This window comes from Symsagittifera roscoffensis, chromosome 10 (genome assembly GCF_963678635.1).
Source record: "Symsagittifera roscoffensis chromosome 10, txSymRosc1.1, whole genome shotgun sequence".
NCBI lineage: Eukaryota > Metazoa > Xenacoelomorpha > Acoela > Convolutidae > Symsagittifera > Symsagittifera roscoffensis.
The window spans coordinates 33,223,197-33,281,953 of NC_087071.1; the positions used below are offsets into that span (position 1 = coordinate 33,223,197).

The window sequence follows — 58,757 nt, forward strand, 5'->3', positions numbered from 1 at the left end:
AGCCCCCACTGCCTCAACTAGCTCTTTTCCTGCCAAACGAGCCATAGCTTCGCCCCCAATTTTGAACCCATACTTCGACATCTGAGCTCCTCGGCACAGAAGCGCGCCCAATCCCACAGTGAAGACTGAAAAAGTTAAACTGATAGCTTTGTGTTTAGCGTACGCTTTCCAGCTGAAATGACCAGAGTAAAAACACTCTGCCGCGTGAAGCAGGTCTGAAATCCCTTCACCGACGAGGTTGCTGCCCACAAGAGACATGAAACCAGTAGAAAAAAAAGTGATGAGAACCCCCAATGCAATTTGCACAATGCCTATCGCAATAATCGGAAGCACCATTACAACTTTGTCCCAAGTTGTTTGTCGACGAGAGATAACTATAATGCCAGACATACCATTGTTGACAAAATTATTGATTTCAGAGGACATTCCGGGGGTGTTGAGTTTATCTTCGAAAGCTACATTGAGTGGTTTGAGATGACTGGTTGGAGTGGGGAATTTCCGCAAATGGCTTATACACTGCTCCATACGGATGCATAAATCATCTACAAATGTTTTCATATCATCGGTCGGAACTTCGTTTTTGAAAAAAACTTCTGCTACTTTTTTGTCTCTTCATCGCACAATTTGTTTGCTTTGGGATATGTTGGTTTAATGCAACCAATATCTACTAAATCTTCCCACAATTCGAGCCAGGGCATAACATTAAGCTCTATTTCGAGCTGCTTTGGAGGTTGTGATTTGAGTTTCTGCAGACAAGACAAGTAGCGGAGATCTTTTTCAATGCAGCTTTCGAACTCACTTTGAAATTGGGGGTAACAGACCAGTTTGTGATTCTTGAGTTTTCCGAAGTTCACAGTATGCGGACTGGATTCTTTGTCTTCCAGAATGCCTTCGCGCTTCAACTCGTCCATGATGTCTTGAGCACTTTTCTCGACCACGCCCTCAATTGCATGAAAAGTGTGTTTTGTTACACTACAGAACCTGCTCAGCACTACGTTCGTATTAACTAAAACTGCCGTGCAATTTTCGCGAAGAACATCCTGTTCGAATAATGATGTATAATTTTCGAAGGATTCCAACCTTTCCTCGAACTCTTGTCTGGTAATTGGGACGAGAGTTCCATCCTTGACACCTTCGAGTTGCTCATGATATAGCCAAATTTTTCTGTCACTTTTGTTCAATAGAATTGCCTTTGCCTGGCTTGTCTCAGAAAAAGCCTGTTTAATTTTTTCGTAAAGTTTCGGATGATTTTCTGCCAGTAAATTTTTCGCAGCTTCTTCTTGCAAAGATACAAATCGCTTTTCATTTTTATAAATCTGCTTTTTCGCATTTCATCCCAAAAGTCTTCGCGACTTGGCAACAAGCCTTTCATATCATCCTTCTTGATTTCCTTGCCTTCGTTTCTGTCCAGAAACGCGTCAATATCTTGTTCGTGCAATGCGTATTTTTGCCTCAATTCTAACCATTGCTTCGAAACAACGCAGGGGTTTTTAACTAGCTTATTACAGATTAATTCCTGCAGAAATTGCTGAGCTTGATCCGGATCAATGCCCTCAGACTGTATTAGACTGCTTGAGAGTTCAAATCCCAGTACGTTCCGAATAGAGTCAACAAATACTTCCAAAATTCCAGTTATTTCTTGTTTTTGAGTTTCGTAGTCATTGACTAGTACAAAACTGGGACCCGTGTTTGAGTAACTTTTCGCTATCTCGCCAACCGTCACAATCCACTCCGCCAGTTTCTCTTGACGATTTTTCAGATTCATCAGGGAGCTTCTGAGGAGTTTGAAGACCATCTCGCATTCTCTTGGGTTATCTTTCCTGTTGTGATTATATTTCTTGATTAGTGAATGTGCAGAATAGTATTGGGCTATCGCGCGATAATGGCAGTCGTCAGAAATGACTTCGTTCAGTTTCTTCAGTCCTGTATCATCCTCGATAAGGTTTGCATACTGAATCTTTTGCGCTGACCGATCAATGAGTTGCTCTTGAGCATTGTCGAGCTCAATCGCGTCGCTTATTTTGTTCAAAAACTCTTTAATCGACGCATTTTTCAAATCATGTTTTTGTGTGGCACCTAATTGGTCTAGCAAAAAGGCCCAACTGTCGAGACAATTATTCAGAATAATATTCATAACTTGTTCTTTCTTTTTGACATCTGTAAACAGTCGGTTCAAAATTCCTTTGTTTTTGGATATCAGATGTTGACTCAACAGTTTGTATGAATCCTTGAACTGTTCAAGTAGGTTTTCTTCAGGCTTGGTGTAATTTTTGTAGGTAGCTTCGAGGTCGTTCACAATTTTCTCCTCGTTTTTGTTTCGCTCTGTCTTCTGTTGAAAGAAGTCGGCAAACGAGCTCACTCTATCTTGGGAGGTTTTCGTCTCATCGCAGCAGATTATTTGGCCGCTTCCCTTTTGACCTTTCCGTGCAGTCCTTCCGAAGGCTTGTTCCTCAATTCTTACATTTGGAGGCATGTACGCTACACACACATGTAAGCCTCCTTTTTCGCTGAGCTCTTCGTTTATCTTAATATCCGTACCTCTGCCGGCTAAGTTGGTGGAAACTATGACGCACGGCTCCGTAATTTCTTCTTCGCTCCCAACGATTGGCACATAGCTGCGCGTGCAAACGTGCAGCGGGCATTCTAGAAACTTCTTGGATTCACCAACTGCCATTTTTGAAGTGTTTGCTGGGCTATTTGCAGGCATCAATTTTTTAAAAGCAGTTTCGACTATGTTGACTTGCTCTATGTTTTCACAAATAACCAAAACAACCTGTTTTTCGTGCGTTATCCTTACACATTCTTGCGTGAGCGCTTTGAGCCAAGTGTCTCGATGTCTGAAAAGGGCTGGTGTAATTTCTTCAAAACGAGACTCCTTAAAGGTAGGTATTTTACAAAAATCAACTCGGTAGATATTTTTTAGAAAGTTCCGTTCGCTTTGAGAACCCAACGTACCTGAAAGCCCAAACAAATTGGACCCATACCTCTCAAAAAACTTAGTGTTTGATATGAATACGGCTTTCAAGGATTCCATTGAGAGACGGCAGGAGTGTTTGAGCTGGAGGAATTGATGGAGGCCACTGCTCCATTGCGAGGAGTACTGCTCTTCTCCCGTGTAGTTGTCCATAATAACGATGTTCGGTTCCGTTCGTCGTGCGGTCTCCGATCGATCAATGTCAATAATGTAGTCCTCATTGACGTTCATCCTTCGCGCCAGAAGTGCGTTTTCTGCCCATTCCTTCAAATGAAGACCAACAAATTGTCTAAGGTTATTTGGAATTTCAACAGTCGTTCTTCGCCTGCTGCTATCTTTGATCAACGAAACAATTTTTCCTTTTTCCAAATATGTCAACTCAATTTTGTTTTTGTGCAATTTATTGAGTGTTTTGCTATCTGTCAACAGTTGATTTCCATCTAAAATTTCTCCGTGTTTGTCTATGATTTCAAGTCGGATCAGTTCCTCCCAAACTCGTTCTAGTTTCATCTCTTCAACGTCAGTTCTATCACGAAGCTCATCTTTTACGAGAAGAGGATGCATTGCCTGTCTGGTGGTGAGTTCTATGGCTGCAACGTCCTTTTCGCTTCCTGTTACTCCGTGAGCATGAGCAACAGTCCACATATGAACGTACAGAGGTTCCAGAGCGTCCATACCTGGAATATTGTGCGACAAATAGAGAGTGTTGTTCCCTTTGTCTATCAACATGCTGTCTACTTCGTCTACGATCACGCAGCCTACTTTGCGACTCTCGATTCCATTACCGACGTTGTAGAATCGGTCTAGGAGCAGGTCTCTCTGGAAACAACTGATGTCTCCGTAGATCACGTGGGACTTAGAATACATCTCCTGTCTCTTGTTCATCCCATCGACATTGTTATGTTCTGCATTTAAACCAAACAATCTGTACAGTTCTTTGTGCTCTTTCGCATCTCGCTCTGCCAAAACCACTGAGCTAGTAATGATGTCGACGTTTTCATTTTCGACAAGAGCTTTGTAAATAGCAAGCGTTGCTATTATAAGAGACTTTCCTTCGCCCGTAGAAATTTGTTCGAGAATTCCTGCATTGCCTGTTTCAATGAAAATGACAACAGCCAGAAGTTGAGTGGCTCGTAAGTGAAAACCAACTTTGAGGTAAATTGCCTGATCTATTACACATAGAGTTTCAATCCAATAATTGCTTTTAATGTCCTTAAAATAGTCCCAGGTAAAGCTTTTCACCCAATTTTCTACATCTTTTTCCGTCCATTGAGAAATGTTTTTCAAGACGCTTTCTTTATTGTCGCTAACTTTCCGGTTGAGCCTAGCTATTTCACTTTTTATTTTATGTATGAAATCTTTTGATCTAAGATTTAATTCTTGACATCTAAGGCTAAAAATTTCGCCCCTTGCCTTTGTTTTGAATAAGACTAGAATATTGCTTCTGAGACTTCCGGTTTTTTCGATTTTATTGACTTTGTTTTTACAGGAAAGTAGTATTTTTTGGACCCTTTCACTGTTTGTAGAATCATCCTCCATGAGGTTTGTCAGTTGTTCAATGCTACGCGGTTGGCTAGACCTCAAATTTAGAGAAACATTGTAACTCCATTCAGAACTCGAGTGGTTTCGGAGAATGCTTTTAGTGTTTTTATCCAAAACCCACTTGTTTCGATACAAGTTGCGTAATGCTGTTTTCAGTTCAGTTTTGCCTAGATTGGTGAACTCCGAAAGTATTGCTAACAACTCAGAGGTATCTGCGTCTCCGCATTTTTGCCGAATTTCGCCCATGTAATAAGAAAGCTCTTCTAAATCTTCCGACTCCATTTCGGGGTTTACTTTCAATAACGAGATTTGAAGCACGGTTTCGAGCCACAAAAGACGCAACGGCCATGCACCCAGTCCAATGGCTAGTAGCTGGGCTGCTATTTCTTCGTCCAATTCAATTAGCGTTGAGTTTTCAAACAGAGCTTTGATATCATCCAAACTGCAGTCACAGGTTTTATCTTGATGTAACTTCAAGCTTAATAGTCGCATCAAAGGCCTGTTGTCAATGCCTGCCAAAAACTTTTGAATCTCGATACGATCGGCAACAGTCAGTTCGATCGCTTGTCGAAGTTGAAGCGTTAGAAGAGCCGGTAACCACTCAATTTGCGGGAAAGCGCCAAACAATATCAAATAATCACGTTCGTCATAAATAATTCTGTCCCCCAAAATATGCGACATAATCAATTCCATATCGATTTTGTCTACTTTTACTTCTTCAAATGAAAGTTTCCATATCATGACTCGTACTAAGTTGTCCAGACCAAAGTCTTCGCAATGCTTGAACATGTGAAGCATAGATGTCAAATTTCGATCCTTGACTGCTTTCAAATGAGTTTCGTACAGCCATTCTCGGTCACCTTAGTTTTCCGATTAGCTTATATCCAAATGCTTGTTTTTGTGAAAATAACAAGAAAAATTTGATACAATTGAACTATCACACCGTATTGTATAATCTGTTATTGGATCCGAACGGATTGGCTAATGAGGACTAAATAAGTATGCTTAAGAAAAGTAACTGAACATAAATATGAAATTAACACCAACTGAACGTTATCGCTCAGCGATATGAGCTTTTTTAATCTTTAAGGCCATCCAACTGATCTCTGGCTAACTATACACAAATTATATTTAAATTTTAAAACTTGAAAATGGTTCGTGCAAATCCGACCGGATGACATTCCCCCTCATAAAAATAAACGGAGTTTTTCCCGTCCCAGTGGGACCAAAAATGAGTTTTATAGTCCCTTTGGGACTGGAGTTTTATTGTCCCTGTGAGACTTATTTGATTGCCCCTCCTCAGTTTTAGTCTCTGGTGTTGCTCTGTGGATGTATTCTTGCCTCCGCGGGTGTTGTTTTTGTGAACGTAATGTCCTTGGTCGACGGCGCTGTTTGGGGTTCTCCCTACCCATGGATTTTCACCTGTTCCTCTGTGGTACTTGCGTCGTTTTTCGGTATTATGTTTTCAGTGTGTGTTGTTTTCTTTGGTTTTTCCGAAGTGGTAACTAACTCTATCATTCTTATTGCCTCGCTGTATTTTTGTCTTGATTTGATTGTTTCCAGGGATTTTACGCATGCGACAAATTCCGGGAATCATTCTCAAACCCCACTTCACGTATGAAACTTTTGCCTGGGGTTCCCTTGGTTTGTTGTGTGCCCTTGTTCTGTCGCTCTGCAGACGCAATTAAAAAGATCGAGGCGAATCAATGGTATGTTTTGGGATTGTGTTTCCCAATGCTGTTGTGATTGTGGCCCGTCGGTTCCGTGAAGATTTTCGTGTCAGTGCAGGTTGCAGCGCCGGTGTTTTTTTGTGTCTATCGTTTTGGGGAGGGTGCCGTGTTCTCCGAGACAGTGGATGACCATCCATCGCTTGATGAGGGTTACGTTTCGGTTTCCTTTTTCTCCGCGTTTTTTAGTGTCATGCCTCTGGCTTGCCTGGGGCTGGGTTATCCGCCCGTCCTTTTTCCTGTCTTTGGTTTTGCTTTTTGCTTCTTCTCAGCGTCGGCGTCCTTCTTGATCTGTAGCTCCTTCAGGGACATCTTCTTTGGAAGTTCTTTGGAAGTCTTGTCATGGCATCCTCTTTCAACCTTTCATGTTGGGTACATTTGGTAGTTCGATGTCTAAAAAAGGTAAGCATGTCCCTGTTTTCCTAGCATATATATTTGCTACATAGTTGCTCAGCTGTGACGGTCTGCATGGTGCGTATCCTTTTGAATTTGGTACAAATGCGAAACCACTGTTTCTTAGTAAGCGAGGTTGTTTTACCTTAGTCTGTACCCAGGCCGTGTGTGGTGTATAGATAAAAATCCTACCATCTATTGTTTTGTATGCTTGTTCAAATGTTTTTGGGTCTTTAACTTTTGTCGCGATACCGACAGTTTTTTGAGCTACCTGCTGTATTGGTTTTTTGATGTTTGTGTCCGCTTGTTTTTGTGTTCCATTATATCTTAGATTTAAGGCTTCTTTTTTGTTAGCTATTGAATATCTTGTTCTCACACCTGTTTTACTCTTCATAGGGATTTGTTCGATGGTTTGGGGAGATTCTTAAATGGTCATCGTGTTTTTTTCCGATTCAGATCAACATTGAAAGACGTGCATGATATCTGGTTGAAGTAGAGGACAGATCAGGTTTTTCCGTTCTAAGCCAGCGCTTTTCCATCTTTCCAGCTTAGATTATTCGGTAAGCTAGTTGTGGCTAAGTTGGATAGTGATGTATTGGGTTTTTGGTCCATTTGGACTTCGATGGGAGATTTTTTTATTGTTTTTTTTGTGACGTTATTCATAATGTTTTATGATTTCAGCTACGTCCGAGAAAACTTATTGGGGGTGTTATAAGTGTCTATTCGAATAAACCCCAACTCTTTTTTCAGTGTTTGCATTAAGTTTTTGACAATCCCTATGGATCTGTGATGATCAACCGGTGCAAAAAGATTTCAATTTTGTTGGATTTGAAAAAAAAGCAGAAATTTTTGGCTCTAAGCGTTTGTGGTTGAGCACACCCAAGTTTTTGAGATACCACATTGTTTCAGATATAACTTTGCATGAATTTTCTTGCTTTATCGGCCGTAGTAATTGAGATCACTTTTGCTCTAAGAAATTTTGTCGATTTGTCTACAGCGACTAATATGTATGCGTCTTTATGCAATTCGTCTGGGAGGGGCTCGGCAAAATATATTTGAACTTTCTCATTTGGTTCTTCTACTGGTCCCACTTGGAATGAATGTGGTTTTTCTATTGCCGGTTTTAAGTTTGTACACTGCTCTTTGCACTGTCGGCAGTTTTGAGCCATTTGTACAATTGTGCGGTGGATACGTGGAAACCAGATTTTTTCGCTCAAATCGAGCATCGCCGCCGCTCCCGGATGGTTCAAATGTAGGCTGGACGGTTTGCCGCAATGCTGCGGGATGATTATCTGGTCGTTTAATAGGAGGCAATTGTCCTTGACGTGCAGTCGGTTAAGTAGATTGCTTTCCAGTCCCGTTTCTGGACGAAACTGACTATCGGTTTAATTTTTCTTTTCCTGCGGGTGGCCGCGACTTGTATTTTTTTTCGGTAGAGTGGCGTGTCATCTTCCGCCTCCATTGTTGTGACCCCGTCTGCTGTCTCTACGACAATTGCTACAATCATTTCGATGCTAGCTTCTAATTGAGTGCCGGACATGGTCGGTGGGAACGCGTTGGGTAAAGTTTCCTCAAGGCCACCATGTTGCAAGTCAGCTCTACTGACGCAGTACTCGAACTGTTCGTTTACCTCTACTGAGAGTTTTGTCTGTGGTTGCATGTCGGTTAAGGCTTTCGTCGATTTTGTATTTGTTTTTTCGATTCTTTTTTTCTTTGACTCAGTTTGAGTCTCTCTGGCTTTTGGTAGACTGCAGATCCTTTCGGATGTATCTGCTAGGGAAGTTGTGGTGTTCCGCAAGTTTTTCAGTTGCGTGTTGCGAGAATTTTTGAGTTCCTACTAGTTTCCATCTGGTCTTTATCTCGTTGTTGAATATTCCGAAAACACGATTTTCGAAAATTTGAGCGTTTTTCTGATGGGCATAAGTTCACTGGCGTCTCGCTCGAACCGTTTGCGGCGAGCTTGATGTTGATGGTGGCTAGCTTGTTGTCGTGGAGTGAGTCGTCCAGAGTTCGTACGTGGTCGTTTGCTTTCTTCTATTTCAAAGTGGGTCCGACAGGCTCTCTTCCCGATCGAACTCTCCTCTTCACACGCGCTCAGAGTTTCGTTCTCTGGGGGATGTTTTCGAAAAACAGCCTCCCCGTGGGTCTGTGCACTATCGGGGATTAATGTCCCTTTGGGGCTTTTTGTTTCATTTTGTAGTCTCATTATGCGATTGTTGAATCTCGGCGATGAAAAAAATTGTCTTTTGATTATTTGACAATTTGGTTGCTAAGTTTTGAGAGTGAGATCGGTGAGGTGAGCGTTTTTTTTTTGAATTGATTGACCGTTTGTGTAATGTTTAGAATGGTTAAAATGCCCTTGACATGTTAATTGAGCTGTTCCATTCCTTTTATATTCTGCGCGATTTTTGATTAACAGAAAATGGGCACGGTTCTGGTTGGCTAGCCTGTTCAGTATGACGTTTTCAATCAATCCAAGGTTGGAAATGAACTAGTTAATTGATGCCACAACAATTTCCTTGTTATACTCACGGGGGGAAGGTAAAGCTACTCATACCGGACATATCTTCAATTAATTCATTTCTTGTTATTGCTAAATGTCTGATGTCAAATGTCAATGGGAGTAACCTATCGATCCACCCAATGAGCATGCTTTGGCTTGAATTTGATGGTTCGCTGGCGTTTAAAGGGCTCATCAAAGCTTGATGATCTCTAATGACTGTGAAATTTTTCCAGTATAGATTACATCCGAAGTGTACGATTGCGCTAACGACTCCTAATATTTCTAATTCGTTTACCTAGTATTTCTCTTCTAATGAAATAAGGAATCTTTAAGCGCGAGCTATTGCTACTCAAACTTCTTCAAAATTCCTTCAGTTTAAATGTAGATGCGTCGCAGACTAGCCGAGTTTCTAGACTTTGGTCAAAATGTTTGATTTCGGTTATTTATGATACAAATTTAGATTATCATGGAAAGCTGATGTTTGTTCCGGCTTCTAGTCTAATGTTTCATGCTTTTTTGAGTTTTTCAGCAGTTGTTTTAATGTAGAAGCTAATTTTTTATTCTTTGGAATGTATCTAGTGAGGTGATGAATTGACCCAATAAATTTTTTTAGTTGTTTTTGGGGTGGATGTTTTCGGGTTGGAGAGTTTTTACATTGCTTCTGTTTTTCGTGATAGTGGTGTTATGCCTTGTCTAATTATTTTGTAGCCAAGTTCCTCGACTTGTTCGCACGCGATTTTCCATTTATCCAGGGAAATTGCTAGATTTTATTCATTTAGTTTCTTTAACGCCTGATGTATTAGTTTTTGTGAGAATCTTTAGACCCTTTTTGACTGTTGTGCTGATGAATGGTTTGTCTGAATGCTTGTCTAGCTTTTTGATATGCTTTTGGTCTATTAGTTTGTTCAGTTCAGTTTCCATTAATTCCTGTAAATGGATGGGTATTATTTGGCCTTTCTGTTGGATAGGTTTGGTATCCTGAATGAATTGAATTCACATTGAGTGGTTTTTGATTTCACGATTCCCTGGCAAAGTTGCCGAGAAATTTTTCGAACCAGTTTTTTATTTTCTCGTCTGATTTTTTTGCTTTTTCATTTATGTTTACTTACTAGTTGTGTTTTGGTTTGCCTTGTACGAGTTTGATGATATTTTTCGGGAGATTTTTTTGCCCAATGATAGTTGCTTTTTGGTCATCTACAATGTTGAATGGTGCTGATTGGATTGCTCACCCTCTGAATTCCACCGCAATAATCAGGCGCCCCTTTGGCACAATAAATTTTAAAGCAGGCAAGATTCCGCACGGCGTCCGCCGTTGTGATGAGTTTGAATATTGCGGATCGAACGTTTTGGCGTAGTCTTTAAGGAGTTTGGAGAGTCCGTTTTTGCAAATATATTTTTCAATTTTGTCTTTAATTTCGCTATATGTTCATTTAAGTCTTCTTCTTGTATGTTTATTGAGTTAGGGATTTCAAATGCTTCTGATATCACCAAGACAGTAAAATTGTCCTGGGGAATTTCGTCCCAGCTATTTGATGACATAAAGTTTTCCTCAGTGGCTACGGAATCGTCTTCCTCGTCTTCCTGCCGATTACTGCCGGTTTATTGCATAATTACTGCTAGTTCACAATTGTGGAACTGCATAGTTTTTCAGAACGAACTCGTTGTGCAGATTTTGTATTTTGTTGGACACGACTGTAAGTGGTTTGGTCTAAATTGTCTGCCGCATTTTTAGCAGAGTTTGTTTTTATCCGATCTGCTGATTTTTTTTTGCCCAGGGGGTTGTAGTTTCCCCAGCACTCCGTTTGTTTTGGTTGTTTGCGTGGTAACTGCTTCTTCCGCTTGGTTGGATAAAACCTGACGGTTCTTGATTAAGTGTTGTGTTTGTGATTGCTGGTGCTCCGAACGTGTTTGTATTTATCACCTTGCTATGTTCTATACCTTTCTCTCTCATGATTGCATCTTATTTTGCGACTTGTTGTGCTCTGGTTTCTGTTAACAATTAATCTGCAGTTTTTTCATTGGAAACGTTGACCGTGAACATCTCACGGATTCATTCAATCTTCCCGATCTCCACAATCGGCCCTTGATGCCAACTCGACCAATTCAGCGTGAAATTGCTACAATGTCTCCCTTTTTAGTTGCTTCAGGCATATAAAAATTATATCGATGAAGGCTATAATTCGTGTTAATACAAATATATCTTCCAGAATGTATATGCTATTATCTTCCAGAATTTATCTTCTAGTTCTGGAGGTTTGGGTCTTAACAAAATTCTTGCCTCTTTCGCATCTTTGGCAACGACGACTATTTCCATCCTTGCCGCCCACTTTGACCATTCCAGTGGCGAAACATCACGGACCCATTTATCTTCCCGCTTTCTTGTTACTAATTCGTTTTACTAAGAATATTTCTTCAGGAATTCGCAATAACTCCTTTGTATTTGAATTTTGTATGCCAAGGCTTGGTCTTTTTTGTTGCAAAGGGCCTGACCCTTCTGTTTTCAGGCACAGGAATATACAATTTCTGAATTTTGAGTCTGCGTCGTCCCAGGGTACATTGTTGCACAGTGCGCCCTTGTATCTGCTTTTTATCACGTTATGTTCCCAAGTTGTCAAATGTGATGTTTTATGCTAACGTTATAACCTATGAGTTATATTAAGTTATGACCTATGACCATACTAATTTAAAAACACCTGCCAAAAGCGCAACGGTTTTTGGTAGATCTAGAGATTGTTCATTGTTAATCTTGATACGCAACTAATCCTACGAAACTAACTCTTAATTCAACCTTTTTCTTTATCTGTTAACTTAAATTAGTTACCTTAGTCTTTTATTTAGTCTTAGATAAAAGCCTACATCTAAACTGTAGGAATCTTAACTCAAATTGTCTTAAACTATTCTTAGTTTAAGTTTAACCAGTTTTAACCTACCGACAGTTCTTCTTAATTTTTTAACATGGCGCAGTCAATTGAGTCGAACCTGCGAGAACTAGAATTTTTTTTGGAACAACACATCGGGTGAAAATCAGCATGACTGGGAAAGGTGGTCGGAAAAGTTCCAACTAACAATCATCGCGAAAGATTCCGTTGACATTGAAGATGTAATTAACCCACCGGTAAGAACTGAAGTAACATACCCAATGGCAGAACCAGCGGAACCGTCCGATGATCAGGTCGGTCGGGCGGAAAAAGACGAACAACGCCGAATAGCTGTCCAAAATTACACCGAATAGCTGTCGCAAAGAAATGAGAAGGAGGAAGGCAGAAGACATTACAAAACTCAACGGACTTCAAATTGAAGATATTGACAAGAAATTAAAATCACAACTATACCTAGCACTCGGAAGAGAAGGATAGAAATGCTTCTCACATAAAAATTCTGGGAAAAGAATACTGCGCATTAACTTTGCTGAATTGTGGGAGTTTCTCAAAACTACTCCTACAATCACTACAAATCTAACATATGATTTAAATTTTTTGGCAGAAGACAGAAAGAAATTGAGTCCTTAGAGAAATTTCAAGAAAAACTATCCGAATTAGCAAAAAACTGTAAGCCGGGGGAACTCGGGTCAGAATTAGTCAGAGACATCTTCATTACAAAAATGCGAAACGTTGAGAAACAAAAGAAACTATGCATCGAATATTTGAATCCAGAAAAAGTACTATCATACGTACTAGTCCCCGAAAAAGGTACTAAAACTCATCAACAGTACCTAAAATTCCCTACCTATAATGCGGTACAGAGACCACATTACATAAAGAATGAACCGATTCTAAATATCTTCGAAAACAATAAGTGTCGTGACTGTGGTCAGCAGTTCAAGAAAGGACACCTAACTTCATGCCCAGCTAGAGATAGAAATTGCAATACGTGCGGACGTAAAGGGCACTTTGCAAAGCATTGCAGGAGTTCAGAAAGAACGCAAACAAACATAGTCGAACAAAACCAAATATCCCAGGAAAAGGAAAATACCAGGGCTAACCCGCAGGAAAACCCCGAATTCGAAGTCAACTTAGATGATTTTTAGTTCTAGCAGTGGACACTGATATCCAAATAAATGCAGTCGAACATAAGATTGAACGTGGAATGAGAACCGTATTTAATCACGAAGGCTTAGAGCTAAAAAAGACGTTGATGGTATCTCTGGGAAATTTCAACCCTTACCGTACAGAAATCCAGATTGACTCAGCAAGCGCAGTCTCATTCATGAAAATAGACCTACTTCATGAACTGAAGATACGAGATAGATTTTTAAAGTTAGAACGCATGGAGGAATTAACAAAGAAAGCGTACCAAGGCTTCGGGAGCACAATAAACACTATTGGAAGAGTTCGGGTGAGAATTCGATCGAAGGGCTGGGACGCTAGCGAAGAGAAACTATACCGAAGGTGCAGAAAGAAATCTTCTCGGAAACGACATTTTACCGAATTTGGGAATAGTAGTACTCCAGAAACAACCTCCACCCAACGGGCCAGAGCTACGGAGAACTCAGAAAGTATCACCCATCGGGATAGAATTCAACCAACTAAGATTTGCATCAGACAGAAAACCTGACCAAAACGAAGATAAACCATCACAAAGTGAGTTTAAAGCATACATATCAAGACAATTTTCAGACCTCATAAAAAGATCCGGTAGATCAAAGAATTTTATAATTAACACCTATTTTAACGAACCGTTAAAGCCAATACAGGTGAAGGGAAAACGCATTCCGATTCATCTTCTCCCTAAAGTTAAACAATGTATTGACCAACTACTAAGAGATGGTCACATCGAAAAACTGTCTAGATGCTCTGAAGATTGTTTCATCTCCCCTATCGTAATTACAGCCAAAAGAGACGGATCAATTAAACTAGCATTAAACTCGAAATTATTGAACAAACAGATATTTCGTAATAGATATCAAATGCCGAATCTATTCGAACTAAGTGATAACGTAGCAGTTACGATTAGCGGGTACAACGAAAAAAACAATTGTTTCTCATCGATCGATCTAGAGTACGCTTATAGCCAAATACCGCTTTCAAAAAAGGCAAGTAACCAATGTAATTTCAACTTCGTTGGGGGGGGGGGAAGTAACAGGCTCTTATCGTTTTAAAACCGGATTTTATGAACTAGGCGGTATGTCTAACGAATTTCAACGCATAATGGACCGTCTGACGGAAAAACTGCCAAATAATCATTTTTACCTCGATGACATCTTAAATTCTACCGTGGGTAGCGAGGATGAACACAAAAAACTAGTTAATAACGTTTTAAAAACGCTAGACGACATAGGATTGACAAAATGGGAAAAGTGCACATTTTTGAGTCATAACATAGAATAGTTGGGATTTAAAATTGACGCAAAAGGGATGACACCACTAATACATAACTCTGACGCAATTAGAAACCTGACAGAATCAAGTTGTAATAAAATTATAAGATCACTAATGGGATCAATTAACCAATTTAACAAGTTTATACCAAATTTGGCGTCTTTATCAGATCCGTTTAGAGAACTTATGCAGAAAAATAAACCATTCAAGTGGTCCACGGTGCACGTCGAGGCGTTTGAAAAAATTAAGAAAGAAACTTGTAACACGGTAACGAACCATCATTTCGATTTAAAACTGAATACCAGAGTGAAATGCGACGCATCACATTTAGGACTGGGCGCGTCCATCGAACAAGACCATCAGGGGAATTGGAAAACTGTAGCGTTCGCTAGCAGATTTTTGAATGTTGCTGAGTTAAAACACAGCACTAATGAACTCGAATTGTTGGGTCTAGTATGGGCATAAGATCATTTTGAAAACTATATATTGGGCGAACAATTCTCGATCTTAACAGACCATAAAGCCTTAATAGGAGCACTGAAAGACGACAAATACACTAAAACGGCTCAATCGCGTCTCAACCGTTGGGCAGACAAATTACTACCGTTCGACTTTACCGTCGAACATTTACCGGGTAAAGACATGGGATTTGTTGATATCTATCCCGACACCCATCGGGTGAACCCGTACCAGTTTCACTCGACGATGAAAAAATTATTATCGCCTCGGTAAATCAAATTAGTACCCTCCTAGGTTTTGATCATCTGAGGCCGAGAAATTCGTGGTCGCAAATAAGAAATAAATTCTCTCAACAAGTACTAGCACATGACGTAATACACTGCAATACGATTGGCCAGTCAACAGATCATATGACCTGTCAAAAACTAGAACGTGAGAAACGAATTGTGAATGCTGCTGAAACTTTCCCAGGCTATATTTAATTACTCTAACATTTCATTGTGCCAAAACTCTTACTCACCTATAAAAAATTGCGATCCATCTTGCAAAATCAACGTTTTTTTTAGAAGCTACAAAACACTGAAAGATATGGCCGAACAACTAGAACTTAATGAACAGATTGAACATTCTAACACCGATAACACGAATACTTTAACATCAAGTACTAGCAACCCATCGGATAATCCCTCATAAAGATCACCTAGTAAGAAGAAAACAGTCCAAATTAACTTATTTCCATTCTCCTGACCGGAAAAATTTGATTCGAAATTTATGTCTTTATTATCAAAACAAGATCTGGTACTGAAAAAATTAATTAAAGTAATCGAAGAAGACCGCAAACAAGATATTCTACAATTGGGAAATTACTATAAATCTTACATTAAAAATCTACAAGTTAGCGGAGAATGTCTATATTTGGACAACCGATTAGTTATCCCGGCATGCTTGAGATCGACAATGCTTCACCGATTACACGAAGCCCATCCAGGCCAGTTCGCAATGAAAAGTTTGGTAACTCAATACATCTGGTGGCTAAAAATTCATCGCGAGATCCAGGTTCACGGCGAAAACTGTTTTGAATGTGTTAAAGCAGGCAGGTAAAAATCTGAAAACTCTTTCAAACCATAATACCCTCGGAAAACTGCCAACGGTCGAAGAACCAAACCAAGAAATGGAATTACATTTTGCCGGTCCGTTGCCACTACTATGGGAAACAAAACAATACATATTGGTATGCACGGACAAATTTTCAAAATTCCCTTCTGCTCAAATAACGTCCAGTACATCGGCAAAATCTATCATAAACTTTCTTAGTAAATATATTGCTCTACATGGGATACCTAGAACTATCAGAACGGATCAGAGATCTGGTTTTATCTCCAAAGAAGATAGAGAATTTTGCCACGAACATAACATAAATGTGATTTTTAGCCCAGTGGGTGACCATAGAGCTACGGTATTAGTCGAACGGTTAATTAGAACCATTAAGGAAAGGCTCTTAGTTATAGCTCAAGATCACCCAAAACCATCTCTAGAATCTGCATCATTGAAGATCATAAAATGCCAAAGAACGGTAACAAAACAGTCGCTTAACTGCTCCCCCTTCGAAGCACACTTTGGTAGATCCCTAAATACTATCTGGCATAATTTAGTCAAGTCACTATCCTCAAATAACCTTGATTGGAACAAAACCTTGTTAGGCATAGATAAGGGCCGAAAACTCAGGAGTCGAGAAAGAAGACACGACTGGGACGACCCCAACGATATTGAAGACGGAGATCAGGACGAAAACTTATCATCTTCAGATGATGTCTCTAATGCTTTGAAATATGTTCCAACCAGTGCCGGCTCCCCGGTGAAAGTGCTCTCTCGCGCCGAAAAACGAGACGCTTTGGGCTTTAAAAATTCAGTGCTGAACAACCCGCCGGGTTAGACTACTATATATAGAAAAGTTCAAGATAGATTGAAAAGCGAACCATTCTATAAAGAGCTCAAGGAGGGAATAGTAAGGGAGTCAGACCACACAATTACTCTAAAAATGGAAAAATAATACGTAAATCTGATTTAGCCATCAAAAATCAACCTGCTCTGAAGAAACCTAGCCCGAGAAAGAAAGATCACTTAGTCAAATTTTACGCAACAAAGGGACTGAGAAAGATCACGAAACCTCAAAGAAACGTCGGTTTCAAAAATTCAAGAATGACTCAAAAGAAAAGAAACATTCAAGCAAAATTTGAAGAGCTAGATATTGCGAGGCGGAACGCGGCGATGAACAGTTCTAGAGGGAGGCTCCTTAGAAAGGAGGAAGAACAACGGAAAAAACTGAGATTCCCAGTTGGCCTCGAAAGTGACATCGAGTCAAGCCCGCCGGGCAAACCCAACTATACAGGAATTGGCGAAAATGAACACAGAGCGACGAACAACACAACAGGAGACTCATCAGACGATAACGCGACCTAATTACACTAAAGGAGTTAAAGACCAAAACCTTAACAAAACCAGAAAAGACATCCGATATCCCATCACCAGACCGAGCAGAATTTGAAGCCGAAATCACGAGCCAGGCCGAGCCGAAAAAAGAAAGGACTGAGTTTTCGCTGATTGATCTTGACTCAGGGGACAATAGTACAGCCTCCCACCAAACTTCACCGCTAATCTTCCTGGACAGTCACGAAGAAGCAGACAAAGATGACAAAGAACTGCCAATTTCTCCGGAAAGCCCCAGAACGGAACCGACTGAAAAAATTACCGAACCGGTTGCAATCGCGGAAACGGAGAAACAACAACTAGACCCTACTTTTACCAGGACAAAACCGAAATTGTCCGGCATGGCAAAGAGAAAAGCCTCATCACCGGTGAAAGGACCGCCTTACAAAAAATGCCCGATTTTTACGCACGACACAACGCCAGACCCATGCGAGCTAGACAGCCTCAACGATGCTGGGTGATAGAGTGTTCACCAGTGTAGTAGACATATCAGACGAGATTATAGACGTACCAACACTTTATCGAACTCACACCCCTCCATATTACCCAACGATTGAGGCAACCACTATCGAAATGGAGAGTCACCAATTGACGTGGTAGACCTAACACCCCTGACACCACCATTGACATTACAGCCAACGACAGTCGATTTGTTAGAAGAAAGCTTCGAACATCCGAGCGGTACATCTAAATCAAGTACCCCAGGTAAGAAGGTAAAATTCAGCCCTGAGGTTCGCACTACCCAATTTTACCCATCGGGCCTACCCTACGAAGCAACTGATTCGATATCTACACCAATAGTACTCGATCCAGACTGGTTAAACTCCCTCCATCATTTCGGCGATAGAACTCTTAGGACGACCAAAGACGCTTGATGAATTGAGAAGATGGACGATCAATCGAGCCGCAAACCGGGACGCAGCTTAGAACCGTGGAGGAGCTGTAACCTTGGCACTAAAACTCAAACTTTCGGAAATCTCCCATTCAGTAACTCCTTAAACGTAGTAATTTTTTTGCGATGCTATGTTGCTTAACGTTATGATGCAGTTATACTTATGGATTCACCCCTACTACGGCCTAATACGCCAAAATCGAGTTATCTCTGTGCTACTTTAAATTTTAACATGAGTCATTAAACATTATAAATTAGTTACTGGCAAACCTTTATCTAACCCATCGGGTGCTACCGCGGGATAAACTTACATTCATTCAGGTGTTATCATCTCATTTACTGGGTCCTAATGTTGGGCTTTGGCCGACTAGAGTACCCATTTAACCCCCTGAATTGGAACATTCTTGTCGTGTGACGAAAGCATATAGTATAGTTTGCTTGTATCCCACTCATCAGGTGCTACCGCGAGATAAACTCTCGATTGAACCACTCAGGCGCTATCATCTCGCCCTTCGGGCCCTAAAGCGAGGCTATTTACGACAGTATATCTTCATATCCATTCTGAGTCCGAACATTCCTTTTTTGTGGCGAAAAAATTTTATAGTGAATTTTTTGCAGGGAATGTCAAATGTGATGTTTCATACCAACATTATGGCCTCTGAGTTATATTAAGTTATGACCTATGGCCATGCTAATTTAAAAATACCTGCCAAAAGCGCAACGGCTTTTGGTAGATCTAGAGATTGTTCATTGTTAATCTTGATTCGCAACTAATCCTGCGAAACTAACTCTTAATTCAATCTTTTTTATTATCTCTTAACTTAGCTTAGTTACCTTAGTCTTTTATTTAGTCTTAGATAAAAGCCTACATCTAAATTGTAGGAATCTTAACTCAAATTGTCTTAAATTAGTCTTAGTTTAAATTTATCCAGTTCTAACCTACCGACGTTTTATCCTAATTTTTAACACAAGTGACTCGTTTTTCTTGGTTTCTGTAATCTCTGTTACGTTTCTGTGCTCCAGTTTCTGCAGTGATTTCAACCTCGTAGGTTAGTTCAGTTGGTTCTAAGACTAAAGGTTTTGTTTTTAACAGAATTCTTACCTCTATCCCACCTTTGGCAAACACGACCATTTCCATCATTGCCGCCCTTTTTGACCATTCCAGTGGCGGTTCCACTGATACCTTCTGCCAAAATTGTGGAATAGTCCGCGGGTTCTTATATGCTGCTGACTGCGCCATGTCAAACCGTAGTATATTATCTGTTATTGAATTTGAACGGATTGTCTAATGAATACTATAGAAGTCTGCTTTAGAAAAGCATTTGAATAGAAAAAGAATTCAGCACCAACTGAACGGTATCGCTCAGCCATATGATCTTTGTTAATCGTCAAGGCTATCCATCTGTCTCTGACTAACTATTTATTAATTATATATAAACTTGAATACTTGATAATATTCGTGCCAATCCAGCCGGATGACATGAACCATGTTTGATCAAAAATTATACTCACATTCCGTAAAGTTTTAATGGCCGTGAATTAACCAGCCGGTCCTTCCGATGGTGTTTTTTGATCATTAAAAAGAGTCAAGTTCAATTATTGTTTAAGAATGTTGAGAAGCGGTAGAGCTCTTAAAGTTTTTTCGGAAAAAATTTTAGGCTAGTGATGATATGTACATCGGTTTTTAAATGTTTTTTTAAAAAAAAAATCGAATACTTCTTAAAAAACCAAAAAGCTCAATTTTCAGCTCAACTCTTTGTTTTGAAATACATATTTTTAGATGCTCTATTCGAAAAACCATGTGAGATGTGTTTTCCGTGTAATTTTTCCGGATTTATATCAACATCACCGTTAACATCAGTTTCTTTGCCCTGCGATGATTTTCCAAGCAAATGTTTTTCTATGATCAATTTGGCACCTGCTATAAATCGTTCCCCGATGCGATCAATCTCATTGATGTCGTCTCCTGAAATATGTTGCTCTGGTTAAAAAAGAATTTCAACACCGCTTAAACATTGCACAAGTAGGTGTCATAATCTAGTACTTCATGACCAGTACTTCATGACTTCATTATTATTTCTAACAGCCAACATATTTTTTGGTTAACGATAAAAAATTCGAAGAAAAAACAATTTGTTAAACTATGATGAAGATCCAAAAAATTTCCAATTTTTTGTAAATCTTTCCCCTCAATGTCATGTAAGAATGTTTCTTATTTAATAACGCATTATTTGAACCGATAAGCTTGCATAAGGAGAAAACTGGTAAATAATAAATCATAATCATACTAATTTGGCATTTTTCGAGCACCCGTCATCTTGGGATGAAATTATTTCAACTGAAATTTTTTTTTTGCTCCGACTTTCGAAGAATATTTGCGCTCCAGACAAAGATTTTGCTGCATACAAACTTTGTTTTGCTTTAAATAGCGTTTTTTGACCGTATTATTCTACCATTCGAAAAGTATTGCTTTTCTGAGCTCAAATCAAAAATTAATTTTTCACCTGATGATTTTTTGTGAAAAAATGGGGGTGAAAAAAGATGGCCAATTTGGGACCAGTAAAGCGCGATATATTGTGCTATCAGCGCCCGAGGAGACTTAATCCGTAAAAAAATCATTTCAATTCGAGGCATGCTATTTGGTGTACTTTATACTTTGTTATATGCAACAAATATTATTTTGTACATTACATTGCGTGTGGGGGATGATTTTCAAAATATCTATAAAACTTTTTTTAAATGCACTAAAATCCGTTTTTTTTAAGTGAAAACTAACCCATAGACTTTTAAAAAGTCTTTCAAACTGCGAAACTGAAAACTCTAACACTGTCTTAAGACGAACTAATATTTCGTCAATTTCTTCGAAAAATAAAAACAAATCTTTAATGACAAGAATAAAGATAAAAATTTGAGTACTACTACAGCCAAAATATTGACCGTTTACTGGCATTTGTACGCATGGCAATGTTTTTGGTTTTCTGGCTCTAATAACATAAGAAGCCTCTGCTGAATCATGGAAAAAGTTTTTCGACCAAGAATTCGGACAAAATTTAGCTTAAGCTATTAAAAACTCATGCTGTGTTCTAAATTAATCGAATTTTGATTCCCTGTTTGGCGCGAAATCGGAAATTGAATATGAATTTTGCTCATTTTAGTTGATACGTTTCAACTCAAGCTATAGGCAAATCAATTCATCAATATTGTTTTACAAAAAATTTAATCATTTTTTTAAAACTAACACTGATCCATAAGCCTTCAAAGACAGATGGATGATTCCAATTGCCTTTTAAGGCCTATGGAGCAGTGGTCTCTTTAAAAAAATTATTATAGCGGATTTCAGAAAGGTTAAGCGAACGCCTCATCTTCCCTTCCTCCTCCCCCTGTTTGAGACCTCATCTTTTGGCTGAATAACCACTAAAATTTTTCTAAAGGCGCCTTCCTCGAGAGCGCGCGCCAGAAAAAACACTTTTTTGTCAACGTTTTTCGAAATGTGCTTATGAATTTTCAAAAAAAGCCATTTGGCCTGCTTTTTAAAAATTAGCCTATTGCGCAAAAGTAAGGCTAACCCAGTGTTTTTTTGTGCTTTGTGAAAGCTTGGAAGATCAATTCGGTCAGCATAAAAGAATTGTCGACAAAAAATACCGCCCCCCACCTCGAGACAACTCTGATCCGCCCCTGGCTGGAACATTAAAAGCTTTGCCCTGATATGAGCAGTTTTTATTAATATATAATTTTCGAACGAATCAAGTTCCGTAAATGAAAAACTATCGTACGAGCATTCTACCCTCTCAAACCGTCCAGTAGAAATTTCGAAAAAAAATTCATTGAGTTGTCAATTTTGCCTCAAAAACAAACATCCAACCAACCAACTGAAAAAAAAAGCGAGGAATAAGGACAGTAAAAAAGTACTCAAGGAACTTGATGGCCAGATTTTTTTGTATTTCTATTTTTGGATACAAAACTACCGGGTGGAAAAAGCGAGCATATCTCATCAGTGCTTATAAAATCATCTCTGAAAACTGAGAAACATTTTACAATGAACGTTATAACCTTTTCCAGTCAAAAAAGCAGGAAATTTGTAACTTATTTGAAATTAGCGATTTTCATCTTAACGACAGAAGCCAATTTGGTCAAAAAGTCTGACTGACTTTTTGGGAAAAGGCGGATATAGGATTTTCTCGAGAAGGGGACGAATTTGAAAAAATTTTATGAAAATGTCAACTTTTTTCTTAAGCCGACCAAATTGAGTTTCCGAGTGGTGCAATAACAAGAGAAGACCGTATTTGTCATTTCTTTGCCGCAGACAGATTGAAGAAAAGAGCCAAAAAAGCCGTTTTTCAGCACTTTTTGGAAAATTTTGACAGAAAACTGCCCAAAAACGTACCAAAGGGGGGACACTTTGGGTTGACAGGGGTTCGAAACACTGAAATAAAGGAGCGTTCCCCTATATCCATCCCTTTCTCGGAGCAATTTTCAAATGAATATCACGGCATCTTTAAATATAGTCGTACTTATTTTTATTTTTAACCTAGGGCTTTTTTAGGCGTGCGTTAAACAGGGTAAACCTTTTTCCTGACAAAAATCTTCTTTAACGGCTACAAAAGCCATAATTAGTTAGCATTTAAGTTATTAAATTTACTTAATTGTAAAAAAAAATCTTTATTTCTTGACTTGAAATACTCTGTATATAATATAAATTTTTGGTCAAAAATTTTTTATTGTGTGTTTAAATAAAGCAAGGGTTTTCGAAAAATTTTTAAATTTTCATCTTAGTGATCAAAATTAATTAATTCTAGACTATTAAGGGCTAGAAAAAAAATCAAAATCTATAGATGGGGACCCAACGCCCGACCTACCATGGGATTGACAGTGGTGCGAACCGCTAGGTCATATGATCTTATTCTTTCGAATAATTTTAGAAATCTAATGCAAAGCAACACTTGTTATAACAAGTGTTAAATTTCATCGTATTGCTACGGCTGTTGTGTAAACTTCAAGCATGTTTTTTCCAGAAATTGTTTATTTTTAAAGTAAGAAAAGAATTAGATAATTTCTGTACAGAAAAAAACAAGAAAGTTTGGCTAGATAATCTAGATAACATTTCTATCTAGAAAAACAGCCTCTGTTGAGTACGGGTAGAGTTACGAAAATTATTAAGGGCAAGAAATTGGAAAAACATGTTAGTTTAAACTATTTAAACTGTTAGAAAAACAATTTTTTAATCAACGATAATTCATAAAAATTTCACAAACCTGTAATACCAGTCAATTTTGTAGGTTTTTGTCGGGGAGTATTTCTCCGCTGCCGATAATCTTTAGGGCTCTCTGGAGTTTCACTGTGCTCCGATTCGCTGTCTTTGCTTGACTCCACTAAAGGTGTGAACGAAAATCAGTTCGATATTTGTTCCAGACTTTTCAGCACTAAATTGTCGCAGAAAAATTGAAAGTCGACAGCCTTTGAAGGACTTTCATTCGCATTGGGTTTGACGCTGACAATGTTTTCAATGTCTTGTCGAATCTGTATGGTACAATCTTGTTTGTATCTTTCAAAAGCAATACGCTGAAATTGCAGCAGCCTTTCTTGTGTATTATCTGGTGGTAAATTGTAGTGCAACAGCGTAGATGTATGTTTAATGCAATCATGTAAAAATTCTTTCTGAACTGGCGATGACTTTGTGATAAGTTCTTTTTCTATAACAGTAAGCAATTTATCTACATTTGCCAAAAACTTTTTTCTCTCTTTACGGTTCTGAAATGAGAGTTTATTAAAGCTTTCCTGTTGCATTAATTTGTTCAGTGTTTTTGAATGGTTCTTGCTGGGAAAGCTAGATTCACGAAGAAGATATTTGAAAAACTTTAACGCCTTTTTCGTATCACTTTCCTCAATTGGCTCGTTAGCAGTGTCTGTTTCTTCACCACTGTCTGTTTCTGCCAATTCAGTTGACGGTTCTTGGTGTCGTAACATGTTGTACCTCCCCCCAAAAAACCCACATTTTCTTCAGAAACCAAAAACTGAAAAAATACTCCTCAGATATTAATTGAAAAAAAAACTCTGAGTAGACTGATCTGCTTGGAGTTAAAAATATTCTAATTCAAATTTTATAAAAAATCTTTTATAGCAGGGTCTTTTTAACTAAAACAGGGTCTTTTTAGCGCTTTGGGAGAGCTCGAAAAATTAATATGCTCGACCTAAAGAAAAAATAAGCTCGACAAATTTTACGAAAACTTTTTTTAAAAATCCGCTCCCCCCTCGAGAAAATCCTAGATCCGCCCCTGCTTCAAATATTAAAAACAATAATCATAAAAAATATCATTGCTTTAAGCGTCGCTCATAAGTTGTGAAAGAAGTCTTGAAAAAAGTTTGCTCCTTCAATTTTTTTTTTTCAATTTGATTACTTTCTAAATGAAAGAGATGTAAAATTTTTGTTTTCAAAAACCCCAAATACCCTAAAAAAACTAAATTTGGCATGGTTGTTAAAAATAATCATAATGCTAAGCATAAAAAACCATAATAGTTATTGTAAAAAAAGGAAAAAATTTTAATACAAATTATCATATTAATCATAATACTGGAAATCGTACTCATGATTTTAGTTAAAACAAAACAAATCAACCAAATATCATAATAATCAAAAAAGTAATCAAAATAAAATCATAATAACCAAATTATAAAAGTCATAACAGTCTTTCTTTTATATTGATATTATTTTTTGGATATCCGGAAAATTTTCACCATCCCGAACTGACATTCATACAAGATAAGCGTCTCTCATACAATTTCATGTATGGAGTTTATGGAAAAGATCCTATCAAAGCAGAAAATTGTATGATAGGCTTTTTTCAATTGAAAGTTTTATCTCGAAAGTTATCTTAAATTGGTTCAAAACTCAAACCAAACAAACTAGTGATAGTTTTGATTACATGAAATCAACTGTGGGATCAAAATCAGAAGTTTTTGAACAAAACAATTTTATCATATGAGTTCACTTATGAAAAATGTATAGGTTGAATTATCCATAGAAATAGAATATTTTAAGATCTTTATTTGGTTGAAATTTTGCTTCCGTGCTCAAATATACATTTTAGGAAACAAATATTTCCATGCAAGAACATATAATATGTATCTATAACCTAGTCCAGATTGATTTTTTCCTCCAAAAAATCCAAAAATCACAAGCAACAATTTTTTTATAGACACAATTTTTTTTGTTTTCAAATGCTAAGATAAAAATCAATTTGTAGAAAAACAGGCCTCTTTTCTCACTCACCAAAATTTTTGAAGAAAAGTTTTCTAGCTATTATTAAAAAATAAAATTGTGGTAAATAGTTCTGTGTGAAAATGTTAATATTATTTTGGGTGTCTAATAACAGCAAATGCGTGGTATCTGCCAGTTAAATTTGGGTTTTCTTGTAACCGAAAATTCTCGGTTGGAATACAAAACTTCAAAAAAGGATATTTTTTTTATTGACGGAAAAAAAGCTTATCATACATTTTCATAGTATGGAAAAAAATTGCATTACAAACTAATGGTACGAAAATTTGTTTTTGCTTTGTTAATAAACTTTTTTGAGATAATAAGTATAGCACAAAGCTTGTTATTTATTTGCAGAATGTGGCAAAATATGCGTATAAAAAGTTTCGTAGTGTGAAAAATAACTTCGTTTTTTTTTCATACAATTGTTTAGTCCATAAAATTTTATGAAACTGTATGATGGTACAAATATTGATTGCCAATCTCCTATTAACGCGTAGCAGATGCGACGATTGATTACGTCAGAATTTTCAAATCATGGATGAAATTAGACAAGCTAAGTTATTCAAATAACGTTTACTACAGGTTTAACAACCTTTGTAATTGCTATGGCGTGTGAACATGAATATTTACCAAAACTTTCAAAAAACCTCCAAAATTTTGCAGCATTGCGAGCAGGTTTGTTGTCGTTGCACGGGAATAAAATGCTCGCTAATAAAGATCATTTCGAAACCAAAAAATTGTGTTTTTCAGTATCGACTTTAAAGTTTTCGTTGTGGAGTTTTAAGTACAAAACACCATCCTAAATTGGTAAAATTGGCAATTCCTGAACCCCCAAAAATTTTTAGGTTTGAAGTTTCAGTTCAACAATCAATCTTCTCTTCAATCAACATCTTTTCCGTCAGAAACAAGAATTTTTTGCAGAAAATTACAACGAGCACAAAAACATTGTAACACTCCTATTGGAAGGAAAGAATTGAAAAAATTGGCTCTAACCTATACAGTGTTTTGGTATTCGACTTTTTTAAACGGAGGTACACCAATAAAGTTTTTGTCTTCGAGCTTTTTTCGTTTTTTCGGAACAGTGAAACTGATTTTTTGTTTCACTTCTTCAGCTCCGACACTTTGAATACGATGTGTTTTGGTTACTTCGTTTTCCTGTACATGCTCTTCAGCTTTAACTTCTTCTTTCTGTTCTTGTTGAAACAATGCTCCAATTTTTACATGTGGGCTCTTTTTCATGGCTTGTTTCATTTCTTGGTTTATTTCGTTTCTGACAATCAGTCTTTTACGAACTTTCTGGCGTTTGTTGGATCGTTGTATAGCTTTTTTTCCATGTTCTTTGTAGAAATCCGCTAGCGGCCATTTTCCAACTTCTTGAATTCCAAAGTACTTTTTGGATTTTCCAGACCAAACTCTCCTTTTGGTCTCGTTGAGGTCATCATAAAGTTCCAGAACTCCAAAGTATACAAACTGCTCTCTATTAGCTTCCACGCGTCCGCAGTCCGCGCCTTTATTTCCATTTCGGCCTCCATTTCCAGGCTTTCCGGGAAATCCGTCTTTGCCGTCTTTTCCTGGGAATGCTTCAATCTTTTTCATTAGTTCTTCCTTTCCTATACAGTTTGATGATTTTAAGCCACAAATTTCGACTATTCCAGGGTACCCGCCTTCTCCTTTAGCGCCAGCAGCACCGGCATTTCCGCCCTGTGAACCATCAGTGCCTGGCAAACCTTTGACAAGGACCAAGGTTCGAAACCACAGGTTTCCCCGGTACCGATAGTGAATTAACGTTGTCTTCATGCTTTCGTATTTGCCTTGAAAATACAAATCGCTTTTCGTACCAAAAAAATAACTACTATCGTCATATTCAATTTCGAATGGTTTTAGATTTGACGCCAATTTTTTCACGTCATCGATATACTCTAGTTTTCCAAATTTTGATAAAAAATCGTTCTGTGATTTGCAGTTCAATGATTTGCCATCTTTACCAGATTTTCCGTCGCGACCATTGCCGCCATTCTGACCGTCACCCCCATTTCCCCCATTAGATATAATTTTCAAGTTGCTTGCCCCTTCTATTTCGTCACAGCAAATAGTCACATTACCCCCACTCATCCCATGGTAACCGTGGACACCCTCTGCTCCCGAAGCCCCGGGGTTTGCTCCATCTTCGGCTTTTTCTGGGTTGCAGGCGTTAGAAGCATCAATGCCGGAGACATCTAAAACTGTTTCTGGATGCAAAATTTTGATTTTGGGACTAGATACAGTAAAGTTTGCGCCGATACCGGAGAAGTCACTGTCAACAACGAAAAGATTCGTGGCATAAACGCGCGTTTCGGTAAGCGTGACATCTATTTTCTGCATCTCTTGTTTTAGTCGATTGATGTTTATTCCGCAGCAGTTCACTTTGAGAACCTTGTGATCTTTGTCAGTTGCATTGTCAAGTATTTCAATTTCTGGCGGGCTACGATACTCATTCATTAGTGGTTCCAGTAGATTTCTCTGGAAAGATGTTCGGAATTGATCTGAGTTTTCAACTAGAAGTTTGTGCATTTTTGATCTCAGCGCATTGTGGCTTTGTGTTTCCGCAGAACTTGCGCAAGGAGACGTTATGGACTTGATGTTTTTGATAAGATCTGAAATTGTCGGACTGTTTTGTATGAGAGGAATTTCGGAGATACTGTTTGCGTTGAGCTCTGTCAGGAGACAATTTACATGGCTTTTCAAGGCCAGCAAAAAGTCATTCTCGTGTATATTTACTACTCTGATCCGCTCATACTGATTGTTCAATGTTTTCCAAATGTCACCTAGAATTTTTCCGGGATCGAATAGTTTATCTTCAAGGCATCCTTTCATGAGAGGAATGAGCTTTTCCAGAGACGGAAAGAAATTTTCAAGTGCGTCAATTTCTTGCGTCCCATTAACAAGTTGTCCCAGTTCTTTTTTTCGAATTTTCTTGACTTCAAGTTCTAGGTTGACTAGAAATTCGGCCCATAAGGCTTCTGAGTAATGTTCGTAGAAAAATTTTTTCATTTCTTTTTTGTACTTCTCGTCTTCGTTCGTTTGAAATATCTGCAGATAATTGTTAAGCTCGCAATAGTCCGTCCGGTTCTTGACTGATAGTCTAACCAATTCAAGGATTTTGTCTCGTTCTCGCTGAACAACTTCAGCGTTTTCTGATATGGGTTTGAAAGACATGTAAAGTCTGAAATAGTAAGGTGTGAAATTTTTCCTTGTATGCCATTGGAGAAGCGCACTTTTGACAAATGAATGTTTGGCTTTTTGTTGTAGTAAATGACGCATATTACCCAAAAAAATTAATTGTAAGCGATTTGAGTGTCTTACCTAATACCTAAGGACCAATATCATGGTGCTATATGTAAAAAAACTCGTTAAATTTTGTGCCGATACAAACGCTTCAAAAAAAGATTCGGTTAAACAAAGATTCGCTGAATTTGTATTGTATAAACGTACAGATAAAGCTGATTGTCAATTGTATTGACAAAATGTCAGCAAAAACTGATATGTGTACTTCTTTTTTGAAATTTAGTTTTGAATTTTGTTAATTGAACGTTTGAAATGCAAAAAATTTGAATTTAATTTTTGCGAAAATCAGTTTGCAAGGATTGATAAAAGATTACTTCAGAACCGCCTTAAGAAAGTGCTCAAAGACAAAATATTTGTGGATTCTGGATAATATCAATCAACTTGATTTTATTTAGTGAAATATTGCGAGAGTACTGATGCCAATTGGCTGATAGGGCAAAAGATCCGCGAGAGGTTGCTAAATACACCTTGCAAAAGATGGAAAAATGGCACTTAAACTTACAAACAGCATCGTGTTACTAGCAGCATTAAACGTTTTGCCTAAAGTCTGCGGATTTCTTGAACGCAGGGGGTGATATGATTGTGTTTAACAACTACTGTGGCGTATGCGAAAATGGGTGAGCCAATGAATAGATAGGCAATGCTTTTATGCAAACAGAACTAATTAAGAGAAGTGTTCGGAGGCAGAAGGACGGAATCATCCTAGAATCTTATTGCCACGTTACAATATGATCGCGCTTCTTGAGATCACACAAAAGGATTACAGTTAGAAGTACCAGCTGAGAACGATAAGAAATAATTGTAAGAGTCAGTTTTTTACCGATCACAAGTCGTAACGTTATAGGGACAAAAATTTGCCCCAAACTGTCAAAATTGATTTTTAAATAATTTGTACAGATAGTATGCTGCATGAAAATAAATTTACGGTAGCCTAAATAGGTCCGTTATTCAAATTAGAATAGAGTTGAACGGAATTTTACGGTGTAGAAAAATGGGTTTTAATACCTAAGAAAATGATATAAATTGCCTTAAATGGATTTTCTGATTCTTAAAATTAAATACATTTAGATACATTTCTCATTTCGCAGCTTAGTGGATTCCTTTTTGAATTTTGAAACTCCAAAGGTTCCCGCGGTAATCAAAAGTAAAACTAAGAAAATTTTCTTCAAAATTCATTTTCATTGTCAACCGCTTAGGTGCATTTTGTTAGGCAAATGAACTTCTACTTGAAGAAAATGAAGAAAATTCAAATAAGAAATAATTATTTTTGATGTAGAAAGATACCTATTAGTTATGCTCATAGTTTCCTTTATGCCGAACATCAACACACTATGAAAACTATGCATAATAATTTTGTTCCCAATTTTTTCGATTGTTAGATAGTCGAGAAAACTTGAATTTAATCTTTACAGTTTCTTAATGTAATCTTTATAGAAAAAATACAAAAAAAACACGCAAGCAAAAAACGGGATGAAAATATTCATATTGAAATTTCATTGTTTTTAAAGTTCTTATGAAAATGCAACAAAAGAAATTAAGAAAAATGGATTTGAATCAAACTAGTGGAGCAAACCAAGTTTTTGCTATGTTATCTGTATAAATCCAATTGCAATCAATTGTTGTCACTGCGGGACTGGGCGATACTACAAAAAATGACTAGGCATACAAAAACACTGGCCAAAAGCTGATTCAGCTCCCACAGGCCAATAACACATGGCTGTTGCTACATTTTGGCATGACTCAAAAATTGAGAAAAAAATCAGGATGGTTTGGCTGAAAACCGTTCAATATTAGATCAACTGAGGCTAAATCATCGTCAAAAACAAAAACCTAACGTAGAGATTTCAACCGTAGTCACAAAAAAAATGAAAACGGAAGAAAGCTACAAAACAATTAACCAAAAATATCACGCTATATAAAACCCGCAAAAAATTACAAAAAAAAACAAATCAAGAATAACATAAAAAGGTATCTAATCTAACCTGAGTTTGCGTAGTTTTTGTTAGATTATCACAAACTGAAGCAAATTAAAATTGCTGTTTGAATTTACTGGAGTTTGGTTATTGATTATACAAAAATAAAAGAAATTGTGATGTGATTTGCTAGTTTGCTGTGGTTACTCAGTGTATATGGCTTGCTTGTCATTATGGCTTGCTTGCATTAAGAAAGCATAAGATCAAAAACTAACCACATTTATTTTTTATTGCTTTATAACAAAACAAAACAAAACAAAACAAAGCGAGTCAAACAAATGTCTAATTCTTACAGGTTTAATCACGTAATTTTTAAAAGCTTATAAAAATCTGCATAATGCTTGGTTTTACATCAAGAAAATAAAACAAATTTTACCATTTGTGGTTGCATGTGTTTTCTTTGTAGTTTTGTTTTCTGAGAATGGGTTCTGCTTAGGTTTATTTAAATCAAGCTTTGATAGCGTTAGGGGGAAGGCCAAGCGAGAGTGGCAGGATAGCTTAGAAAGATCATGGCTTTTTAGCCCCCCAGCCTTGTTACAAGAAAATCTTCATAACGCATTTTTTTTCAAAATATTTTATATGTTCTTGTGGACTATAATGAGGCAGAGCATCCCCAATTTAGATTTTGAGTGCTATGTTTTTCCGTGGAGGTACAGTTATGGCATAAAAATTCAAATGTCTTCGTACATTTTGATTAGAGTCACGCGCCTACAGTTTAATTACTGTGGAAAAAACGTGCGGTTATATAACTAAAAATTGTTACTAATCACTTGGAGCCTTAATTGTAAATAGTACGAAAAACTGATTATAATCATTAACATTTTTTTTTCAAAACGTGATTAGTTATTTAAGTTGAACCAAATAATCCACTTCACGGTTTAAATTTGCTTCATGATTTTACACTAACTGCTTATCCGTTAAATTTTGACGTGAGCAAAACTTAAAAAAATTAATCATTGAGATGAGAAAAGTAGTTACAAAAAATACAGATGAGCAACTTAAAAAGAAACTAGTGGGACAAAGTGAAATTTTCAGTTTTTTGTTTTCAAGAACGCATTAGCAGGAGCTTTAAAAATTAATGGAGTGAAACTGAGATGTTAAGTTTAGGGAGCCTGCTTAATTTGCCAAAAATTAAATCGTGAAACGGTTTTTTTTTTAATTCCGTCCAGAAAGTTGATAAAGAAAAAGACATTTAAACAAACTTTGCAAAGTTTCACTTCTCATTACCGCGGGATCTTTTTTTTGAACCTTTTTAAACTGAAAGCGCAATAGTTTGCAGTATAAAAACCTCCTCGAGTGAGTTTTGCCCCCTGAAGCGCTGATGACGATTTTCTTGAGTACACAAGATTGCTCATGTTTTAAAAAACAGGAGCTGTTAAGATCAATTTTGTTGATAGTTTGATGATTTTCGCCACCTTGTAAAAATCCGTTTATATTGATTTGAATCCGTTTTAATGCAATAAAATACACTGTAGATTGTTTTTCTACCGTAAAAATCCACTTAATCCATTCTAAATCAATTTACGTATCTATATGGGCTAACTTTGAATGTTGAGGCAATTTTGAGAAACCTTTTATACTTTACACGATCTGATTTATCGGTTTGTCGTTTATTTTTTAATTCATAAATAATTGAACTTGGAAAAAACTGTGCTCTCTCGACACAAATGAGGTATATTTTGATTTAGTGCTCAACCTAAAATTGCTTCTCGACTACGGAATTGCAGTCGCAAAACTGCATTTGCTGGACTTTCAAAAACGTTACAATAGTCGAGCAACTCGTTCCTGGCAGCAAAGGACTAACTTTTAGGTTTGAGATATGTATGGAAAACCCGTTCAATTACGTTTAACAATGTTCACAGGACACAGTTTGGAATAAAATGATGTTAACTTTTGTGATTGGATCGGAAAAAATGATGTTACCTTTTGCGATTGAATTGAAAAAAATGATGTTACTTTTTGCGATTAGATAGAAAACAAATGAAAAAACATCTGAAATTTTGCACACAGTTTCGAGTTTTACTTTGCGTTTCTGAAATTTTATTCGGCATGTAACCTTTTCTTGGGCGTGACAGGATACGTAAATTGCCTTGCAACTTTCGAATCCGGTAGGTCACCATAGCGCATTATCAAAATACCGGTTTTTATGCCATTATAACACTTTAACGAACGAAATTATGAACTATTGGGAGCAGAACTTATTAAAGACAAATCAAATGCAGACATAATCTAGTCTGAAATGTAATGAAACTTATGTTATTTTTATCCTATTCTCACGTTTCGCTCTTGGTAATTTTTTTTGGAACCTTAAATTTTTTTAAGTTTTCTACACATTGAACAACTTTATTCACGTTGAAGTCATTTTATAACAAAAAATTAACTCGACTTTGGTTTGCGTTGTCCAAAAATCTTAGTATTCTCCCTGTCTCGAGACTAGTCGAAATTTTTGCTGAATCCGCGCAAAATTTTCATGCCACTTTGAGGAGTTGAATTTAGAGCAGTCTTTTGAAACTATTACTGTTTTTTTTCTGATTCCGTAAAATCTGACTGATATAACATTTTTTACTATAGTCACCGAGAAATCGAGATAAAAAGATGGCCGCAATGCACTTTTTCAGTACGGCTTCCAAATTTTTTGTATAAAAGTGATACATCCTAAAAACCTGAAATATTTTATTTCACAAAAGTAACCATTCTCAAATAATCACAATAATAATACAACTCTGTTGGTATTAGGGCTGACAAAGTATAACAAATGTGAAAGTACCTACATCAAGAAAATGTTGACAGTTGATAAAATGATCCACAAACGGACTCGCAATTATTGTACTGCTCTACAAGGCAGAACGTGGTATGATGAATTTCTTCAGTCAATTTGCGGCGCGAGAAATTCTTCTGCTACGTGCAAGCCTTTCCACGATCCAACATATTGTTTTGTTGACAGTGAGTTGTTTTTACCTCTTATGCTCTTGAGTGCGAAGTCATCCCACACTCGATTGCACCAAATTGTCGAAAAAGGCTAAAGAAAATGTCGCCAGATGTCTAGAGACAAAAAACGTCCGAGCACAAGTTTTCAGTCTATTTTTTCAAAGGTCGGAACATAATATTTAAAAAATAAAAATTTGGGATCTTCGAACTATTTTAAAAAATTTTACGCGATAAATATCTATCTTTTTTAGAAAATTTTTGGCGGATTCGATTTTTTCTTCCGTTTTGTAAGAACATGTTTATTTGATTAAAGTTTCACTGAAATTGTTTCGCAATTTCGCTTATGTCTGATTTAGAAGCAATGCTGCGTGGACTTTTTTTAAATGTAATTTTTTTAACCTGGGTTCATTAAAATTTTTGAACTCGAGTTTTTGGAGTTTTCTACTTTTTGTGGTCTTTTCGAACTGTGTTTGCCGTGTCTGATAAAACATGTCCGAATTTGGTATATCTACACATAATTTGTCAATAGTAACAATTTGAATATACCGGTTGACTGTCATGCTATCTGTTTAGGCCGGATAGAGTCAGGCACTTTTTAACCCCGATCTTGTTTTCTCAGTTTCATGTCTTCTTATTTTTGAAAAATTAGAAATCGACAAGAGCTTTCAGATACCCAGTAATCTAGTACCAAATACCCTAGAAGACCCCAATCCAAACTTTTTATGACAAAAATTGCTCTCAAGTTTTTTGAAAATCAATTTTGTGCTTCAGAGTGTTCGAATAATTCCTAAAATGTTCCAATGTTTTCGCTTTGTTTACAGTCACGAACAGCCTTACTGTAGATCAGACCCTTTTATCCTAGCACCGCACCGTTTAAACGACGAAAATTATCTGTTTAGCTTTCAATAACCACACTATCACGCCAACGTAACCTTTAACAAAAGTTTTGGGAATATTTATATTAGATTTGTTTTAGAACAGTGTTTCTTAAACGTATCACTTGTTCAGAATTGTCAAGCGTCAAAAGTTTAGTGGTAGTTTTTTTTCAATAACAATCTTTACTGTCACCTGCTTATTTGACCTTTCCAAAAAATATATTTCAAGTTTTTGCACTCCTCTTCTACAACATCTTTCCGACATTACCTCTGTTCAAGGTTTAAATTAATATTTCAATGCAAACAATTATCAATATTTTTAATAAGGCTTGATGTCAAAAATAAAGGCCTCAGCCGAGATCAGACCTTAATTATTCTATTCTCTCTCTCTCTCTTTCTCTCTCTCTCTCTCTCCCTCCCTCTCTCTTCTCTCTTCCCTCTCTCAGACTGTCTGTCTGTCTAACTTTCTCTCTCTCTCTCTCTCTCTCTCTCTTCTCTGCGGCGTACAGTTAAATACATAGTTTGACAAGAAACATGACGAAGTTCTACGCATTGCGATCGATCTTTCAACCCAAAATAACTCAAAAATTTGGCTTTTATGTGAATGGCTCTTGTGATCAAAAAGGTTAACTGAAATTCCAACATTTGGCGCAATCTTTACATAATAGTGTCCGAAAAAGCCATCACTTCAGACAATTTCGCCCAGATTTATATTGCAAGACGTAACTTAGTTCGATCTGCGAAGTAGCGATAAAATTTTTGAGACAGCATTGTTCAATTGCTTTCAGACGACCCATACATTGATAACCAAATTTTTTGAGGAGAAACAGATAGCTGATTTCCATCAATTATGATGATGCGTTTGCTTATAAAGTAGATTTCAGAAATAATGGTTATAAATACCTTGAATCGAAGGCGACCAGAAGGATCTATTAAAGGGGAGCAATTTATACTTTGACGTGAGTGCTTCATTATGCGAAAGAATTATTTTGACCTTTGAATTTTGGAGCTGACTATTTGACGATCAGGCGTGTTGTTTTACCAAAATAGCGGAACTTGAAATGTAAATTGAAGATGAATGCTTATGTACGTGATGTCGAGTTTGGCGACAATTTTTTTCTAGGTTTTTCAGTTATATCATCAATGGACCTTTGAATTATATTTTTCAGGCATTCAGGCATCATCAATATTTAGTCGGAAAAGCCAATTGCTTTTTTGTAGAGAAAAATTGGACCTTAAACACAACTGCTGTCCTTTAAGAATTCAGAAGCAATGGATTATTTCATTACCTACAGCTAACTCTCTATATTTTTTTCAAGATAAAACGGGTTCTATCACGTGCCGTTTTTTTTAAATTGGATTTTTCTGGATATCCGATGAGGAGTCCCGGGCTTGGACAATACGTCGAGTGTATTCAAATGTTATCACACTTGTAATGGCATCCTCATACCACAGGAAATGCAGCGATGGTTCATTTTCAGCAATTACGCCAATTTCAAGGAACAGTCCTTCTATTCAAGCAAATGCTTGTGATGTTGCTTCTTGATGCTCATGTAATCTCAAGAAAATGAACCGAAAATTTTGATAAGCATGCAGGATGTGGCAACGTTCTCCCGGTGTGTTCAAATTGAAAACAGGTTTGTATGGCGTTTACTTTTCTCAAGCGCGCAACACTTTTGTGGCCATGAGCATTAAGTTTGCTAATTTACTTTTGTCCTTATCAACCTTCGCCGCCAAAGTTGCCCGTGGAGGTCATATCAGTGGAAGAGAAAAGAGGGGCTACTTGAGACCTATTCTTTGGGAAGACAAACGGCAATCCTTTATTTGTATCGATGCTCTGCGTGGTCAACAGGGACAAAAATTTGATTTCGAAATAATTGCAAAAAAGAAAAAAGTTATTGGGCTGAGCGCAGAGATAGAGTCTAAATCACTTTTTTCTCATGTAATCCCCTCTGTAGAATTAAAATTGTTGAAAGGTCGAAAAAATTTTGATTTCTAAGAGATCTGATATCAGACAGGAAGGAGAACAATTAAAATCAGCTGCAATTAAAAAATTAAAAAATTGCATATTTCACAATAGTTTGAAAAGAGTCATATTTTTTTGTCAGCCTTATTCATTCGCCGTTATTTATCGATGTTGCAGAAGATTTGTTTTTAACGGCCATAATTAATCCAAGTTGGAAAGTTCTTTGCCAAAAGGATTACGTTCAAAATAAATGGGCGGCAACTTGCTCTCGGCCCCATGCTACAGCCCATACTGCAGGTTATGGCATCCAAGTTTGGGTTGTGTTTTGTGCCAGGGATAGTTCTAAACATGATTTTAGCGCTTTGCTTTGGCGTCCTTTCTTTAAAAAGCATTGTGCAAGTTTGCTTTTACTGTTTCCGAAGTCGGCGTTGCCTTTACTTAGCAAGCAAGAGTTTTACTAAATTTGTGATTCTGTCTTCGTTTGAGTGTTTTTAGAGGAAAATTTAACGGTTGATTTGTTTGCGACGTTTTCTTCCCTGAAGATTTGTTCGCGACGATCTCATTGAAGTTTTGTCGGAAAGCTGATTGCTCTGTACGGTGTGGAGCGACCAAGAGCCTTTCTTATAAGCTAAAAGCTGCTCGATGGTGGCGTCATCAAAAATTATCACAATTTCGATGTCTGTGGATACAACAAGTACTGGAATATGTTAAGTATACTTGGTAACATGGACCAATCATGCGAATCTACAGCATTTCTGAAAAATCCTATTTTTTTTATTGCCAAGAGGCAGTTTACGATTCAATTGCACGCACTCCAATGGATTCTCTTGGCATTTGAAAAAAAATTATATGGTGAGAAAAAAATTTGAATATCTCTCAAAAAACGTGTGATAAAAATTGGAAAAAAAATTATATTTTTGATCTCTCATTGGAGGGTGTTATGCCCATTTCCACCAGTGATGAACCTCTAATTTGACGCTGGTGTTACAGTATTGGCGTGAAGGATAAATATGTTCCAATAGTGTTGCACAAGTACATCAGCCAGTGCAGATGTTGATGGGGAAAGTCTCAAAACGTTCAAACTTAGTAGGCAGTGCATGAGCGCATGTGGGCAAGAAGAGATTCGGCATTGGCGTTTTCCAAGTTTCGAAATATTTTCGATTTTCGAAGAAGTTTGAACCGCTGAAATTAATGAGTCGAGCAAACTGTTTTTCTTCTAGCTCTTACTTTTACTTATAGCTGAATTTGAAAATCAACAATTAAATCAATCGTCGTTCGAAATGACTTCTTCTCATTGGATACCACTAAATGTTTTATTTGGGCCTGGGGATAAACCACGATTTGATGTTTGATAGCAATTAATTTTTATCTGGTTCACGCGTAGTAAATATTTTATATAAAAAAGCGAACTTTAATAATTATTAAAGAAATTATTCCATGTTCCGAAATGATTTTTCAACTTTGGATTGGGAGGTACCAGAGTAGACGACGGTAGTCCTGCTGTGGTTTGCTGATGGGTTCCGAGGGTGCAGAGAAAGCATTATTCCAACCTTTCAAATTAAAGAGAGTTTATGACTTTGGATGTCTTTTAATTTGTTGATCTTTTTGAAGTTGAAATTGAGCCACATTTCAAACCAGTAACGAATTTGAGTAAGATATTTATGAAAAATGATGAATTGAGCTGCGAAAAATGGATTTTTTCTAAAAAAAGAAAAAATAGTGTATAAAACAATTAATTTAAGCTGTGAAAATTAAGACCTAATCCATTTAAATAATTTTGAAAAACAATTTTTTTTAGATGATTAAGTTCTACAAGAAAATTGGTTTGTTCCACGAGAAATTTTTTTCTCAAAGGTACATAACTTACGCTTTCTATCGAAGATCAGGACTTTTCTTAAGACTTCTTCATGTGAGGGCTGATTGATAGGGTTTTTGTGTCCAATAAAAGTTAGGTACTATATCGTTTGTTGTGCTGTCCATGTTAGGAAATGAAGTGTCTGGCTCAAAGCACAGTCCCCTTGACTTTTTCTCAACACTCTCAACCTGCTTTTTGATCAGCACTCCCTTGTTCATCGTTTTCATGTCTATCAGAAATTTGCTTTTCTTTCGGTTTGTGGAGAACTTGTGCTCTGTTTATAGACTAAATTCATGCGCGATCAACTCGAGATCTTTATAAATGAGTAGATGTTGTTCATATGAACAAGTGACTAAGATATACAGGTCAACTATATACAACATCCAAAACTTTACATCCAAAACGTAATTAATCGTCTCTGAGTAGTAGGTAGAGTTAAAAATAGAGATAGAGATAGAGATCGGGGAAGTTCAGGCAGTGCGAACTGCAAACTCTAACCTGCGCTTCTGGAGAATTTGAAGCCAGAACTCAAAAATACTCACTTGATGACGATCGAGGGGAAACGTTGGCTCAAACGAGGACGCTGGCCGCCGGTAGCCATGATAGATTGAATTTCGAACTCGAAGAGAAATTTAACTGAAATAGATCATGAAAAATATGAGGACATCAGAATAATCCAATCCTTGTTGCGAGACTCTTGAGGCAGAAAAAAAACTGAACGGAAAAAAGATGGGAATGCCTAAAAGCCAAATTTGAAGATTCGTGGCTCTCAGGAACTCGTCCTCAGAGACAGGCTACGATACCGTCCTAAGATATGAGCGGTTTGAGCGGTTTTTCAGCAAAATTTGAGCGGTTTGAGCGGTTTGGGGGGTTTGAGCATTTTTTTTTTTTGGAAAAACCGCTCAAACCGCTCAAATCTTGCTTAAAAAACCGCTCAAAAACCGCTCATTTCTTGCGGTGATTTTTGAACGGTTTCTCAAGCAAGATTTGATGGTTTTTAAGCGGTTTTTGAGCGGTATTATAAAGAAAACCGATTAAAACCAACAAAAAGGCCTGGAAAGGTAATGTGACCCCGGGTTGACCTCCATAAACCGAAAATGCGTAACTTACATTTCCTCACACCGAAAAAGCTTATCATAAAATTGCCTGCATCAAATGTATTGAAAAATGCTAATCATACAACTTTCATACAATTTCAAAAAACCATTGAAAAAAGATTCAATCTAGTTTCTCCGGCTATTTGAACCAAATACAACAGTCTCGTGATGAAAAATAATTACGTTTATTTTTTTTTGAAAATAAAAATGGTTATCATACAATTTTCCTATAAGATTTTTTTAGATAAACCGTTCAAAACCCGCTCAAACCGCTCATTTTGAAGCAAGATTTTGAGCGTAATATTCTAAAAAAAACCGCTCAAACCGCTCAAGTCTTGCTTCAAATTAGGTGAAAAATCTCGACTCGGGTGTCGAATCAGGGGGTTGGATCCCAGTCTGTTTTAGTTTTGTTGGCGCGACTGGATAAAGTTCCGACTTTACTCCTAGTGATGAACCCAAAAGCTCCCAAAAAAGAGCAAAAGCTTCTAACCGGAGGACTGCGCCGGATGGTATTACATTGGGATATCCGTCTGCTTCTGACATACTCTTGACATCTATATCCTCTCTAAGGAATGGCGCGCCATCTAGCGCCAGAGTGCAATTGTCAGTGATAGCAATGGCACCGGACTTGACGCCATTGACGAGCTCGGAGATGAAGGTGACGAAAATTGGTGAATTGATATCAGTTTCTGAGCACTTTCGATATTATGTGTCCAAAAAAATGAGATAGTCAATCAGGAAGTTCAAGCAGTTCAATTCAAACAGGAGATGACCTTGTTGAAACATAAGACTGAGCAATGTCTGGAGAGAACCTCCCTCGTAGCAGCTAGGGAGACGGAAGAGAGAAATTAGCGCATGACTGAGGAAATGAATAAAGTAATGAAGGAGTATAATCGGATGAACACTCAACTGAACCAGAAAATTAGGGCGGTGTCTAGCTCGAAAGCCAGAATGGATAAGAGAAGCGACGAGGTTTACAAGGTAAATCAGAAGTTCAGCAAACATTGTCTACAACGTCGTGCATGGGCGAGCGGGGACACAAGAAGACCGAGCATACTTAAGACAACGACGACGGGTCGAGGTGAAGCCGAAACTGAAAACTAACTTTGCCCCAAGGTACAAGCTTAATGTCCCTTCGAAACCCAGTGTATCAACAGTATCCCAAAACAGATCTGTGACAACCATGTTGTTTGATATACGATGAAAGCCTCAATGTTTGAATCCGTCCAAGATTCATTCGAAACTTTCATATCTGAACTTTCCAGGAATCGTTGAAAAATTGATGATTCGTTTCGAATTTTGTGCGCAGCGACACCAAGCAGCGGTGAACTATGAGAAGCGTCACCAGCAATCAACCAATAAATTCTTGGAGGATCTAGAAATGTAATAAAAACGAGCAAAATCTAGAAAAGAGTTTAATGAAAGCCGCCAATATCAAGAATGGCAAAAAACCATGCTCTCTTCAATTTGAAAGCATTATTCCAACCTTTCAAAATGAAGAGAGTTTCCGACTTTGGATGTTTTTTAGTTTGTTGATTTTTTTGAAGTTGAAGTTGAGCCATATTTCAAGCCAGTAACGAATTTGAGTAAGATAATTATGAAAAAATGGTAAACTCCGCTGCGAAAAAAGAATTTTTTTCTAAAGAAAAAAAAAGTAGTTTTTAAAACAATTGTTTTAAGCTGTGAAAATTATGACCTAATCCATTTGAATAAATTTGAAAACATTTTTTTAAGATGATTAAGTTCTACAAGAAAATTGATTTGTCCGACGAGAAATTTTTTTCTCAAAGTTACATAGCTTACGCTTTCTATCGAAGACCAGGACTTTTCTCAAGACTTCTTCTTGTGAGGGCTGATTGATAGGGTTTTTGTGTCCAATTAAAGTTAGATCATATATCGTTTGTTTTGCTGTCCATGTTAGGAAATGAAGTTTCTGGCTCAAAGCACAGTCCCCTTGACTTACTCTCAGCACTCTCAATCCTCTTTTTGATCAGCACTCCCTTGTTCCTCGTTTTCATGTCTATCGGAAATTTGCTTTTCTTTTGGTTTGTGGAGACCTTGTGCACTACCTTGTTGGTTTGTGGAGACCTTGTTTTTACACTACATTCATGCGCGATCAACTCGAGATCTTTAGAAATGAGTAGATGTTGTTCAGATGAACAAGTGACTAAGATATACAGGTCAACTTTATACAACATCCAAAACTTTACATCCAAAACTTTATCAAAATTAACTGAAAAAGATCATGAAAAATGAAAAATATGAGGACATCAGAATAATCCAATCCTTTTTGCGAGACTCTTGAGGCAGAAAAAAAACTGAACGGAAAAAAGATGGGAGTGCCTAAAAGCCAATTTTGAAGGTTCTTGGCTCTCATTAACTCGTCCTCAGAGACAAGCTACGCTCTGATGGTGACCATGTTTGTCGAATCAGGGGGTTGGATCCCAGTCTGTTTCAGTTTTGTTGGCGCGACTGTCTAAAGTTCTGACTTTACTCCTAGTGAGGAACCCAAAAGCTCCCAAAAAATAGCAAAAACTTCTAACGGGAGGACTGCGCCGGATGGTAATACATTGGGATATCCGTCTGCTTCTGACATACTGATGACATCTATATCCTCTTTAAGGAATGGTGCGCCATCTAGCGCCAGAGTGCAATTGCCAGTGATAGCAATGGCACCGGACTTGACGCCATTAACGAGCTCGGAGATGAACGTGACGGATATTGGTGAATTGATATCAGTTTCTGAGCACGTTCGACCTTAAGTGTCCAAAAAAATGACATACTCAATCAGGAAGTTCAAGCGGTTCAACTCAAACAAGAGATGACCTTGTTGAAACGTAAGACTGAGCAATGTCTGGAGAGAACCTCCTCGTAGCAGCTAGGGAGACGGAAGAGAGAAATTAGCGCATGACTGAGGAAATGAATCAAGCATTGAAGGAGTATAATCGGAGGAACACTCAACTGAACCAGAAAATTAGGGCGGTGTCTAGCTGGAAAACCAGAATGGATTAGAGAAAGAGGTTTACGAGGAAGCGACGAGGTTTACAAGGTAAATCAGAAATTCGGCAAACATTGTAGACAACGTCGTGCATGGGCGAGCGGGGACACAAGGTGGCTGAGCATACTCAAGACAACGACGCCGGGTCGAGCCCGGGTTGAGATAACGCTCAAAAACCGCTCAAGATATGAGCGGTCTGAGTGGTTTTTCAGCAAGATTTGAGCGGTTTGGGCGGTTTGGGCTGTTTTTTTGGAACTACTCGAAAGCAAAAATATCAACTTTTAAGGCCACCGTGGGAATCTTATATGAGATGACTGGGTCGGAAGTCAGCCAATCGATGGCGCCGAGAAGCACATTACTGCCCTTTTTACATTGTAAATCAGTGCAGTATTCTGCTTCTGAGCGCCGTCGCTTGGCTGACTTCTGACCCAGTAATCTCATATATGATTCCGATGGTGGCCTTAAAAATTGATTTGTTTGCATTCGAGTAGTTCTGAATTTGGATCAAAAATCATATCAATGAACATTAATTACGTATGTGTTGATTTTTTTCTGTTTTCTCGCACGTGTAAATTTTTGTTTTTTATAGGAATTGAATTTATGCTGATGACAGAACTTGCGGATCACAACTGGAGTATGTATGCTTGGAGAATGTTTCCATCAGGAAAACAGGTTTTTTGGCGTTTGAGACAGCTCCTCCCTTATGGTTTTGGTTCATCTAGGAGTAGGCTTAGGAAATTTTTGCTATCTCAAGAGTTGAGGAGATTTGCCTACAGATAATGAAGAGTTTGAGGTTCCAACCTCTAAAACCCTCTGATTTTTCTGTTGGTTTTCTTCTCTGTTCAGAGATTGCACATCTTATGGGTAAGTTTAAACGCTAATTGAGCCTCATTTGAGTTTCCAAAAAATGCTCATCTTACAGTTTCTATATATGAAAAAATTCGTACCGTACAATTTCTATATATGAAAAAATGCCTGTCTTACAATTTCCATTTATGATAAAATGCTTATATCACAAGTTCCCTTTATGAAAAAATGTTTATCCTACAATTTCCATTTATGAAAAAATGTTTTTTCTACAATTTCTATATATGAAAAAACGCTTATCCTAAAGTTTTTTTTTTACAATTTTTTGAGTCTATGAATCTGTAAAAAATTGTAGGACAAGCAATTTTTTATATATGGAAATTGTAGGATAAGCATTTTTGGTCAACCCAGGCTAGGATGCAGTTGAAACACTATCTACAATTTAAAAAAGTGCTTAACCGTTCTCAAATCAAGCAATATTTTTTTCGATGTCTTGATCAAAAACAATGTGAGCGACTTTTTCAAAATAACCACTAGAAAATATGTAAGAATTGAGCGGTTTGAGCGGTTTTTTAGACAATTACGCTCAAAATCTTGCTTCAAAATGAGCGGTTTGACCGTTTTTAAACGGTTTATCTAAAAAAACCGCTCAAAAACCGCGCAAGATTTGAGCGGTTTGAGCGGTTTTTTTAGACAATTACGCTCAAAATCTTGCTTAAAAATGAGCGGTTTGAGCCGTTTTTGAACGGTTTTATCTAAAAAAAAACACTCAAAAACCGCGCAAGATTTGAACGGTTTTGAGCGGTTTATCTAAAAAACCGCTCAAATCTTGCGCGATTTTTTTAGATAAACCGCTCAAAACCGTTCAAATCTTGCGCGGTTTTTGAGCGGTTTCTTTGGATAAAACCATTCAAAAACCGCTCAAACCGCTCATTTTGAAGCAAGATTTTGAGCGTAATTGTCTAAAAAAATCGCTCAAACCGCTCAAGTCTTGCTTCAAATTAGGTGAAAAATCTCGACTCGGGTGTCGAATCAGGGTGTTGGATCCCAACCTGTTTTAGTTTTGTTGGCTCGACTTTACTCCTAGTGATGAACCCAAAAGCTCCCAAAAAAGAGCAAAAGCTTCTAACCGGAGGACTGCGCCGGATGGTAATACATTGGGATATCCGTCTGCTTCTGACATACTCTTGACATCTATATCCTCTCTAAGGAATGGTGCGCCATCTAGCGCCAGAGTGCAATTGCCAGTGATAGCAATGGCACCGGACTTGACGCCATTAACGAGCTCGGAGATGAACGTGACGGATATTGGTGAATTGATATCAGTTTCTGAGCACGTTCGACCTTAAGTGTCCAAAAAAATGACATACTCAATCAGGAAGTTCAAGCGGTTCAACTCAAACAAGAGATGACCTTGTTGAAACGTAAGACTGAGCAATGTCTGGAGAGAACCTCCTCGTAGCAGCTAGGGAGACGGAAGAGAGAAATTAGCGCATGACTGAGGAAATGAATCAAGCATTGAAGGAGTATAATCGGATGAACACTCAACTGAACCAGAAAAATAGGGCGGTGTCTAGCTGGAAAACCAGAATGGATAGGAGAACGAGGTTTATGAAGAAGCAACGAGGTTTACAAGGTAAATTAGAAATTCGGCAAACATTGTTTACAACGTCGTGCATGGGCGAGCGGGAACACAAGGTGGCCGAGCATACTTAAGACAACGACGCCGGGTCGAGGTGAAGCCGAAACCGAAAACTAACTTTGCACCAAGGTACAAGCTTAATGTCCCTTCGAAATCCAGTATATCAACAGTATCTCAAAACAGATCTGTAACAACCATGTTGTTTGATATACGATGAAAGCCTCAATGTTTGAATCCGTCCAAGACTCATTCAAAACTTTCATATCTGAACTTTCCAGGAATCGTTGAAAAATTCATGAGTCGTTTCGAATTTTGTGCGCAGCGACACCAAGCAGCGGTGAACTATGAGAAGCGTCACCAGCAATCAACCAATAAATTCTTGGAGGATCTAGAAATGTAATAAAAACGAGCAAAATCTAGAAAAGAGTTTAATGAAAGCCGCCAATATCAAGAATGGCAAAAAACCATGCTCTCTTCAATTTGAAAGCATTATTCCAACCTTTCAAAATGAAGAGAGTTTCCGACTTTGGATGTTTTTTAGTTTGTTGATTTTTTTGAAGTTGAAGTTGAGCCATATTTCAAGCCAGTAACGAATTTGAGTAAGATAATTATGAAAAAATGGTAAACTCCGCTGCGAAAAAAGAATTTTTTTTCTAAAGAAAAAAAAAGTAGTTTATAAAACAATTGTTTTAAGCTGTGAAAATTATGACCTAATCCATTTGAATAAATTTGAAAACATTTTTTTAAGATGATTAAGTTCTACAAGAAAATTGATTTGTCCGACGAGAAATTTTTTTCTCAAAGTTACATAGCTTACGCTTTCTATCGAAGACCAGGTTTTTTCTCAAGACTTCTTCTTGTGAGGGCTGATTGATAGGGTTTTTGTGTCCAATTAAAGTTAGATCATATATCGTTTGTTTTGCTGTCCATGTTAGGAAATGAAGTTTCTGGCTCAAAGCACAGTCCCCTTGACTTACTCTCAGCACTCTCAATCCTCTTTTTGATCAGCACTCCCTTGTTCCTCGTTTTCATGTCTATCGGAAATTTGCTTTTCTTTTGGTTTGTGGAGACCTTGTGCACTACCTTGTTGGTTTGTGGAGACCTTGTTTTTACACTACATTCATGCGCGATCAACTCGAGATCTTTAGAAATGAGTAGATGTTGTTCAGATGAACAAGTGACTAAGATATACAGGTCAACTTTATACAACATCCAAAACTTTACATCCAAAACGTTATCAAAATTAACTGAAATAGATCATGAAAAATGAAAAATATGAGGACATCAGAATAATCCAATCCTTTTTGCGAGACTCTTGAGGCAGAAAAAAAACTGAACGGAAAAAAGATGGGAGTGCCTAAAAGCCAATTTTGAAGGTTCTTGGCTCTCATTAACTCGTCCTCAGAGACAAGCTACGCTCTGATGGTGACCATGTTTGTCGAATCAGGGGGTTGGATCCCAGTCTGTTTCAGTTTTGTTGGCGCGACTGTCTAAAGTTCTGACTTTACTCCTAGTGAGAAACCCAAAAGCTCCCAAAAAATAGCAAAAGCTTCTAACGGGAGGACTGCGCCGGATGGTAATACATTGGGATATCCGTCTGCTTCTGACATACTGATGACATCTATATCCTCTTTAAGAAATGACGCGCCATCTAGCGCCAGAGTGCAATTGCCAGTGATAGCAATGGCACCGGACTTGACGCCATTGAAGAGCTCGGAGATGAAGGTGACGGATATTGGTGAATTGGTATCAGTTTCTGAGCACTTTCGATATTAAGTGTCCGAAAAAATGATATAGTCAATCAGGAAGTTCAAGCGGTTCAATTCAAACAGGAGCAGACTTTGTTGAAACGTAAGACTGAGCAATGTCTGGAGAGAACCTCCTCGTAGCAGCTAGGGAGACGGAAGAGAGAAATTAGCGCATGACTGAGGAAATGAATCAAGCATTGAAGGAGTATAATCGGAGGAACACTCAACTGAACTAGAAAATTAGGGCGGTGTCTAGCTGGAAAACCAGAATGGATAAGAGAACGAGGTTTACGAGGAAGCGACGAGGTTTACAAGGTAAATCAGAAATTCGCCAAACATTGTAGACAACGTCGTGCATGGGCGAGCGGGGACACAAGGTCAAAATTTACACGTGCGAGAAAACAGAAAAAATTCAACAAATACGTAATTAATGTTCATTGATATGATTTCTGATCCAAATTCAGAACTACTCGAATGCAAAAATAACAACTTTTAAGGCCACCATGGGAATCTTATATGAGATGACTGGGTCGGAAGTCAGCCAATCGATGGCGCCGAGAAGCACATTACTGCCCGTTTTACATTGTAAATCAGTGCAGTATTCTGCTTCTGAGCGCCGTCGCTTGGCTGACTTCTGACCCAGTAATCTCATATATGATTCCGATGGTGGCCTTAAAAATTGATTTGTTTGCATTCGAGTAGTTCTGAATTTGTATCAGAAATCATATCAATCAACATTAATTACGTATGTGTTGAATTTTTTCTGTTTTCTCGCACGTGTAAATTTTTGTTTTTTATAGGAAATGAATTTATGCTGATGACAGAACTTGCGGATCACAACTGGAGTATGTATGCTTGGAGAATGTTTCCATCAGGAAAACAGGTTTTTTGGCGTTTGAGACAGCTCCTCCCTTATGGTTTTGGTTCATCTAGGAGTAGGCTTAGGAAATTTTTGCTATCTCAAGAGTTGAGGAGATTTGCCTACAGATAATGAAGAGTTTGAGGTTCCAACCTCTAAAACCCTCTGATTTTTCTGTTGGTTTTCTTCTCTGTTCAGAGATTGCACGTCTTATGGGTAAGTTTAAACGCTAATTGAGCCTCATTTGAGTTTCCAAAAAATGCTCATCTTACAGTTTCTATATATGAAAAAATTCGTACCGTACAATTTCCATATATGAAAAAATGCCTGTCTTACAATTTCCATTTATGATAAAATGCTATTATCACAAGTTCCATTTATGAAAAAATGTTTATCCTACAATTTCCATATATGAAAAAATGTTTATCCTACAATTTCCATTTATGAAAAAATGTTTTTTCTACAATTTCTATATATGAAAAAACGCTTATCCTAAAGTTTTTTTTACAATTTTTTGAGTCTATGAATCTGTAAAAAATTGTAGGATAAGCAATTTTTCATTTATGGAAATTGTAGGATAAGCATTTTTGGTCAACCCAGGCTAGGATGCAGTTGAAACACTATCTACAATTTAAAAAAAGTGCTTAACCGTTCTCAAATCAAGCAATATTTTTTTCGATTTCTTGATCAAAAACAATGTGAGCGACTTTTTCAAAATAACCACTAGAAAATATGTAAGAATTGAGCGGTTTGAGCGGTTTTTTAGACAATTACGCTCAAAATCTTGCTTCAAAATGAGCGGTTTGAGCCGTTTTTGAACGGTTTTATCTAAAAAAAAACGCTCAAAAACCGCGCAAGATTTGAACGGTTTTGAGCGGTTTATCTAAAAAACCGCTCAAATCTTGCGCGATTTTTTTAGATAAACCGCTCAAAACCGTTCAAATCTTGCGCGGTTTTTGAGCGGTTTCTTTGGATAAAACCATTCAAAAACCGCTCAAACCGCTCATTTTGAAGCAAGATTTTGAGCGTAATTGTCTAAAAAAATCGCTCAAACCGCTCAAGTCTTGCTTCAAATTAGGTGAAAAATCTCGACTCGGGTGTCGAATCAGGGTGTTGGATCCCAACCTGTTTTAGTTTTGTTGGCGCGACTTTACTCCTAGTGATGAACCCAAAAGCTCCCAAAAAAGAGCAAAAGCTTCTAATCGGAGGACTGCGCCGGATGGTATTACATTGGGATATCCGTCTGCTTCTGACATACTCTTGACATCTATATCCTCTCTAAGGAATGGTGCGCCATCTAGCGCCAGAGTGCAATTGCCAGTGATAGCAATGGCACCGGACTTGACGCCATTAACGAGCTCGGAGATGAACGTGACGGATATTGGTGAATTGATATCAGTTTCTGAGCACGTTCGACCTTAAGTGTCCAAAAAAATGACATACTCAATCAGGAAGTTCAAGCGGTTCAACTTAAACAAGAGATGACCTTGTTGAAACGTAAGACTGAGCAATGTCTGGAGAGAACCTCCTCGTAGCAGCTAGGGAGACGGAAGAGAGAAATTAGCGCATGACTGAGGAAATGAATCAAGCATTGAAGGAGTATAATCGGATGAACACTCAACTGAACCAGAAAAATAGGGCGGTGTCTAGCTGGAAAACCAGAATGGATAGGAGAACGAGGTTTATGAAGAAGCAACGAGGTTTACAAGGTAAATTAGAAATTCGGCAAACATTGTTTACAACGTCGTGCATGGGCGAGCGGGAACACAAGGTGGCCGAGCATACTTAAGACAACGACGCCGGGTCGAGGTGAAGCCGAAACCGAAAACTAACTTTGCACCAAGGTACAAGCTTAATGTCCCTTCGAAATCCAGTATATCAACAGTATCTCAAAACAGATCTGTAACAACCATGTTGTTTGATATACGATGAAAGCCTCAATGTTTGAATCCGTCCAAGACTCATTCAAAACTTTCATATCTGAACTTTCCAGGAATCGTTGAAAAATTCATGAGTCGTTTCGAATTTTGTGCGCAGCGACACCAAGCAGCGGTGAACTATGAGAAGCGTCACCAGCAATCAACCAAAAAAAAAGTTTCAAAATTGTGTTATTATCCAAAAAGACAATAACTGAGGATTTCTGTCATAAGAAAACCCAGACTGTAAGTGGCAGTTACCACGCAGTTGGTGGTATTAGCCATGTAAGTTAATTTTAGCTTTTCACTCAGAGTTCTTGTTATTAAACAGCTATACCTTACTAATGAGTAAAAAAGCATTTGAATTTCCCATTTAGCTCTAATAAGTTGTATCAAATTAAAAAAAAACTAGGAGTTATGAGAAAAATTAAACTTTTGTAACTGAAATACAACAATAAGAAGCTCAAATTCAAAAAAAATCAAGTTCGGCAAAAGAAAAAATCTGAAATTCAACTGTGATTCAAGCTGTTTCGGTCACACCTGGTCGAACACAGTTTCGAAAAATAGTCGACCTCAAGAACTGAGCCACAGATGATCTTAGACCAAATTCCGAGAGGCGATGTTTTGCCCGAAAAAAATAACTAATAATGAAGTTTTGAAGAACTAATAAAAAAGTTATCAAATCCAAAATGAAATTTTTGATTCATTAAGAAATAAGTTTAGACTATGTCAGAACTTATTATACTAGTTGGTTGTAAAATATTATGGTTGATCAACTTTTGAATGGCATAAATTAAAGAGATAGAGTCAGTTAAAACATTGAACACATTTTACCTTCAGTCGAGTCGATCGAGACACAGCTCGCTTGCGTCGAACATTATTTACCTTCAGTCGAGTCGGTCGAAATTACCAGTTTGGGTCGATTTGGTCAAAACATATCACATTTGGGTAAAATAAAATTCTTCTTGATTGAGTCGGAAAAACATACCCAGCAGGAGTCGAGTCGGTCGAAATATAGGTCGCTTGGGTCGAACACATTTTACCTTCAGTCGAGTCGTCGAAACAGCCATTTTTAGTAGAGTTGGTCGACAAATAGCTTTTTTTGTTCGAATCGGTCGAAACATAAGTCAGCCCGGGTCGAGATCCCGATCAAAAACCGCTCAAGATTTGAACTGTTTTAGCTGTTTTCCAGCAAGATTTGAGCCGTTTGAGCGGTTTGTATATGATCAGCAAGTATGCTGTTCTAGCTAGCTGCACTTTAAAAATGCATACAGACTGGTTTTTTTGCTTTTTCCAACTGTTTTACAGTTTTACCAGCCAAAAACCCAATAAATTCAAAATAAAACCAAAATAGTTCTAGTTTTAAAGTAACACTTGCTGTTTGAATTTCATTGTTCTTGTTTATTTGATGACTGTTCTTGATTTGAAGCAAAATTTGAGTGGTTTGAGCGGTTTTTCTAGACGATTGCGCTCAATATCTTGCTTTATAATGAGCGGTTTTAGCGGTTATTGAGCGGTTTGTCTTTAAAAAAACGCTCAAAAACCGCGCAAGATTTAAACTGTTTTTGAGCGGTTTATTTAAAAAAAAAGAAACGCATAAAAACCGCCCAACACTTGACTGGTTTATCTGGAAAACCCGCTCAAAAACCGCCCAAATTTGGGGCGGTTTTTGGGCTCTTTTTTATAGATAGAACGCTCAAAAACCGCTCAAACGGCTCTTTATGAAGCAAGGTTTTGAGCGCAATTGTCTAAAAAACCGCTCAAACCGCTCAAATCTTGCTTCAAATTAGGTGAAAAATCTCGACTAGGGAGGTGAAGCCGAAACCGAAAACTAACTTTGCCTCAAGGTACAAGCTTAATGTCCCTTCGAAACCCACTATATCAACAGTATCCCAAAACAGATCTGTGACAACCATGTTGTTTGATATACGATGAACGCCTCAATGTTCGAATCCTTCCAAGATTCATTCGAAACTTTCATATCTGAACTTTCCAGGAATCGTTGAAAAACTGATGAGTCGTTTCGAATTTTGTGCGCAGCGACACCACGCAGCGGTGAAATATGAGAAGCGTCACCAGCAATCAACCAAAAATTTCTTTGAGGATCTGGAAATGTAAAAAAAACGAGCAAAGTCTAGAAAAGAGGTTAATGAAAGCCGCCAATATCAAGAATGTTAAAAAACAATGCTGGTCAATCACTTCACGCTATCAGCTGATTGATTTTCTGCTCTTGAAGCTATCCGCATGAAGTCTGTGGAGAATCTATTGCGCTAATCAGCTGAATCAAAAGAGGTTTTGGCCTGTTCTGCATCCAAAAAAGGCATGAAGGCAAGTAGCCTTGTTCGTTGATGATATAAATGCCACAAGGTTTTCGTCAGAGATCTGAGAGTGAAGTTTTCGAAAGCAAAAAAATGGGATATGGCTACCATTGAACACTGAATATACGTAAGCAGAAACAGAAGCGTAATTCAAAACAACTGAAAGTTTTCATCATGCTGATATAGAACGTATCCTTAAAACAACTATCAGACATAGAAATTTAAAAAAAAAGTTTTCTTTGCACCCTGAGATAGATGACCGGCTGTCTTTTTTGACAAAATTTCTTGAGAAAGCAGCATGGGCTGATTTAGAATTTACACTATTAAGCGAAATTTTGTACTCAAAATGAAAATTAGCAGATGAGGAAATGGAGTTTTTGAGAAATTTATTACCTGGAAAAAGTTTGTATTTGTATTCGAAAAGTGCACTGGAAAAGTGTTGTAGTGGAACATTTTTGTGTCGGCATAGTGTTGTGATTTGTGTGGCATGAAAATGAAAGATACGTGGGCTCAGTTTCCCAAAGGTAAGGACCAGGAGAAAGACACCGCGGAGTCGTAGCAATTGTCATGTATATACGTTTCGTAGGTTGATTAATTGAGCTCAGTTAGATTGTTTATATTGTTTATTGAGTTTGTTTTCTGGTGCCACTGGTGCTTTCCGAGACCTTGGTGCTAATTAAATAAGTACATGTCAGCTGATGCTGTGTGTGCGTGTTATTTAAAACAGTTGAAGTACGTAGAGTTTGGAGACTTGTTGATAAGAAGTTTACATTATTAATTTGCGTTTTCCTCATGGCTCAGCAAGCAGGATACGGCGCGGGGATGGGAAAGAATCCACTCGAAATTACGGCATTTTGGTCATGCAAGTGCACGGAAGCACCAATGCTATGGGAGCATTGGATTACTCATTTTACCTAGGGGGTAAAAGCAAAGCATTCGTTTAATCCAACTGCACTTTACTTCGCTCGCACATTAACGGAGATGCAAAATGCGGATCTGCCAGCGGAAGTGAGCGGAAAAAATCGCACGGAGACGGAGCAAACACTGATCTCTACCTTGGTGTGGGGGAGCGCGGTCAGGATGAACTCCACAAACGAAAACACCATCTGGATTTGGCGGCTATCCGAAATGAAACGTTCGAGAAATTTCAATTACTATGCCGGAAGCAGCGGGAGAAGGAGACACTGGAAACGTTTCACTAGGTTTTGAGTGGATAAGCAGCCAGATGCTACCTGGGAAATCCGGACCGACGGACTTTACGCGACGTATTTATATGTCAAACAAAGAGGTGCAAAACGAACTCTGCCGCTCGATCAAGACTCGGGATGAGGTCTACAGAGTTGCTCTGTCATATGAGCGGGGCGACAAATACGCCAAGACGTACAATGTTTCTGGTGGCGTACTCGTGGCGGCGCCGGCGGGGTCGCTTCAGATAAAGACGGATCCAGTAAGCCCCGCACGTAAATGGCTATCGCCGACCGTTCGTTCTAACGGGGTAGCCGAGAGTTCGGAAGAGGAAATAACCGCGGTGGCGGCGGAACGGGTTGCAAGTGTTTTACTTGTGATCAGAGCGGTTTTACATCGGATAATTTTGCTAAGTGTCCAGCACAGAAGGCTACGTCTAATTTTTGTCGGAAAACAGAACACTACAAACGTACGTGCCGAGGTCTCAGAACAGCAGGAAGGGGAAGCGTGGGATTAATTCACAAAGATGGCACCGAGGGAGAGCATTCTCCACACAATCCGGAGGAAAATGCTTCGAACTTTGGAAAATCCGTCGGTTGGGTAACCGACCTATATGCGGTGGCACACGGGTGGGATTCAGATAGTTCATCTGATTACGTCGTAATGTCAATCAGGCAAAAACTGGTGTTAAAATCAACGGTCATTCATCCCAAGCCTGGATCGATAGCGGATCACCTATTTCTGTTTTTACCATAGGAGAACTGAAACGTACCTTAAGAAAACATATGTGTAGCTGCAGCAGTTAGATCCAAGATTATGAAAATAATCAGCTGAAACGTATGAAGAAGATGGTGATCAAACTTCAATCCACCGGAAGGACAACTCAAGTGGCCATCAATGTGATCGGAGGCTGTCGACTATCCATCATTGGTTGGGATTTGATGCCGGAGCTGGGGTACACAATATCCGGAAGCAAGTCGATGCAGATGCGTAAGGAGAGGATCTCGATGATTGGCAGAAACATTTCAGTAAGCAATTCGAAAATCTTTTTCACAGGGAAGGGCCCATCCGTAACTATAAAATCAAGCAGGGTTCTTCAAAAACCTAATTCTGATTCAGCAAAAGGTCAGAAGGGTGCCCATTACCTTGCAAGAGAAAGAAGATAAGGAGATTGATAAACTACTAGCACAAGGGCATATTCAAAAGTTAGAAGAATTCTCGGCTAAAACAAAAATAAATAATTATTTTTCGAAAAAATTGACATGTTCTGAAATTGCAAAATGAGGCAATCCGAAAAATTAAACTTCAATTAAATTAATTAAATTTATTCAAATTTTATTTTGTTTAATTAAATTAATTCAAAATTAATTTAATTTTAATCAAATTTGAATTAAATTTAATCAAAAGATAAAATTTGTAGAATGTCTCAGAAACCTTAGTCATGTCTTAGAAAAATATATGATGTAATTTTAGCACGAATTTCAATTTTTCGAACTCCTGATCAGTTGAATTTTTATTATTTTGTAGAAGCCTTGCCTAAGCATATTTTTATGATCGTTGATCTTTTATAAAATTTTCATATTTTCAAACCTCATGATGCAAAAATGTGCTAAAACGATCGTAATTTACATTTTTAATTCCTCCTAATAAATTATTGTATTGATGATGTAGGTGTTCAGTGAAGGATTTTTATCAGGGACACATCCTCATGGTGCTTTTTTAGTGATAGTTTTGGAAAGCAGTGAGAAGGTAGTACGATGTAATTTGCGACACACGGCGAGATGAGGTAGAATCGTCAGTTTTTAATTTCTGACCTGATGTGTGAAGTTTTGTAGAGTTGTGTGCCATTCTGCCAGACTAGCACAGCGCAACTTTCCGGCGAAACACGAAAAAACTATAAAAGGCCTTAACGACGAAAAAGTGCTGCGAAGGAGGGTAGAAATATCCTAGAAATTTCAATTTTCAATATTTCGATTGTCGAACGAAAGACTAGCTGGAATACCAGTTTAGTGCAGACGACGACGGGGAGGTCGATGGGAATCTAATGCTGATGACACCTTCGTCTTTCATGTCCCCTACGAAGAAGGCGCCGGCCAGCTTATCCCCAGTGGACCCAATAAGCCTGGCAATGGACTACCGGAGGAGGGACCTACAGAAACTGCTCCATGAGTCACCAAGGAGGAGGAAGATTGAGGAGACTACGAGGGTATCCTTCCTGAGCACGCTACCGGAAGAGGGATGGGAGAGATAGCAGAGCGAACTTGAACGTAGACAGGAGTAACCTGGAACCGCCTGACCTTCATGGAGAGGACATGGGACGTGATACGTAGATACGGGGCGCAGTCCGTAAAGAAGGTTGGAGTAAACCAACCCATCATGCGCGAGGTTGTAGAGAAAATAATGAACTCCGTAGAGTCGGATGTTCTGACCGAGTCAGTACAGAGGACAGTGCCGATGATCAGCAGATTACGAGAAAGTTACCAGTCAGACGAGCCAAAAAGGGCTGAAGCGGTTGAAAGGAAAGACAGGAAGCCGAGCCGTGAACCAGTAAGTGGTGAAGTCAAAACCAGGACAGTGGTGGCCTCGTTGGCAAGAGTAGCTCGTTCAGGCGAAAGTGGGCAAGGAGATGGTGCGACGCTGGCCGGGGGGAAAGAGAACCTGATACCCCCTATGCTATTGGCAGGTTTGACCACAACGGCCGCGAAATTGAAGAAAAATGCACAGACTCTGGCGGATATTGAGCTAGAAATGGAGGTCATCAGTCAGTGTGGATATGGAGGACTTGATGATTACAAGCCCTCGCGAACCAACATGGCCCGGATGAAGCTGGAGGGACAACTCGACGTGGTCGAGTATAGTCGAATCACTGTGCCAGACTCGGTCCACGTGGGAGATCCGGCAGGGGGTTATGTGGAGATGCTGAAGGCGAGGAATTCCGCGAGAGGGCACCTGATGGCTTGAAACGAGAAGCAAGCCATGCAGGAGTATCTAAAGGAGCTGACGGAGAACTCTAACTAAAATAGGAAAGAATACGGCACGGTGATGTCCTCGGAGGCAAATAAAATCGGGCTGGAAAAATTGCTAGAGATCTGGGTGGCAGCATACCTGGCTTATCCGTGTACAAGAAAAGAACTGACTTTCAGGTACGATTGGCCTGGTGTTTGATCGGAATCAAGAAGGCGGAATATGAAGCCAACAACGACTCGAAATCAAAGGAAAAAGAACTGGAATTGATGGAAGCCCTGCAAATTTTGACTTCTAGAGACAATTCTGCGATAGCCTGGGCTAAGCGTAAGGATGACCTTTGCTTCGTAAGGTTCCTGGTGGATCGTATCCCCCCTCCTGTGTTGCGAGAATGCATAAAAACCATTCGGCAAGGGGGAGTTGATTGTGAACGAAACCTCCAGAGGGCACTCCTGGAGCTATATCAGGACATGCCGCTGGCCATACCAAATAAGGAGTCGAACGACATGGAAAGCTACCGCAGGTTGGAAGAAGTGAGAAGGTATTCCAACAAAGAGTTGAAGGTGAGCTGGGAGTTAACTGAGGCAGTCAGGGGACAGAAAGACTATGCAGCACTAGGGAAGTTGAAGTCGTTCCAATACGTGTCTGGTATACCAGGAAGGGCATATAATCCCTTTGTGAATGAGGAAGCCAGGGAAGCGTACTTTGACTACGAGCAAGTTGTGGTAATTGATTTTGGGGTTGAGCGAGTCAAGGAAACTTGCATGTTAATGATGGAACAACCTAAGCTGGGAATTGTTTTGGAAGATCGAGTGGTCGAACCCTCGGTTCCCGAGCTGAAGGGGCAAGTGAGTTTTGATTGCGGATTTTGGGACGGTCCCTTGAAAACCAGCTTAGTAACCATGTGGGAACTCATGAAGCCTTCTTGGTGTCCACATCCAAACGCCGGTTTAATCTGGGATATGACGGCAGATTTTACGTTGGACTTGGATGATGACGCGAGTTTACACAATCTGGTCATGATACTGGTCGTTATTGGCCATGAGAATAACGAAGCAGAAGAACAACCCACCAACGGAACCATCCGAAGGAAGTCCATCGAGTGACTGGCTGAGATAGGGCACCTGTCTAGCTCACAGTAGTGGAACGGATGGACATGTGTGCAACTCGGAACTTTGCTTGATTACGCTGAGCGAGCAGCATCGCCAATTGACACAACTGTATGGGAGGTTGAGCGTGTCGGATAAGAGTGGAATGAAGTTGATCGCGGACTGTCATGGAGTAACGGAAGTGAACTTGATCACTGCCTTGGGATTTTGCAGTATGACGAGCTCGATAGAATCACTGGAACGCCAAGAGCGTGCCCATGGGCTAGTGACGTCCCTCAGTGTGTTCCCTGGAGCACTACAGACAGAGCAAAAGATTGGAAGCTGGCGAGAAGCTCTGGAAAATGAAATGAAATTTGAAGGATAGTGAGGTCTATCATAGACCTACTGGCTCGAAATATCTGGTGGGCTCGAGCTCTGCACCATAGTGCAATAGTAGATACCCTACGCACATGGTGGTGATGGATGCAAGGACACAGCAAGTGTTGGTCGACCAACTCTTCTCTGTGCCAAAGTGCGTGAGGTTGGCCAGAATGTCGGAAAGGTCGTATGATTTATTGGCGAAGATCATTCGGGCCGTCCCGAAGAGATTTTAAGGCAAGTTGTAAGACGTAGTGGGTGAAGATTTCATGAGATTGAACGAGGGTAATGTGAGTGAATTCCAGAAGCAGAAAGCGAGTGGAGTGCTACCCACTGAATTCCACACCATAGAAGAAAAATACGATGTGCATACAATAATGATAGAAGTGGAACCGTTCCTGGGAGCCTCAGGGTATCGGACCCGAAGGAACATACTAATGACCCATGGGGAGTATCGTTGTCACTGCATAGCGCAGACGTTGTGGTACCCCAAACGCGGGATTCTGGTGTTAGTGTGGGACGTGAAGGAATTGTATTCCACGGGGTTGCCCGATCAAAATCAGCAAGTGTCAATCGTGGTGGTTAGTGCCATGCTGGCGGTGAGATGGTTGGAGGCCAACAAGGGCACAAGTGGGCAGGAGACGGCCGTGCCGACACCTGAGCAGCTAGGCAACGTAAAAATAAACCGTAACCTAGATTTTTTCAGAACCACCTGCAAGATTCTGAGAATACCCAAAGCCATTGAAAGAATATGGTCAAGGCAAAGATTGATACCTTGGTTCCGTGCAGTGATGACATCATGGATATATGAACGCGCGAAGCGTCATATGTCAAGAAACACGGAAGCCTATCGATCCTTCCAGCTAGATATAGGACCGGGAGCCTATAAAAGAGCATTCTTATTGCACAGAAATGCTGTTACCACGGCGGTGAAGCTTTTGCAGGACAGTTTTTGCAGGAAACGGGAATAAAAGGTGAATGTAGACTTGCTACCTTGTTGTAAACCGAGGCTGTTAGAACAGGAGAATTGGGGGACGTCCCGCAACTTCATGGACATGTTGGAGAAAGTTCTGGAAGACAGTGAAACTGAAGAGCAGGACAAGAAGCAATTGAATGAGGAAGATGGAACAAGAAAGATGTGGCGAGGAAGAAGAGTAGAGAGAGGAGAAAAACTTGATTGTCAATGTGTGTTAAAACTTATACCAATCAACCAAGTTTGATTATTGAGACTGTTAAACTTTTTGTTTTGATCTAGTTTGGTCAGACCAAGCTTTGAAAAATAGTTG

General features: G+C 38.5%; 2 protein-coding genes across 2 annotated transcripts; both read right to left on the minus strand.

Moving 5' to 3' along the window:
- Positions 1-1,165: 1,165 nt before the first annotated feature.
- Positions 1,166-23,677, minus strand: LOC134855577 (protein translocase subunit SecA-like). Its single transcript, XM_063872115.1, has 3 exons — positions 23,548-23,677; positions 20,094-20,261; positions 1,166-5,376 (listed from the first exon to the last, which is right to left on the minus strand). The coding sequence occupies exon 3, from the start codon at positions 5,312-5,314 to the stop codon at positions 1,178-1,180; it is 4,137 nt and encodes a 1,378-aa protein (XP_063728185.1). The 5' UTR covers positions 5,315-5,376; positions 20,094-20,261; positions 23,548-23,677; the 3' UTR covers positions 1,166-1,177.
- A 207-nt stretch (positions 23,678-23,884) lies between these two features.
- LOC134855578 (uncharacterized) lies at positions 23,885-30,997 on the minus strand. The gene is made up of 3 exons (XM_063872116.1): positions 30,857-30,997; positions 26,544-28,752; positions 23,885-23,985 (listed from the first exon to the last, which is right to left on the minus strand). The coding sequence occupies exon 2, from the start codon at positions 28,743-28,745 to the stop codon at positions 26,544-26,546; it is 2,202 nt and encodes a 733-aa protein (XP_063728186.1). The 5' UTR covers positions 28,746-28,752; positions 30,857-30,997; the 3' UTR covers positions 23,885-23,985.
- Between the last annotated feature and the right edge of the window lie 27,760 nt (positions 30,998-58,757).

Coding starts and splice junctions, on each gene's coding strand:
- LOC134855578 (XM_063872116.1), bottom strand. CDS start 28,745: ATGTCTTTCAAACCCATATCAGAAAACGCTGAAGTTGTTCAGCGAGAA.
- LOC134855577 (XM_063872115.1), bottom strand. CDS start 5,314: ATGCTTCACATGTTCAAGCATTGCGAAGACTTTGGTCTGGACAACTTA.